Genomic DNA, 64,927 nt, shown 5'->3' with positions numbered 1-64,927 from the left:
AAATAATATTTTGTGGCATATGGAAATTACATGAAATTCATATTTCAGGGTCCATAAATAGTTTTGCTGGGATGCAGCCATGCTCCCCCACTCATGTTTTGTCCCTGGCTGCTCTATGTTTTACCATGATTGTTGAAACAGAGACCTGTAGCCTGCAAAGCCATATTTAGCGTCTGGTCCTTTATAGAAAGTGGTTGCCGGTTCCTGTTCTGTAGTAGATATTCAGGGCCCTTGATGACAGTATGAAGAAAGAGGGTGACTTTTACCTAGGGTGGCAAGGGAGGGTGACGTTGGCTCTGCGTGGTGAGGGAGGATATAAAATGTTGACGTTCAATCATTTATTTATCCATTCAATAAGCATTGAGCACCTGCCATTATCTAACACATGAGGAGGAGTAAACCCCAGTACCTGGCCACGTGGAATTCACAGTCTAGGGAGGGTGATGTGCAAACCTCGCCCTCTTACACACTGAGACCACCCCCCTCCCCCCGCCACCACTACCACAGTGGAAGCATCTCCTGGGAGGTCAGAGAAGGCTCCACAATGGAGGCCCTCCTAGAGCTGGATCTTGGAGTTTACAGAGACTCTTGCCAGACAGAGGAAAAGGGATATCTGGGCCACCTTCTTGGAGGTGAGGGTTTTTGCACAGAACTCATCATCCCTGGGGTCTACTCATTGACATGGCTAGCTAAGGAAGGCACCAGGCAGTCAAGAGGGCCTCCACATAGAACTAGACCCACACCCTTGCTCTAGGCTCACAGTTAGCGAGAACACCCCAAGGTCACAGCCAGTTAGTGGTTGAGTTGAGTCCAATGCTACCTCTATGACTTTGAGTGCAGTAAGAGATCCTAGGAGCAAATGTGAATTCCTGAGCTTCCTGTACCCTTTCCTGCCCCTGCACATCCCCGCTCCTGGGGCTTGGGGAAGAAAGATGACCAAGGAAAGCCCATCTGTGCCTCATCTCCATAGGAAAGTTGGGGAGATAAAGAGCCTTAACCCTCCCAAATGTCTGCTTCTGGCCTCCCTCAATCCCCTGCAAACTTCAGTGTAACGCCTTCCACATTCTGTTGTAGTTGCTTTTCTCTCTCCCGTTTTAGCCCGACAGTCAGGAACAGGGACCATCCCATTTATTCCTTGTTTCTGACACTGGGAAGTTGTAGATGCTCAACTGATGTCTGTTGAATGGAATGAAACACGGTTGGATTGAATGGAGTGGACAGGATGCAATTGGAGCCCGTGGCACCAAAGATGATCTCGATAGGACACAGGTGGCCTCCCCACCTCAATCTCAAACGTCACTGACTCTTCCAATAGCCCCCTTTTTAGGAGAAAGTACTGAATTCCCTTCAGGGGACTTATCTGGTAATTTATCTATAATCACACTTTAAAAATTGAAGATATCTAAGTGGACTTCCTTCTTTCTTGAGTAACTGCAACTACCAAACCTCAGGTCATTATCTCCCCAGCACAGCTGTCCCGTCCCCGAGGTCTTTCCATAAACAACCTACGTTCAGTACTTCTCACCCTCTTACTTTCCAACCTGCTATTAGATCTGGATTTGTGTGAATTCTGCTCTGGCAGAAACTCAGCCTCTATGACTTTTGACCCATCCCTTGTGCCACTCCCTCGTCAGGCCTTATTGTGTCTCTAAGAGCTTCCCATCAGACAGTCCTGCCTTGCACCCCTCTCAGTGCCAGCCTTTTCTCACGGGGCTGCCGTGTTGAACAACTTCCAAGGACACCATTCACGTTGTGCTCTATGGGGTTGTGAGTGATGTCTCCTGAGCCGTGCAACACAGAGACCCTGAGTGGTCACCACAGTGATCTGTCACTCCTTTGTTCAAAAAGACCATCGGCGCTGGGATTTCCAGCTGACATGAGCTCAGGCTGGCAGATTTGCTTAGGACACTCAATGAACCTACCCTCCCAGCATCACAACTTCCCCAAACCAGATCATTCTCTCCAAGTGTTCTCTGAAATTCATCATTTCCAAGACCTTGAGACATTAATTCCCATTACTCTCTCCTTTGTTTTCAAACTGGAGAGTTTGCCCAAGCCATACACACAATCTGGCTGCCGCCATCTTTAAACAAAAAACCCTCCTTTGCCTGGGCTTTCTTCTCAATCCCATCTTTATATTCATTCATTCTTTCATTCAACCAATATTTTTGAATGCGTCCTGGGTGCCAACTCTTTGTTCTAGGCACTTAGGATTTATTGGTGAATAAAACAGACAAGGGTCTCTGTTTTCAGGACTCTTACAGTCTTGCAAGGGAGATACACACTCAACAAGGAACATAATAAATTAACAAGGATAGAATGCATATAGTATTTTGGAAGGAGGTGAGTGCTATGGAAGAAAGAAGTAGATCTGGACAAGGAATTGGGCGGGTGAGCAGAGGGCAGATTGCGTTATTAAATGGGACCATCAGGGTACATCTCCTTGGGCAAAGGAGATACTCACCATTTATAAAGAGCCTTGTCTACACTCACTGTCACCACTTCTTACCTCCCACTTACTCCTTAGCCCAGAGAAATCTGCTCCCTAAACCTTCCTTTTGACAAGGCCAATAAGGACCTCCATATGGCCAGATCTGGAGTCACCTTCCAGCTCTGTGGAAGCAGAGCTTGATGCTATTGAACGTTCTATGCTCGACACATGTTTGTGCCTCCAGGACATGACACTTCTCTGTGTTCTTCTATTTCTCCTTTATCACTTCCTTTTTCTCTGCCCATCCCTTAAGTGATGGTGTTTCCAAGGCCCATCTGTACCCTTGGCTCATCTCAAGCTGTGTTTCCCCTAGAGAGTTTCATTCGCACACATGCTGTGAAGCCCAAATCTGTTTCAGCCCTGACCTCTGGAGAGATCCATAGGCTCCTTTTTGTTCACGAAAGGTGAGGCCCTTACCCTCTTACCAGAAACTTGCTCAGCATAACTAAGGTTCAGGAATCTGGAGGGTCCCTGGGCATAGCAGGAAGAAGGCAGTGGAGGGTTTGGGTTAGGGCCCAAGGTCTGGGGTAAGAGAAGGAACAGAAGGCTTGTGGTGGGTGCAGAGACCCTGGAAATATGGTCACAAGCCCAAGGAAAGACACCATCAATGAGAGCTCCTCGGGCTGAGAATGGCCATTTTTGATGATGCTGGCCTGTTCTGTGTGGACTCGATCTTGGAATTGTGGCAAAGGCAGGATGCCTAGATTGCCTTGAGCCCCAGCACAAGATGTTAGGAGAAAGAACACCTTTCTCTGCTTATCCTAGGTTCCTGCCTTCCATGATTTCCCTTGGGAAGCCATCTGGTGGAAGGAGCACATGTGACAGAGCAGACATGGAACCATGTGACTTATTACAAACACCAACATGACCAATCATCAGGAGGCACAACGAATCAGCTCAACCCCAAGTGTCTCTCGGGCCCCAAGCTCTAGTTAGATGTTTGTAGGAAACACCATTGTCTTTGGCCAAATCATGTTGATTTTCTACATAACCTTCGATACACAAGCCCATAACTAATTACCACCTAATTCACAAGGAAACAAGCCATCATGGGAGACAGCAAACAGAAACAACAAACAATAGCCATAGATCCCCAAGAACCAAGATTGTGGATCAGCCAGATCTTGGATATAAGATACATTCCTGTTCCCAGTCCCAAGAAGGCAGAACTTGATTGGTTTAAACTACTCATGATAATTCTCCTCTTGCCAGCGATTGGCTTAGAAAGGGGCATATGTGGTCAGTCTGCCCAATGAGGCATGTGGGTAAACCTTTCCTTGTGAGGAAAAATATCATTCTTGCATCTGGACATGCCCCCAGGCCTCTGCTAGTGACATCTGGAGCCACCCTAGCCACCATCACCCACATTCTGAGCCGTTAGAGCAGGAGGAGGGGAAGCACATGAGTTCATGATGAGGTTGAGGCCCTGAGACCTGTTGAGATTCACAGGGTGCTGCCCAACCCCCAGGCTCTTTATCTTAAGCTTAGCTACTTTCAGTGGTTTGTTTTTTTGTTTTTTGTTTTTTGTTTTTTTGGTTGCTTGCAGCTGACAGGTCCTCACTGCACTCCCTTTACATACTATATATTCTTTCCCCTTTGTGACGTCTTTGTTTGCTCCACAAACCCTCCCAGATCTTCTCCTAGGGTGATGTCAACCAGGCCTTTTCTGCTCAAAGTGTGGTTCCTGGACAACCCCCAGCAGCACCACCTGGCATCTGGTCAGAAAAGCAGGATCTCAGGCCCCACTGCAGACCCAGGGAACCAGAATCCACATTCTAACGAGATCCTCGGGTGATGAGTGGGCACATGAAAGCTAGAGGAGCAAAGGCTGATGCCACATATTACCTCCCCTTGACAACGGTCTCTCTCATCTGTATTTGACTTTTCTCCCTAAAACGCATTTACCCCAGGGCAGCCAGAGTGGAGCATGTGCAGGGTGGCCCTGAGTAAGTTCGTTGATTCTACCTGGCCAGGCTGGAGCTCTGTTCCAGGGCCCCTCACTCCCAAAGGCAGGAGAATGTAAGCCAATCCTCAATTATTGCCTTGTTTTCTGGCCTCACTGTGTCTTTTTTCTCCACATGAGATCTGCCTGAAGAGCCAGGCATGACTGAAACTACTACACTTAACCTACTTAAATTAAAATCTTGAGTTTATCTGCTTAACTCTTTGATGTTTTCCTTCCTTGCCTATCACAGACTGCTCCCTCTGATCAATACCCCAAAGCTGCCCCAGCATTTCAGTGTTTCCTGCCTGGGGCTCAGATGCAACCCCTCTGCAAGCCTGAGACCTCCAGCAGTTCTGCCCCCAACACAGCCTTGTGCAAAGGGGTCCGTGGGGGCACTACTGCAGGCCCGTGTCCATCCCAGGGACATCATTTCTCCAGGCCCACTTTCCCCCAAGGATAGAGCACTAGGTTGCAAATTGGTCTTTCCCACCTTGGAAGCCAGCACAGCCTTGTGGCTGGTGTCATGGAGGCACAGACCATGGTTGCAGGTTTCCATGTCTCCAAAGCAGATGTGAAACAAACTCTCTCTCCCCAATCCACTTCAAACTCATTTCATTCCTCTGTCCTTAATTCCCCACCCAGATATCTTTTCCCATCATTAACCCTCACAGAAATGTATAAGAACGTGGATCCTGGGAATAACATGTTGACATCTGCCCTACATTGTGCTCTACCTTGGAGGTCTCAGATTTAGAACGTTGCACACCAGTGACATTCCCCACCCCACATTTCTCCAAATTATTACAATGACCAGCGGGGGGATGTCAACATCTGTGTGGAGGGGTGGTGCTAGGTAAGAACATTTTCAAAAGCAACTACAGGCCAGTCAGTTCCCTCCTGGGTCAAGGCTGCTCACTTAACTTGCTATCAATTCCTGGTTCTTAAATCAGAGTTGGTATTTCTTCTTCTAGTTCCCTTCCTGGAATGTTTGGTAAATACAAGGAACTATGGGATGAAAAGTCAAAAACAGTCACCACTCCACCTACCACTGTTGGTTTCACCAGAGAAAGAATGTTGCTGTTTTCAGCCAAGTACATAACTTCAGAATAAAGAATAGTCCTGGGGCACCTGGGTGGCTCAGTAGGTTAAGCATCCGACTTCAGCTCAGGTCATGATCTTATGGTTCATGAGTTTGAGCCCTGCATGGGGCTCCACACTGGTGGTGCAGAGCCTGCTTGGGATTCTCGCTCTCTCCTCTCTCTCTGCCCCTCCTCCACTCATGCTTTCTCTCTCTCTCAAAATAAACAAACAAGGTTAAATTTTTTTTAATTAAAAGAAATAAAGACATTTGTCATTAGATTCAGGGCCCACTTGGATAATCCAGGGTGATCTCATCTCAAAATCCTTAATTACATCTGCAAAAACTCTTTTTCCAAATAAGGTCGCATTCACATGTTTTGGGAGTTAGGATGTAAACATATCTTTTGGGGGGCCACCATTTAACCCACCACACTACGTATCCAGCACAAATTCTTTTAGTAGGAATAAGTAAGTACAGACACTTGGGGGGCAATGATGGGTGTTCTTTGGAACCCACAGAGCCAAGCGTTACCGAACTGGGGATGCAACAGGGGCGCTGCAGGTGGTTGAAAGTCTGAGCAGACTCTGGTTTCACTGTCAGCCACTCAGCAGCAGCACCTACCACCACGGTGACCACTCCTTCCTTATCTCTGTCCCGATTCCTCCTGTCAGTGCCCATGAGCACCCCCCACCTGATTCCCTAAACTATTATTCATGGTGTCCCACAGGCTCTTCCATCTCAGAGCCTCTGCTGCCTCGCTGTTTATGTCACAGTTTGGGCTCCTCGACAGCCAGATTCTCAGACAGAGTTTGGTGTTTTGCAGGTTTATTAAGATGTGCCCTTGGTGAGGTGCCTGGGTGGCTCAGTCGGTTAAGCGTCTGCCTTCCGCTCAGGTCATGATCTCGAGGTTCATGAGTTCAAGCCCCACATCAGGCTCTCTGACTCTCTGCTGTCTGTGCAAAGCCCACTTCAGATCCTCTGTCCCCTCTCTCTCTGCCCCTACCCTACTTCCGCTCTCTCTCTCTCTCTCTCTCTCTCTCTCTCTCTCTCTCTCTTCCACCCTCTCTCTCTCAAAAACAAGTAAGTAAAAACTTTAAAAACAAGATGTGCTCTTGGGAGCAAAACCTGTAAGAAGGAAGGAGAAGAAGCAGGGGCTGGCAGCAGCAGCTGAGCTGTGATTCCTGATCTAATCATAGCCTCGCCCGTAAGTCTGTATTTATTCTACTTTTCTTGCAAAGGAAGTGGTCAAATCCTTTGCCCAAAACTCTGCCCACTGGAGCATTTTTCCTTGCCACTGTTTCCAAGACCATTCCTATGTGGGGCTGCAGTACAGCCACAATTTCCTTTCTGCTGGCACCCACATATCCTCTGACCTATATATGAATCAAGCTTAGTGTTTTCTTCCTCCGTTGGCTTGTCCAACAGGGACCTTCCCACCCTATGCAGTCTTAGCATGAGCTAAGAGAGAAGCATTGGTGCAGACAGACAACCTGTTCATGCAGCTTGCTTATTTTATGCCTCCCAGTCCTGTTCATGCTTGATCCCAGATGGACTGCTTCCATCTGATGATATAATGCCCTGGGTCTGCCCCACATCATGACTTGGTGTGTTTGACAGAACCCAATTCGTGAAGGCCAGTTGTGGCCACATGGCCATGGGGTGTCCCATAATCAAGCAATGTCTCTGCTAGGGCCCCACAGTGTGCAAAAGATTATTTTTCAAAAAGCATACAATTCTTCACTGTAGATGGCATAGCCTTGCCCAGGACTCCAGGGGTTGCCATTATGATGCTCTCATTGGGGCTTGCCACATGCACCTTTCCCCACCATGGATACCTCCAGTATCATAGCTTTTGCTGAACTGTCCCTAAAGGGGCTGCCAGTTGAGCCAACAGCATCCCCAGCCCCTGGGGTGTGAGTCAATTGACAGGGCATCTCAGTGGTATATCAGTGTCCACCGTGGAGTGGTTTTCAGCTTCTGCCTCACAACCAGATCCTCACTCTCTCACTATGCTCCTTTTGTTCAAGGTCATGAAAGAGAATCAAACAGACTCAGTTAATCCAAGTATCACAGGTAGATAGCCACCTGTGGGTTAGGTTGGCTTTTGAGTGTCAGATGTAGAGAAGGCATGCTGAGGTTTGACCCCCCTCATGCTCTCATCCGGACAATGGCGACATCACCACCTATTTGCTATAGTGCTGTTGGGAAAAGTCAGTGAAATTACCTATATAGCATGGCTAGCATATAGCAGGCATGAAATGAGCCTAAGCTTTTTCAATCCGTTCCTTCTCTTCCCCTCGAAAACAGGAACACTTCATTCTAACTAATTTCCTTCCTTTCAGTGCAGTTCTACTCAACAAACACACACCGTGGCAACCAAGGTCTGTTGTATTGTCTACAGGTTTGCCTTAGCTGCTTTCATGATCACCCCAATGATGCCCATCTCCTGAATATTATATTCACGTAGTCCCATCCCACCCTGCAGCAGGGCTGGTCTGTCTGACTGATGGAAGAGAGCAGGAAACGGCGTGTCATTTCTGATATTATAATAGACACTGCGGTTTCCATCTTGGCTCACTCGTTCTCTCTCACTCTCTCTCCATCTCTCTCCTTATACACCTCCAACCCCCACCTAGATAGATCACTTTGGAGAAGCCAGCTGCCATGTTATGAACAGCCCTATGGAGAAGCCCGCATGACAAAGAGCTGAAGTCGTGCCAGCAAACATATGAACCAACTTCCAAGTGGATCCTGTAGCCCCAGTCCAGCCTTCAGATGAGTGTAGCCCCAGCCAACTGCTTAAGAGATCCTGAGCCAGAACCACACAACTAAGTTGCTCTCAAATTTCTGACTCATAGAAACTTTGAGACTATGTTCATTGCTTTAAGTTGCTAAGCACAATAGATAATATCTATATTGTTTTCACCCTATTTCTTCTCTTCTAACAGAACCATTATTTTTTTAGGTCTCTAAGAGGATCTCTTGTGCTCAAGGAAGGTGGTTCTTTATTGCAACCCTTAAGAAGAACCTTCATTTTAAAAATAAAATAACGAAGAAGAAAAATGATTTCATAAAGCAGTTCTGGAAGTCTCCTTCTATTTGGGAAGGGATTAGCCTGAGGATGAGTATTTGCCCTGTTTTGACCCAAAACAAAAAGGATGGTCTGTGGAGGAGAGCTCCTCTTTACAAATAAAAACATCAATTTACAAAGAGATGATCTTTTGCCTTTCTCTTCTTCCCCCTCCTTCCATCATTGAACTTGGACTTGAAGCCTGGAGCGTAGCTATCTTCCAACTGTAGAGCAACAGGAATGAGGGAAAAGCCAAGAGAACCATTCACACACTGGCCCTGACATTACCAAGGTACTGGACCAACACTGGTATCCAGATTCATTCTGTATACATTCTGAAAAAAAAAAATATATATATATATATATTCTGATTTATTATGAAAACAAAAAAATTAAGTCATTGCAAACTAATACAACCCTAACTGAACAATATATTAAACTCCTACAACTTTCTGGGCACTGTGCAGGACACTGAGAACAGAGCACCGAATAAACAGCCATGATCCTGCCTTTGTGAAGCCCAAAGTTTTGTTAAAGACAGAGATGATGAACATTTCAAAGCTTTGAAAAACAAAAAGCATAGCTGCTATGAGAAGCAGATAGCAGGGCTGTCTGGAGATTTAGGGAAGGCACCCTGAAGGAGGTTTCATTTAAACTGAGGGTGGGCAGGAGTTGTTTGGCAAGTGGGGGAAAGTGTTGGATAAGAGTCTCTGAGAAGAGACATTTGAGGAATTGGGAAGAGCAGGGAGTGGAGCCCAGAGAGGGAGAGGGGAAGAATGGGGAGTCAGGAGATGGAGATATGGTGGCAACTCAGGTTCTGAGGGACTTTGGAACCACACTAGGAATTTGGAGCTTTATCCTATAGGCACTGAGAAGCTATGCGAATTTCAGGCAGAGATTAATATGATCAGATTTGATTTTTGAGCAGGTGGCTCAGGTTGCCATGCTGAGAATAAACTGGGGATGGGGACATCACTGAGCAGGCGATCGCCAGGAAGCAAATGATGTTGGTTGGGACTTTGATGGTGACAATGAAGAGAGAAGAGTGAGTAGATTTGTGGCATATTTAAAGGATAGAACCACAGTGTCTGGTGATGGTAGCCCCACATTTCTGAGAGGGGTGGCTATCAGCCAGGTGGATGGAAGGAGGGCAGCAAGTCTAGGGAAGACGCAGCCTCGGAGGGCAGTTGCTATTGGCCAGTGCTGAGCCCTACACATGGAGAAGCTGGTCTGACATCCTATAGCTGGAGGATTTATGTTCTGAGACCTGATGATCCTACCTCCGCCCTGCCCATGCCCCTCAATGGACAGTCTCAGTGGCTTTGCCCTGCACCACTCTTCCAAGGCCAGAAAAGCACCCAACGTACATTTCCTCACCAGCAGCGCATTCTGAGCCCAAGATCGGGAACTGGAGATGAAACCCAAATCTCTGCCCTGAAACCACCTGCTGTTTTTCAAGGGTGGGCAAGGTGGTAAAGGAGATACCAGGAACTGAACCGTGTGGTTTGAAGTCATGAGGAAGATAAGGGCCCGTCAGCATTTCATCTGTGCAGAGACAGATAAAACAACCGCCCTCGAGTGCGGAGTTGCAGGAAAATCCCTGCCTGATAAGCCATGCTCCCTTCTGAACGATGGGTCTGTTTTTCCGGATAGAAGTGTGCAAAGCTAAGAGATTTCAGGCAATTACCGGTGGCAGGCAGTAATAGCTGCCCAAGAAGAGGGGTGTCCCCACTTCAGGCTGATTACAGTGACAGGGAAAGCAGGTTTGTTTGAGGGACAACAAGGGAGTCAACAAGGGGGATGGGACCCATGCCTCTGGGCTGGGGCCTAGAAGCAGCAGGATTATGGGGGCCAGTTGGGGAGGGGCAGGACAAGGCAGGCCTCCATCTTGAGCTTAAAAATTTTTTTTTAAGATTTTTTTTAGAGCAATCTCAGGTTCGCATGAAGATTGGGAAAATACAGAGATTTACCATTACCCCCATACCCCACTCCCACCTCCTCTCCCCACTATCAACATCTTCCACCAGAGTGATACGCTCGTTACAACTGAGGAACGAACTTACAGTGACACATCATTATCACCCAGAGTCCACAGTTTACATTGGGGTTCACCCTTGGTGTTTTACATCCTACGGGTTTGAATAAACGTATAATGATATGCATCTGCTATTACTGTATCATATAGTCTCCCTGCCCTAAAAATCCTCTGTCCTCCACATATCATCCCTCTCCCAACCCCTTGCAGCCACTGACCTTTTTACTGTCTCCATAGTTTGGTCTTTCTTTCTTTCTTTCTTTTTTTTTTTTTTTTGGAGAAGTCTTTATCCCCCCTTGTCTCCTTTTAATTTTGCCAGAATGTCACATAGCTGGAGTCATACAGTATGTAAACTTTCCAAAGGGCTTGGCTCACTTAGTTTAAGTTTTCCCCATGTCTTCTCATGCCTTGATAGGGCATTTCTTTCTAGATCTGAATGATATTCCATTTGTCTGGATTACCACAGTTTATTTATCCACTACTGAAGGACATCTTGGTTGCTCCCGAGTTTGGGCATTTATAAATAAAGCTGCCACAAACAACTGTTTGCAGGTTTCTGTATGAGCATACATTTTTTTTTTTTTTTTTTTTTTTTTTTTACTCCTTTAGAAGAAACCCTCAGACTGCTTGGTGAGCGGCTGCACCATTCTACGTTCCCGCCAGCAATGAATGAGCATTCCTGTTGCTGCACAACCTCACCAGCATTTGGTGTTATCAGTGGTCTGGATTAGGGTAATTCTAACAGGTGCGTGGTAATACCTCATTGTTGTTTTAATTTGTGTTTCCCTGATGCTATATGATGCAGGCCATTTTTAATATGCTTCCTTGCCATTTGTATATCTTTGGTGAAGTCTGTTAAGGACTTTGGCCCATTTTTAAAATCAGATTGTTCACTTTCTTACGGTTGAGTTTTAAGAGTTCTTTAAATATGTTGGATAACAGTCCTTTACCAGAGGTGTCTTTTGTAAGTACTTTCTCCCAGTCTGCGGCTTGCCTCCTCGTTCTCTTGACACTGTGTTTTGCAGAGCAGAAGTTTTTAATTTGAATGAAGTCCAGCTTTTCAATCATTTCCTTCATGGATCGTGCCTTGGGTGTACCTAAAAAGTCATCACCACACCCAAGGTCATCTAGATTTTCTCCGGTGTTAACTTACAGGACTTTCCTAGTTTTAACATCTAGGTCTATAATCTATTTTGACTTAATGTTTGTGAAGAGTGTAAGTGTAAGGTCTGTGTCTAGATGATTCTTCTTCTTCTTCTCCTCCTCCTCCTCCTCCCCCTCCTCCTCCTCCTCCTCCTAGAATGTAAATGTCCAGCTGTTCCAGCACTATTGGTTGAAAAGACTGTCTTCGCTTCGTTGTATTGCCTTTGTTCCTTTGTCAAATATCTGTTGACTATATTTATGTGGGTTTTTTTCTGGGCTCTCTATTCTGTTCCATCAATCTATTTGAATATTTTTCCATCGATACCACACTATCCTCATTTCTGTAGCTTTCAAGAAGTCTTGAAATCAGGTACTGTCAGTACTTTAACTCTGTTCTTCAATATTGTGTTGGCTATTCTGGGGTTTTTGTTTCTCTATATAAACTTTAAAATCAGCTTATTGATATCTACAAAATAACTTCCTGGGATTTTGATTGATATTGAATTGAATTCATAGATCAATTGAAAAGAATTGATATAGTGACAATATTGAGTCTTCCTATCCATGAACATAGAATATCTCTCTCCATTTGTTTAGTTATTATTTGATTTTGTTCATCAGAAATTTGTAGTTTCCTCATACAGATTTTATATATATTTTGTTAGATTTACACCTAAATATTCATTTTTATAGGTTCTAATGTAAATGGTACTATGTTTTTTATTTTAAATTCTACTAGTTCATTGCTGGTTATAGGAAAATGATTGACTTTTGTATATTAGCCTCGTATCCTGAAACCTGTTTAATCACTTATTTCCAGGAGATTAAAAAAATTCTTTCAGATTTTCTACATAGATGATCATGCCATCTGCAAACAAAACAGTTTTATTTCTTCCCTCCCAATCTGTATACCATTTATTTCCTTTTCTTGTCTTATTGCATTACCTAGAACTTCCAGTACAATCTTGGAAAGGGGTAGTGAGCAGAGACATTCTTGCCTTGTACCTGAGAAACTTCAAGTTTCTCGTCATTAAGTATTATGTCAATGGTAGGTTTTTGTAGCTATTCTTTATAAAGTTGAGAATCATCTAGAGCCTTTTAGGAAAGGGACTCTGGCATGGAGAGGTATGTGGGAATTCAGCTACCAGGCATAAGTGGGCCCTTGCTCTCAAAAACAAGGCTAGACCCAGGGGTGAGAACAGAGTCTCAAGGAAGGTTAAGGAACAGCTGTGACCCTGTGAATCCCTCCTGTCTTATATCAGCTCTAGTCCTAGGGCTCATAATGGATCTGAGCCTCCAGCTGGGGAATGAGCTCCAGTGGCTCAGCCATGGGAAAGGAGGACCTAGGAACATTATTGAGAACTCTGTTCTGAGGGGTTGAAGGCCATGCCCCAGGTAAGAATGCAAGGACCTCTGGGAGGCATCTCAGAGAGAGACCTAGACAGACAGATCCTCCTAGTGTGACTCAAGGCCTGAAACTGACTCTGACTGAGCACAGTCTGAGGGTGGAGGTGCGGATAGAGGAACCAGAAGAGTGGGTTTAGAGAGCTGGGTTCAGAGAAGGCAGGCTGGGATAAGAACTTGCACAGTCATGGTGAACCTAGAGCACTAGCCCTGGTTGGGGGAGCTGACAGAGAGATGAGAGGGAGCTTGAGGCCCACATGGCCCCTTTCTCCACCCTGGGAATTGCTACCCCACTTGACCGTTGCAGGGATTTGTCTGCAACTCATGGAGTTCTCAGACTCTGTTCTCAATTTCAAATGCATCTTCCTTGCATGAGATTCTCCTGCTCTCTAGACTGCTCCCCCCACTTCTTGTGTAACTGTTTCCTTTGAATTGACACATTCTTGAGTATGACAGAGGAAGTGGTGAACATGTGTCTTGGGGTGATTAGTATGTAAGTGGGGGTGCTGACTGGACACACGCATTCTCTCACACCAGACAGTCTCAAGTGACGAAGCAGGGAGAGGTTGGGATTTGGTGGAGAGGTAGATGAGGACAGCTGAGTAGATTCAGCCTGTATGGGGTCAACAGCCCTGGGGTCCAGGGCCATCCGTCAGCTCTTGTGTTCAAGGCAATCAGGGTCTCCCCCATCTGGGAGCTGCCCCAGAAACCTGACCCCAAGCATCGCTCCTTCCTTCTAGCCCAGTCTTCTCTGCAAGTGCTTCTTTTGTAGGTTCCTACTCCCTCTGCAACCTCAGGGGTTCCTGTTTCCCCAACACCCACTAAGTCAGGATGCTTCAAAACTTCCATGATGACATTCTACATTCTTAAGATTTTTGTTTTCCTGATTATAAGAGAAAAATGGGTAATAATTCTGGTTCATTGAGGGAAGTCACAAAGGTTCCAGAACTTACATACACCCTGCCCTTACCCTGCACAGAATGGTCAGTGGTGCCCAGTGATGCTAATTCTGCTTTGATGGCCTTGGGGGAGAATTCCTGTTCTTTTGTTTCCATGAGGAGGAAACCCACTCACCTTAATGATTCTTGAGAGAGCAAGCTGCTAAGGAGGCTTTCCCTCCCCACTTGGCACTGAACTACCGAGAGTGGAAGAGGGGGTGGCTGTCTGGTGGTCCTAGGCTAGTTGGAACTGGTTACCACCTTCCCCAAGAGACCATTAGGGTAAGCCCAACACATCAACTTCCTGGGTCACCCCAGTCACTGCCAGAAGTCCAAGCCTTTATCTCAAAGGGCTCTGTATACTTCCTAATCATATCGCTGTCTGACCCCTCAGCTTTTCTAAACACCTCCCTGTATCCATGGGGACTCATGGTCTAGCAAGGGCCCACTGTCTCTTGGTCTCTTTGTTGACTGTTCTCTTTACTCTTGTTATGGGTTGGATTGCATCCCCTCAAAATTCATATGTTGGAGTCCTAACCCCCAGAACCTGAGAATGTGACCTCATTTAGAGACAGATTCCATACAGAGTTAGTAAAGTTAGACTGGGGTAATTATGGGTCAAATGGGCCTCTAATCCAACATGACTGGTGTCCTTATCAAAAGAGGAAATTTGGAGACAGACACACATACAGAAATCACCATTGTGAACATGAAACATGGCATTCTGCAAGCCAAGAAGAAGAGAGAACAGACGCTTCCCTCACAGCCCTCAGAAAGAAGCAACCTTGTTGACACCTTGATTTTCAACTTCTGACCTCCAAAACTGAGACAATAAGTTTTAGTTGGCTAAGCTGCCCATTCTGTGGTACTTTGTTGGGTCAGCCCCAGGGAACTACTATAGCTTGACCTCTGACTCGAACCTCTGACCCCTCCCCTGAGGACATGGTAGCTCTCTCCAGCGGGGGATGGGTTCTCCCCATTCCTTCCACAGTCCCAGTTCGTTTGAAGTTTATGACACAGAGTCTACTGTGCCCTTCTGTGTTGCTGGCATCGCCAGTGCTCCAGTCAACCCCCGCCAATCACTGCTGACTCGAGCACGTGGCTCACTCCTGCCCCCACTGCCTCAGGTCACCATTTCACAAGATGGAGCCATCCACTACTTGGCTCCCTGGCCATTCCTTCCTTTGGTGGCAGAGCTGTGACTCAGAGCCTGTTTCTTTCCACAACACTGCAGCCAACAGTTGAAGCACATGGATTCTGGAGTCACCAACTAGGGAGTTGATTTCTGGCCCTACCACCTACAGCCCCGAGTCCTGGCACAAGTCTTTTAACCTCTCTGAGTGGGTTTCAGTGTTTGTCTATAAAGTGAAGGTGATACACGTATCTATTTTATGGCGTTGTTTTGAAGACTAAATGAGAAGTGCAAATAAGGAGTGACATGGTACCTAATACACTCATAATATGTACTATCTTCATTATTATTATTTCCTGGAAATAAGGGCAGTTGAGCACAGAGCACTTTGTAACCCAAGAGGATGGGAGCAGAACAAGAGAGGGCAATCCATGGGATTGTCTACTTGATCACTTTGTATGTTAGTGGTAGACTTCGGTCTGGAATACTGACTCTCTAAGTGCCAGACAATGACTTCTAGGTCTTATACAGTAAATGTAATTAATATAATAATTATTATAGATTATAATAATTATAATCCAGAGACAGAGATTACACCAGTTATTTAACCTGAGAGATCTGAACATAAACAATTGTTAATGAAGCATCTGGCTTTATCTGGTTTCATCCTTGGATCACCCCTGACAGGGGAGAAGGCTAGCAGTCATGGTGCCTACCAGATGGCCTCCTTCTTCCCGGGACATAGGGACAAGTGCCACTGCTTCTGGGCTTTCCCAGGTGTCTTTCTACTTCAGGCTTCAGAAATGCTCTGTCCTGTTGTGAGACTTCGGTCTCTCCATCCCACATTGGTTTTGCTTTGGTATTCTCTGCCCTCCTCTTACCCAACACACACACACACAGACACACACTGATCTCCAAAGTTTCTGTGATTTGGTCATGGGGATTCTAGGATTCCAACTGCCTAGGTGATAGAGGTTATAAAACTTAAAGATCTGCAAGACAAACGTTGCTTCTCAAAGGCCCCAATTTCCAAGCAGGAAGGACCTAAGGCCCAAACCAAACATCCCAACTGGTGCTCTTTGGGTCCAAGTGTACATTGTTTAAATGTCATGTGGGTGAACAAGTCAATCTTGTCTTACAGGAAACTCATGAGTTCTCGTCAGGCATGGGAGGGAAAGCACACAGCTTGTAAAAGCCCAGTTAACAATAATAACTGTGCCTCAGCATGGTCCCTGGATGGTCTTTGTGTTCCCTTACAGGAACTGTTATGGGACAGGTTGGGCAGGGGGCGCTGGGAGAGTGTGATCTGGCCCCAGCATCTGGGATTGCCTCCAGCTCCAGCCAGCTCTCCCTGTGCCGCTATTCCCTGCCTTGCCAGTCCCCGCCTCAAAAACTTTGTTTCTCGTTAAATTTCTTTTTAGGTGGGTCTTTTTATTAGGTCTGCATTTTTTGGGTGGCTGCTATGTGCCAAGCAAATGAACAAGATATATCTCCTTATTCTTTTTTTTTTAATGTTCATTCATTTTTGAGAGATGGAGAGAGACAGAGCACGAGTGGGGCAGGAGCAGAGAGAGAGAGGGAGACACAGAATCTGAAGTAGGCTCAAGGCTCTGAGCTATAAGCACAGAGCCTGATGCAGGGTACAAACCCCCAGACCGACCGCAAGATCAAGACCTGAGCCAAAGTCGGAAGCTTAACCGAATGAGCCACCCAGGCACCCCAATATAGCTCCTTATTCTCACAAAACCCTGTGACAAAGGAAGATACTATTATTATTAGCCCATTTCACAATGAGGAAACTGAGTCTCTTACCCAAGTTACCCAGCTAGGAAGTGATAGAGAGGGGACCCATGCTTTCACCCACATACCACAGGGTCCCCCTCGCTTTCCTACTCTTCACAGAGGCCTCCAGGCGGAGAGCTGCCTCCCTTTCCTTTTTAGCATGAACTTCCCTTCCCCCACCCCCACGGTGCCCAGCAGCACCCGCCCTTCCTTCCTCTACTCCCATTCATCGTTGCCCCTAAAGACAAACCTCTAAACGGAGGCCATGGTCAGGGTTTACTGCGCTTGCTTGCAGGGAAATGGAACATTGACCAGAACTGCAAAGGTGGAAAGTCCCAAAGTTTTCAGCCTGGGAAGAGCTTTGAATCCCTCCCAGACACCAGTGCTGACTTGGACTCCTGCCCGGTCTTTCTTCTCCAAGGCCAGCCTCCCCAGTCTACAGCCTCCCCCTGCCCTATCTTTCAGGAAAGCCTCCACTCCATCACACCTGTCAGCTGGAATGTGGAGGAAACACACTGTCATTCAATATGTTCTTAGATGGCCTATTGCAGCCTTGGGCACTCCCTCTGGGAAATACTGGCATCATCCAACCATTGCAGAGAAGGGAAATGCCATCCTCACTCCTGACCCATCGGGAGCCAGGAAAGAAAGAACTGATCAGTGTCACGTAACATCTAAAAAGGTACAAAGTGACCCAAGGCAGGGATGGAGTGAATGCTCTTAAAATAATTTAATTCACACAAGATGAAGCTTAAGTTCTGAAAGCTGCAGAATATGAACTTCCCATGGAAACCAATTTTTAAACTTTTAATCTAAATTGTATCTTTAATGTCATACTTGATGCATAGATAAGAATATGTGTAATGTTTATGTAAGCTATAAAGTATAATATGACAAACAGCTGAGAATGCATTGCTTAAACCCAAGTACTAGAATGCAGTAACAGTCATTTGTATGTTTCTGTCTTCTTCCCTCCCAGAAGTAACCACTCTCCTGAATTTTGTGTTTGCTATTTGTGGTTCATAAGTTTTGAGCTTTATGAAAATAGAATCATATCTTTGGAGACTAGATTTCTTCTTTCAATTATGTTTCCGAAAATCATTCACGTATTTAACGTGTGTTTCACCATGGTGTTGTAATTAATGGATGAAACTACTGTTCTCTCTGGACTGGCGTTTGGGTTGTTTACATTTGTGGGGGTGGTTTGCAAAGTCATCTTGCTTATGTCTCCTGATCACATACAACAGATCCTTTTGGGGTTACAAAGTACATGAACGTTCAACGTTACAAACTAACGGCAAACAGTTTTCCCAAGTGATCGGATTGATTTCCATTCCTCTTATTTCTACTCAGTGTCTTTTCATATATGTATTGACTATTTATTTTCTCTTTAGTGGAATACTTATTTATGTTTTTTGCCCATTTTAAAATATACTTGTCTGTATTTTTCCTATTGATATGTGGGAAGTCTTTATATATTCTGAACACTAATCTTTTGTCAGTTATATGTCTTGCAAATGTTTTCTAGAATTTGGCTTATGTTTTCCCTTGTGTTTTTGATGAGCAGAACTTCCTAAGTTTAATGTAGTCAAATGTATTAATATTTATTCATTTTTGTTCTGCTTAAGAAATCCTTCCCTACCCCAAGATTAGGTAAATAGTATCCTATATATCTTCTCAAAGTATTGCTTTTCCCTCTTATGATTTAATACATCAAGAATTGCCTTTTGGGATACTTTGAATTAGGGATTTAATCTCTTTTGTGTTGGGTTTCCATATGGTTGAGCAATTTGTCTATGCACCATTTCAAAATTTTGTTCCTGGTTTCCCCCACTGATTTGCAAAAGTACCTCTTTCACATATCAAATACCATATGTGCATGGTATTTCTGGGCTCTCTATTTTGTTCCACCGCTAAACTGTAAATTCCTGCACTAATATCACACTGTTTTACATTTCCATTGCTTTATAAGAAGTCTTGCTCTGTGGAGGGCATGTCTCATCACTTTATTCTTCTTCAGGAGTGCATTGGCTATTGCAAGTCCCTTACTCTTCTACATAAATTTTAGAATAAATTTATGAAACTTTAAACAAACCAACAAAAACAAACAAAATAATTATTGGAGTGTTTTTTCTAATTGCATTCAACCCATGAGTATCTGTGGGTCAATGAGAAGAGATGACATCTTTGTATGCTATTAGCTTCCTATCCATGAACATGGGCTGTCTTTCCACTTACTTTAGTCTTTAATCTTTCAGTTGAGTTTTGTAATCTTATACATACAGGTCTTGTATACCTTTAGATTTATTTCCAAGTAGCTTAAAGATTTGGTTGATGTTGTGAAATTCTTTTCAGATTGTTTATTGTTGATATGTCAAAAGGCAATCAACTTTAGTATTACTATAATCTACCACATAGATAAACTCTATTATCAGATCTAATAATTTGCCTATCCATTTTATTGGGTTGTCTATAAAGACAATTATATCAAATGTGAATAATGACAGATATGCTTTTGCCATCCAGTCCTTATACTTTAATTTCTTTTTATTGCCCTACTGAGTTGGCTAAGACTTCTAGTGTTGCGTAGATGGGCAGCAATGGGTGTTCTTGCCTTCTTTCTGTCTTTTGAAGAAACTGCTGCTAATATTCCAATATTTCCATATTAAGAATGATGTGTGCTGTAGGTTTTCTTGAAGACAGGCTTATGAGTTTAAGAAAGTCTCTTTATTCCCAGTATACTAAGAGCTGTGCAAATATGTGAATACTCGTGTGATTTAAATCGTGAATGGATCTCCAATAGTTTCAGTTTCTTTTCCCCACATCTGTTGGGGTGACCATACAGTTTTTGTCCATTAATGTTAGGCAGTGGTGAACATGTACAGAGATTTATTTTTTTTTTTAATTTTTTTTTCAACATTTATTTATTTTTGGGACAGAGAGAGACAGAGCATGAATGGGGGAAGGGCAGAGAGAGAGGGAGACACAGAATCGGAAACAGGCTCCAGGCTCTGAGCCATCAGCCCAGAGCCCGACGCGGGGCTCGAACTCACAGACCACAAGATCGTGACCTGGCTGAAGTCGGACGCTTAACTGACTGCGCCACCCAGGCGCCCCAAACATGTACAGAGATTTAAATGCTAGACCTCCTTCATATGCCTGACTTAAACCTAATGTAGCCATTTGTGTTCTCTTTTTTTTTTTCTTTTTTGCACCCTGCTGATTTCATTGCTAAAATGTTTATCTATATTCATATATGTGATTGGCTTATACTTTTTACTATTTGTACTATCTTTGTCTGTTTGGACACCAAGATAATTCTGGCTGCATAGATGAATGGGGAGGTATTTTATCTTTTATTTCCTGGAAGGTTTTTTTTTTTTTTTTTTTCCAAGTAGCATGATCTGCTCCTTGAATGTTTGGTAGAATTTGCCCATTAGCCTGGAGTATATGCCTAGTGAGGCACAATACTTCTGCTTCAATTTATTTAACAGTTTTAAGGGAAAATTCAGGCTTCTAGTTCTCCTGAAATTTTTTTTTTTTTTTTGCCAAGATATACTATTCTAAGTATTTGTTTTGTCTAAAATTTAAAAATTAGGATTATGGTTTTTGATGGATTTCTGTAAGTTTCTTTTAAATCTCTGTTTTATTTGTCATTGTGGTTCTTTTTTATTCCTAACAGTTTTCTTTTATCCCTTCTTTTGCTTTTTATCAGTCTTGCCAGTCTTTCCAAAGAACCCATTTTTAAAATCTTTTTTATCTTTTTTCCCCATCTTTTTTTTATCATATTTGCTGTTGCTGTTGACGTTGACTTCTGTGCTTATCTTTGTTATTTCTTCCTTTTCTCACAGTAATTCTATTGTTCCTTTTTTAACTTCTGCTATTGGTAGCTTAGCTTATTAATTTCCAGGTATTTTTCTTTTTCTGCACTTTCTGTATTATTATATTTGACCATTAACATATTTTTAGAGCTCCACACATTTAGAAATTTAAAAACACACTTCTGAGTCACTGATAGCTCAAAGAATAGAATCATAGTTGAATTTAAAGAACATTTACAATTGAGTAACAATGGGGGTATTGAAACTTGGGGGTTATGGTAAAGTCACATTTTTAAAAACCAGAGCCATTTAGGGCTCCTTGTGCCAGTGAGCCAACAGGCAGAGAAAGGAGTCACTGTAATGAGTAGGGCTATTGATGCCTATTGCCTGAGGGGAGATTAAGTTGTTTCTACACAGAGGAGGTGATATCTGGAACTACAGTGATTCATGTGTGTGCTTATATTATTTCCTTACCCTCTAGTCTTGGACAGTGGAATACTGAGGCAGCTCAATAAAGACAAGACTTCCAAGAACTCAGATCCCATAGAATGAAGTGTTGGGTCATTCCACCAAATAAAGGCTCCTATCTGGCCAGTGTGCTGGCAGAGAGTAAGGGAACAATGAAATGAATGGTGGAAGGAAATAGTTTGAGCTACCAGGTTAGAACCTATGACCTATGACTGTAACAACCATATGTGTGTTATTTAAACCAACACCTCCCCTCCCCCCATTTTATATAAAGAATACCTGTGTCAGTGAATGTTTTAGGTTTCAGTTGGGTGTATGTCTGTGTTGATAATGCCCTACAGTGATATTGTGGCTGATGAAACTTTCCACATTCCCCATCCAGGGGGCATGGAATTTTCACCTGGGTGAAGGAAAAGAGAAATAGGAAGCAAAATAGGTAGATTGTGCCAGACATCTTCATTTGCCCATTCCTCTCTACTCTGTGTTCTTCTCTACCCTGCTTTCTGCCCTAGGGACCTTACCTGAGTGGATGATAATAGCCTAGTACTCTGGCTTCCAGGTAGTTCTGGCCATGGGGAAACACTCTCTCTCGGGGAGATCAGAGGGAGGGAGGGAGGAGGAAGAGGATAGGGTATTTATTTCTCTGATTCTTTCCCTGAAGGGTTACTGTGGGTTATGTCCACCAAGCAAAGGTCACTGTGCCTCTCAAGGTGGCCCTCTGCACACAACTCTCTCCTTCCAAGTTTTATAAACACTTCCTCCTTTTATTCCTATGGACCCAGGAATGTAACAGGTCCATAGTCCTATCTCTGGGATATTGAGCCATTCTTTCTGGTTTCCCACATGCTGCATCTACCTTTGTAAGTAGTTCCTTTATTAAACACTCCTTGGATCATCCTAATTTGAGGATGCCATCATTTTCCTATTGGATACTTGATGAGTCAGGAATAGGATTCTCAAACGAAGAAACAGCATTGCAATTGATACTCTTTTTAGTGAGTATCCGTTAACTTCGATTTCTTCCTAAGAAGTCTATTTCTAGCTGGGCAATTTGCCATTTTACCTTCTACACGTTACTAATTGCAGAATGTTCAAGGCTATTCTCCGATCACAAATATGCACCACCTTGGCAAGGGGCATGATTTCATCTGTGTCCCTCATATCATCAGCACCCTCATGGTCACAGTCAACTCTTATCTGTATGTAACACCACTTCAGGAATTTCCCCATCATGCCAAGAATGAACGATAGATGAGCCATAGAGTTTACCATTTCTTTGACATCACCTCCTCGTTACTTCCATTTTAGGCTGATAAACTTCTTGTGCGGGTACGAAGTCTGATATTACCATCTTCTCATCAGTCACATAAAAAGTCTCCCAAGCCCTTGAGGCAGGTTCATTTTTCAAATACTGCTGTAGACAGCAGTTCTGTCGAGCATCTGGGAATTGTTGATTTGTGATCATCAATGCAAGCACGGGCAACTGTGTAAATAACATTCTTAAGAGTAAATTCTTTTTAAAAAGTCATGGAGTCTTAGGCTCTGTGATTATAACAAGCGCACAGCACAGTCTGAAAAAAAAAAGTGTTTATCTTTGCTCTAAAATTCTTTGTACTCGGGCACATCTCACTGGGGAGACATAAAAGCTGAAACAGTGGTTTTCGTGAGAAGCTCAGGAAGGAGGCATGTAGAGCAGTTTTCCAGAAATGATGATAACATCTTATAATTCTTTTTTTCCAATCCAGAATGCCTGTAGTGAGTTTGCACCCCTGGTGCAAAGCCGTTACTAGTCAATCAGAAAACAGTTCTTTGGTTACCCATGTTGCCTTGTTTGCATGATAATGAACAACAAGTTGTATATACTTTTCCAAGATGGCACATGTTGGCTTTTTCCTGGTTAGTTCCAAAAGTATCCTGTGTGTACCTGTAGCCCTTTGCATACCAAGAAAAGTCCATAGGGTGTAACCAACTGGTGGGTGGTCATCAGTTTCCTCCCCACTGTCAATTGATCAGTGTCAAAGTTCCAGTCAGTTAATATCATAGCAACCCCCCTAATGCAGTTTTCAGCAGCTTGGGTATCAGCAAAAGTTTTTTTTACCTCCGATTTTGACATTTTGGTACTTCAGTTAACATAAAGTCAAAAATAAAGGAAAAAAATCACACCTCCTCTCCAAAGCAACAAAGTATACCAGTGTGGCTGGTAAGCATAACTATCTGTTTAGGGTCAAGGGCTGTCACTAAATTTATGCAAAAAAAGACTGTGGGTCTGTAGAGACATCCCCTTCCCTGACACTAAGCTGTCTTTGGCTTGGCAGTTGTCAGGAATATCTTCTTGTATGCTTTTGCTTTCGACATTTCCACATCCTTAGATTTTATGTGAGTCTCTCATGTGTATGACACTTACATGGACTTAGTTTTTAAAAACTCTAATCTGACAATCTCTTAACTGGTGCATTGAGTCCATACACGTTTCAAGTATCAAAACGATGTATTTGGACAAGTGGCTTTTGAAATCTACCTCTTTTTTCCTCTTTCTTGTCTCGCTTTTTTTTTTTAAGGTTTTCTTTTTAAGTTATCTCTACACCCAACACGGGGCTTGAAGTCACAACCCCGAGATCAAGAGTCCCATGATCCCCTGACTGAGCCGGCCAGGCGCCCCATTTCTTGCTTCTTTTAAATTGATTTCCTTTTTTCTTATTCATTTTGATGTAAATGAAATACATATGTTCTCTTTCTAGTCTTTGGATAATTTTCATTGAAATTTTACCATGCACGCTTAATTTGGCAAAGCCTAATGTTAAATTTTAACTCTGGTTATGGATAGCGTAAGCACCTTGGAATGCTTTAATTCCACCTCTCCCAGTGCATGTATGATTATTATCATCCAGTATTTTAATTCTGTCCTTTTTTAACCATGGAGATGAGAAGTTATTTTTCACTTATATTGAGAACGCTTATTTGAATTTATATGCATGTGTATCTCAGGATTCCATCAGAGAAGCAGGACCACTAGGAAAAGGGAACGAGAGATTTACCTTGAAGATTTAATCTCCTTCAATCATGGGAGCTGGTTAAACCTTAAATTTGTTTTATTTTTAATTTTTTTAACATTTATTCATTTTTGAGAGACAGAGAGAGACAGAGCATGAGAGGAAGAGGGGTAGAGAGAGGGAGACACAGAATCAGAAGCAGGCTCCAGGCTCTGAGCTGTCAGCGCAGAGCCCGACACAGGGCTCGAACTCACAAATCGCAATTGTGACCTGAGACGAAGCCGGACGCTCAACCGAGAGAGTCAGCCAGGTGCCCCTGGTCAAACCTATATGATGCTGCTGTATCTGTGTCCGGTCGAGTGACGAGGGCTGTCAAAGACAGAAGATGCATGTGCCGTGAGAGAAGCAAGGACAAACAGGAACCCGAAGAAACTGGTGCCCTGTGGCAGGGAGCTAAACACACACCCAGCCCGGGATCGGGAACCTGACACTGAGCGTGTTACCGAGAAGCATGCTATCGTTTTCAGTGTTGTTCTTTTGTGGCCATTGCAACATTCTCTCACTGCTTCCGGGATCTTCTCTTTGACTTCTGTGTTCTGAAGTTCCAAAGCGTGAAGCAGCACAGAAGGACCCGTGTGCATGAACGGCAGTGGCATCTCTGGACTAAAAAGAAGTTCCTGCTGCTTTGCGCTCCCCTTCTGAATCTCTTGCGCCACGTGTCTTAGGGGCCGCACCGTCTGGATCCACACAGGGAAGGACATTCTGGGAAACACGGTTTCAGCTTGGCTCAGTCAACTCAAGACGAATCCACGATACTTATCGCTGCTTTTGCTTATCATGTGTTCATGCAGCTCAGCCCGTCCCTCGAGGATCCGCTGTCTTCTTCCTGAGGAATGTACTTTAAAGATACTTTGAGGGGCGCCTGGGTGGCTCGGTCGGTAACGCGTCCAACTCTTGATCTTGGTTCAGGTCATGGTCTCGCGGTTCCTGGGTTCGAGCCCCGTGTTGGGCTCCGTGCTGATAGTGCAGAGCCTGCTTGGGTCTCTCTCTCTCTCTCTCTCTGCCCCTCCCCTGCTTGCTCTCTCTCTCTCTCTTTCCCAAAAATAAATAAAGATACTTGTATTTATTTTTAAAGTTTATTTATTTATTTATTTATTTATTATTTGTTTAGTCCCCATCAGCTCAGGGGACAGTGTTGTAGACTTTGTAGTCATCCTTCTGGGTGACATGTAGCTTCCAGGAGAAGAGGCGCTTCTGGGAGGGGAGACCTTGGGCCTGTCTCACCATGAGCGCCACATCCTCATCTGAAAGCAGCCGAACCAGGTCCCCCTCGGCATCCCGGTAATTGAGGGCGATGTCCTCCCTCTGGAACTCCTGCCTGGGTGGGAATGGTCATGGTTAATAAGAGGTCCAGCGGCCTTAGGCCGAAGTGTAGGGACAGAGAGAGGGGGGCCGATGGAGGTTTAAAGCCAGGATCTAAGAATCCAAAGGGGTCAGAGGTTGGCACAGGCCTTATCATCCATGGGGTCCAACCTCCCACTGCACAGATGGGGACACTGAGACCTACAGGGGAGAAGAGGCTTTCGCCACAAATTCGTGGCACAGCCTGAAGTGCCTTGTGTACAAACGTGAAGAGTTAAGAACCAACGTGAGGCCGAGGGGTGGGTTTGGCTGGGCACAGAGTAGAGAGCATAAAGCCCCCAAGAGCTGTGTGCCGCCACGGAGGAAGGTCTCTTGAGGGACTGGGACTGTCTGACATGGGGTGGACCTGGCTGGCAAAAGTGAAAAGTGATGCAACCTTTAAAAAAATATTTTTAATGTTTATTTAGTTTTGAGAGAGAGAGAGACAGACAGACAGAGCGTGAGCAGGGGAGGGGCAGAGAGAGAGAGGGAGACACAGAACAACCCGAAGCAGGCTCCAGGCTCCGAGCTGTCAGCACAGAGCCCGATGCGGGGCTCGAACTCACGTGATATAACCTTCCTATGGGGAATATGACAAAGGGATGGGAGACCTAACAGACTTGCAAACACCTTAATTCCGAAATTCCACCCCTAGACACTCATCCTGAGGGGACTATCGGGCAGATCACCAAACGCGAGAACCACAGCATGATTTATGGGCGTAAGGAAGCGGGGGTAACATAAGCGGCCGAGGAGGGGTGGCTGCATTCATTCTGGTGCACCCCCAGAATGACACCACGTGGCCAGCTAACGCCACCTTTACGGGGTGGTGATGTGCCCTGGAGACATCTGGATGCGCGCCTAATGATGAGCGGAGCGATGCCCGAGGTGATTCTGCTTCTTTATACCCTCCTGCCATTTCTGACGTTAATTACATGTATATGTATATATATACGTATACGTATATACGTATATACATATGTATACACATATGTATATGTATACATATGTATATACGTATACGTATATATGTATATGTATATACGTATATGTATATATATGTATATATACGTATATATGTATATACATATATATGTATATGTATATGTAATGTATATAAATACATATACATGTAATTAACAGGAATGACTCTCATGGTCGGGAACCGACCAATGTTATTTCCATTCTGTAAAAGAAGGGTCCGTGGACACGCTGGACCTTGGGAGGTGGTGGTCCTCTCTGTTGGTGGAGGCCCCAAGCCCCCAGGTCTTTTGCCAGCTGACTCTAGCCGCAAATCCGCACTCACAGGCCGTGTGACCTCGTCTAAGGCCCCGTACGTCTCTGCGGACCCCCGCTCGGCTCTGTCATGGGGAGCTGACATCTGCCCTGCGGGGCTGGGCTGGGGCCGAAACAAGAAGGCAAAGCAGATGAACCTTAACGCACTGCGTTTGCCCCTCTGTTCTCTCCTCCGGGGTCTCTGACGCACCACCCCCCCGCCACCCCGTCCCCCTCCAGTCACTCACCTCATGAGCCGCAGCAAGTCCTTGAATAGCGGAGTGCTGCTGAGGTCTTCCTCCACCGCGATGTCCCTAAGGGGACAACAGGCAGCGGTGAGGGGGCATCAGGCCGGAAGAGGGACATGGGAAAGAGGCTGGCGGGACCCCTCTGGGTGTTGGCATCCTGTTACCGAGTCATGGCTTATCTGGAGCCCCTGGAGGCTTTCAGTTGGGTGAGGGGAGGTCTCAGAGCCCAGAGTGCGATGCGGGGGGCTGGGGTGGCGGTGGGGAGGGGCAGGGAGGGTGGACAGGCCACGAACTTGGTGGTGCTGATGGTGTCCTCATAGTAGTAACAGCGGAGCCAGTTGGTGGGGTCGTCTTCCTCCGGGAAGTCCTTGAGGATCTTCACGAACGACTGTGGGAAGATGCCCGTGGCTCCCCGGACGGTGCCCTGAGGAGAGAAGGGGCCGCCTTGACAGTGGGAAGGGAGACAGCAGCGCCCAACTTCGAGCCCCCCCCCGCCCCACCCGGCGCCCTCGTCATTATGCAGACGAGGTCATATGCAAAGGTAGGAGAATAAGTGACCCAGGTCACCGTGCTGTTGACCCCAAGAAGACTTCTATTTCTGTCCCAGAATAGAACAATAGTCAAGATCTCACTTCATCTGGAAAGGTGCATTCACCTAATTCGGTCACTGGTTCACAGACGTCACCGGCACCAGCCAGGTGGCACACTCTGGGCACTCAGGATGGATGGCGGGTTTGGGGCGCCTGGGTGGCTCCGTCGGTTGAGCGACCGACTTCGGCTCAGGTCACGGTCTCACGGTTCGTGAGTTCGAGCCCCGCATCGGGCTCTGTGCTGATGGCTCAGAACCTGGAGCCTGCTTTGGATGCTGTGTCTCCCTCTCTCTCTGCCCCTCCCCCACTCATGCTCTGTCTCTCTCTGTCTCATAAATAAATAAACATTAAAAAAAAACTTAAAAAAAAAAGAATGGACGGCGGGTGCTTGCCCTCCCTCTGGGAGCCACATCATAATGGGGGGTGACAGTCAACGTGCAGGGAGCTTGGTGAGCTCCACGATGAGCCAATGGCCACGGGTGTTAAGGAGGAAAACAGAACAGAGGAGGGAGATCAAGGGGTGTGGCTCTCTTCACTCATTCCTGCACCGAGCGCCTGCTCTAGATCAGACTTCCAGAACTCTCTCTCCGGCCCAGGTTTCTCTCTTGAGCTCCAGGCCAAGACCCAGCCACTGCCACCTGTTCTCTTAATCCTGACAAGCCTTTGGAAGAGACATCATCCACATCCCGTTTCACAGACTTGTAAACTGAGGCTCCAAGCAGTCCCCCTCGCTCCTCCCCTGACCCTCCCCTTGACCTGAGGCCAGAAGTCGGCCAGCATACTCACACACGGAACTTTGCAGAAAACAGGAAGGCAACAGACATTTTCTGGGTCTGGAGAGTGGCCAGCAATGCCCAACAGCTGTAAGAGCCGCTGAGTCCCGAGACACGGCTCCAGGACGGGGGCTAAGATCAAAGCTGCCAAGTCGGCCAGACCAACGGTCCTTGCCCCTGTCTAGCTCCCGGACACCAGCGACCCTCCCCTCCCCCTCGAGAACCCCCAGGGCCCATTCCACAATCTCCTTCAGACGCCCCCCGGCCTCAGGAGCCTCGACCAAAGGGAACTTTGTTTAAGGGCAGCAGGATCCAACCGGAATGGCCAGAAGCAGGCCAGGACCTCCCATCTCCATCCACCAATCACCCCTGGGGGGGCCCCACATGCCACCTGCGGGGACGAAGCAACAGTCAAGACGGACTCTGGCGTCAGAGTCTCATTTCACTTTCCCAGCAGCCCCGGCACCGGCCAGATGCCACACACGGAGGCCCTCTGCGGGCCAAGCCCCGAACAGCTGCGCCTCGGCCGGCCCTGCCAGGACCGCTAGGAAGAAATTGCCAGCTCTCTCCATTTACGGAAAAGGAAACCACAGGGTTGAGCAAGGTTCCCAGGGACGCAAAGCTAGTTAAAAACAACTAGGAAAGGACACCAGGCAGGCCGACCCCGGAGCTTACGCTCTGTATCCTTCTCTCGTCTTGCCGCACGACGGTTAGGACAATTCTCCCAGATGACCCACTAGCCCGTCCCAGTTGCGGCTGATTTTGCAGCCTCCCCCACCCCGAGCCAAATGTCTGGAGGGATTTGACTGTCAACTGCAGGGGTGCTGCCGGCATCTGGTGAGCAGAGGCCAAGGATGCGGCGGAACGCCCTGCAGGGCACAGGATGGCCCCACGCCAATCTGGCCCCAAATGTCAACAGCGCCGCTGGGGAGAAACCCTGTGATAGACCAAGATAGTCGGTTCAGTAGGTCAACCGACTGGCCTGGAGCAACTGTCCTTTGGGGTCAGAACCGAAGGCAGGTGTGGTCTCCGGGATCTTTTGTTCCCCTCACACACCTGCCTCTCCCTGGCTGTATTCCTCAGGCTGCCTCCACCCAGCTGCTCGGACTTCCCGGGTTACCCTCAGACGGCATCTCTTCCCTGGGGCCTTCCCTGACCCTGCCTCCACTGACCCCCGCCAGGAGACCGGAAACAACATCATCTCCAGCCTCACCTCCAACCTTACCTCCAGCCTCATCTCCAACCTCTCCTCCAGCGTCACCTCCAACCTCACCCCCAGCCTCACCTGCAACCTCACCCCCAGCCTCATCTCCAACCTCTCCTCCAGTGTCACCTCCAACCTCACCCCCAGCGTCACCTGCAACCTCACCTCTAACCTCACCCCCAGCCTTTCCTCCAACATCACCTCCAACCTCACCCCCAGCTTCACCTCCAACCTCACCCCCAGGCTCTCCTCCAACCTCACCTCCAACCTCACCTTCAACCTCACCCCCAGCCTCACCTGCAACCTCACCTCCAACCTCACCCCCAGCCCCACCTGCAACCTCACCTCCAACCTCACCCCCAGCCTCTCCTCCAACTTCACCTCCAACCTCACCCCCAGCCTCACCTCCAACCTCACCCCCAGCCTCTGCTCCAGCCTCACCTGCAACCTCACCTTCAACCTCACCCCAGCCTCTCCTCCAACCTCACCTCCAACCTCACCCCCAGCCTCACCTCCAACTTTATCCCATCTTCACCTCAACCTCACCTCCAACCTCACCCCCAGCCTCTGCTCCAGCCTCACCTGCAACCTCACCCCCAGCCTCACCTGCAACCTCACCTTCAACATCACCCCAGCCTCTCCTCCAACCTCACCTCCAACCTCACCCCCAGCCTCACCTCCAACTTCATCCCATCTTCACCTCAACCTCACATCCAACCTCACCCCCAGCCTCTCCTCCAATCTCACCTCCAACCTCACCTCCAACCTCACCTCCAACCTCACCCCCAGCCTCACCTGCAACCTCACCCACAGCCTCTCCTCCAACCTCACCTCCAACCTCACCCCCAGTCTCTCCTCCAACCTCACCTCCAACCTCACCCCCAGCCTCACCCCTATCCTCTCCTCCAACCTCAACTCCAGCCTCTCCTCCAATCTCACCTCCAACTTCACCTCCAACCTCATCTCCACCTCACCCCCAGCCTCTCCTCCAACCTCACCTCCAACCTCACCCCCAGTCTCTCCTCCAACCTCACCCCCAGCCTCACCCCTATCCTCTCCTCCAACCTCACCTCCAGCCTCTCCTCCAGCCTCACCCACAGTCTCACCCCTATCCTCTCCTCCAACCTCATTCCATCCTCACCTCCAACCTCACCTCCAAACTCACCTCCAACCTCACTCCTGCCTCACCTCCAACCTCACCTCCAAACTCACCTCCAACCTCATCCCCATCCTCACCCCCATCCTCTCTTCAAACCGCACCTCCAACCTCTCCTCCAGTCTCACCTCCAGCCTCACCCCCAGCTTCACTCCTATCCTCTCCTCCAACCTCACCTCCAGCCTCACCCCCAACCTCTCCTCCGGGCTCACCCCCAACTTCACCTCCAAACTCTCCTCCTGTCTCACCTCCAACCTCACCCACAGCCTCTCCTCCCTCACCTCCAACCTCACCTACAGCCTCTCCTCCAATCTCACCTCCAACCTCACCTCCAACATCACCTCCACATCACCCCCAGCCTCTCCTCCAACCTCACCTCCAACCTCACCCGCAGTCTCTCCTCCAACCTCACCTCCAACCTCACCCCAACCTCACCTCCAACCTCACCTCCAACCTCACCTCCAACCTCACCTCCACCTCACCCCCAGCCTCTCCTCCAATCTCACCTCCAGCCTCACCCCCAGTCTCTCCTCCAACCTCACCTCCAACCTCAACCACAGCCTCTCCTCCAATCTCACCTCCAACCTCACCTCCAACCTCACCTCCACCTCACCCCCAGCCTCACCTCCAACCTCACTCCAAATCACCTCTAACCTCACCTCCAACCTCACCCCCAGTCTCACCTCCAGCCTCACCTCCAACCTCACCCCAAATCATCTCCAACCTCACCTCCAACCTCACCCACAGCCTCTCCTCCAACCTCACTTCCAACCTCACCTCCAACCTCACCCCCAGTCTCTCCTCCAACCTCACCTCCAACCTCACCCCAGCCTCACTTCAAAACTCACCCCCAGCCTCTGCTCCAGCCTCACCTCCAACCTCACCCCCAGTCTCTCCTCCAGCCTCACCTCCAACCTCACCCCCAGCCTCACCCCTATCCTCTCCTCCAACCTTACCTCCAACCTCTCCTCCAGCCTCACCTCCAGCCTCACCCCCAGCCTCACCTCTAACCTCACCTCCAGCCTCACCCCTATCCTCTCCTCCAACCTTACCTCCAACCTCTCCTCCAGCCTCACCTCCAGCCTCACCCCCAGCCTCACCTCCAACCTCACCCCCAGCCTCACCCCTATCCTCTCCTCCAACCTTACCTCCAACCTCTCCTCCAGCCTCACCTCCAGCCTCACCCCCAGCCTCACCTCCAACCTCACCCCCAGCCTCACCCCTATCCTCTCCTCCAACCTTACCTCCAACCTCTCCTCCAACCTCACCTCCAACCTCACCCCCAGCCTCACCTCCAACTTCATCCCATCTTCACCTCAACCTCACCTCCAACCTCACCCCCAGCCTCTGCTCCAGCCTCACCTGCAACCTCACCTTCAACATCACCCCAGCCTCTCCTCCAACCTCACCTCCAACCTCACCCCCAGCCTCACCTCCAACTTCATCCCATCTTCACCTCAACCTCACATCCAACCTCACCCCCAGCCTCTCCTCCAATCTCACCTCCAACCTCACCTCCAACCTCACCTCCAACCTCACCCCCAGCCTCACCTGCAACCTCACCCACAGCCTCTCCTCCAACCTCACCTCCAACCTCACCCCCAGTCTCTCCTCCAACCTCACCTCCAACCTCACCCCCAGCCTCACCCCTATCCTCTCCTCCAACCTCAACTCCAGCCTCTCCTCCAATCTCACCTCCAACTTCACCTCCAACCTCATCTCCACCTCACCCCCAGCCTCTCCTCCAACCTCACCTCCAACCTCACCCCCAGTCTCTCCTCCAACCTCACCTCCAACCTCACCCCCAGCCTCACCCCTATCCTCTCCTCCAACCTCACCTCCAGCCTCTCCTCCAGCCTCACCCACAGTCTCACCCCCAGCCTCACCTCCAACCTCATTCCATCCTCACCTCCAACCTCACCTCCAAACTCACCTCCAACCTCACTCCTGCCTCACCTCCAACCTCACTGCCAGCCTCACCCCCAGCCTCTCGTCCAACCTCATCTCCAACCTCACCCCTGCCTCACCTCCAACCTCACCTCCAAACTCACCTCCAACCTCATCCCCATCCTCACCCCCATCCTCTCTTCAAACCGCACCTCCAACCTCTCCTCCAGTCTCACCTCCAGCCTCACCCCCAGCTTCACTCCTATCCTCTCCTCCAACCTCACCTCCAGCCTCACCCCCAACCTCTCCTCCAGGCTCACCCCCAACTTCACCTCCAAACTCTCCTCCTGTCTCACCTCCAACCTCACCCACAGCCTCTCCTCCCTCACCTCCAACCTCACCTACAGCCTCTCCTCCAATCTCACCTCCAACCTCACCTCCAACCTTACCCGCAGCCTCTCCTCCAACCTCACCTCCAACCTCACCCCAACCTCACCTCCAACCTCACCTCCAACCTCACCGCCAACCTCACCTCCACCTCACCCCCAGCCTCTCCTCCAATCTCACCTCCAGCCTCACCCCCAGTCTCTCCTCCAACCTCACCTCCAACCTCAACCACAGCCTCTCCTCCAATCTCACCTCCAACCTCACCTCCAACCTCACCTCCACCTCACCCCCAGCCTCACCTCCAACCTCACCCCCAGCCTCTGCTCCAGCCTCACCTCCAACCTCACCTCCAACCTCACCCCCAGCTTCACCTCCAACATCACCCCCAGCCTCTCCTCCAACCTCACCCCAACCTCACTTCCAACCTCACCTCCAGCCTCACCTCCAACCTCACTCCAAATCACCTCTAACCTCACCTCCAACCTCACCCCCAGTCTCACCTCCAGCCTCACCTCCAACTTCACCCCAAATCATCTCCAACCTCACCTCCAACCTCACCCACAGCCTCTCCTCCAACCTCACCTCCAACCTCACCTCCAACCTCACCCCCAGTCTCTCCTCCAACCTCACCTCCAACCTCACCCCAGCCTCACTTCAAACCTCACCCCCAGCCTCTGCTCCAGCCTCACCTCCAACCTCACCCCCAGTCTCTCCTCCAGCCTCACCTCCAACCTCACCCCCAGCCTCACCCCTATCCTCTCCTCCAACCTTACCTCCAACCTCTCCTCCAGCCTCACCTCCAGCCTCACCCCCAGCCTCACCTCTAACCTCACCTCCAGCCTCATCTCCAACCTCACCTCCAACCTCACCCCCAGCCTCACCTCCATCCTCATCCCATCTTCACCTCAACTTCACCTCCAACCTCACCCCAACCTCACCCCAACCTCTCCTCCAGCCTCACCTCCAACCTCACCTCCAATCTCACCCCCAGCCTCTCCTCAACCTCACCTCCAACCTCATCCCATCCTCACCCCAACCTCACCTCCAGCCAGTCTTTATTGATCCGACTGAGAAGGATGATCACATCTCCAGCTTTGAAATTCAGCTCCAGTTTGCTGTTCCCAGTGAAGTCAAACAGGGCCTGGGAGAAGAGTGGAGTAAGGCAGGACGGAGGAAGCACTCCATGAATTCCTACTACTGTGCTCCACATGCCTCAGGGTCCCAGTTAACGGTTGAGGAGACTGGCTCAAGGAGGATAAGTGACTTGTCTGAGACCACTCATTTGTTCATGGAGGAACCAGGATTAGAAGCCAGGTCTCTCTGCCTCCAGAACGTGCTCCTTCCAGACCTGGTGGGATGAGCACAGACAGGCAAGCATCCAAACTCCCGGGGTTGAGCACCTTCCTCGGCCCCCCAGTGTGGGCCCCAGTCCACACTGTTTCCACACGTGTGCCCTCAGGGAGCTGTGAGCTCCTTGAGGGCAGGGCCTTGTGTGAGTCATTTCTGAGGCTTTAGTCCCCAAGGTGGGGCTGGTCTGGAGGAGGCCAGGAAAGCTTGCTGAATGGATGATGGATGGCCGCATTCCCCTCCTGCTCCCAGCACCCAGCCCTGTCCTAGGCACACAAAGGGCGCCCAGAGTGGGGGCACAGTGGCCAAAGGTGGAGCCCAGAGGTGAGATGGGAGGCCTGGCCCCGGGGTCGGGGGGTTACCTCTGCTCTCGGAGCGGCCATGCGGTCAAAGAGGGCGCCTGGCGGGGACTCACTCTTGCTGTGGAGAGAGAAGGGAGGCCTGTCAGCCCTCCTGGTTCTCTCAGGGCCTGGCTCCCTGCTTCTGTGCCCAGAGGAGCCCCTCATCACGGGTGGGAAAGGCGGGGGAGGGGGAGGATGTCAAAAATGCAGCCACAATTGCTCCTTTGACCATCACAGTCACTCCCTGGTTCCCGCTGTCGCTGGGGGAGGGATTGTATCTCCTTTTGTGGGCCAGGAAACAGAGGCTCAGCAAGGAGGTGGGGAGGAAGACACACATTTGCTTAGTGCTCTAACTTACTAATGCTTTCACATCTGTTCTTCCTACTACTCCCCACCCCGAACCTCTAATTTTTCAACCAAGGAAGCGGGTTGGAGAGGTGCACTGCTCCAGGGCTCTGGGGGCAGGGCCGCGCGGCTCAGGTGACATTGAGACCATGCCTGCCTGCGTGCGTGGGGAGATGGCCAGGCACCAAGAGGACACTCAGAGATACTGGCCTGAGGAGGGAGGGAGGAGTTGGGAGGGAGGCCAGGGCTCAGGAGCCCTGTCCCTGGAATTCTTAGCAGCAGCAGAAGCCTGGCTTTCGAAATCCAGCCTTATTTCAGTGGCTTGGATTCTCCATGATTATTTTGCTGAGGAGGGGGCTGGAAGGGAGTAGCGGGCTGTTTGGAATCAGAGAGGGAGCAGCAGCGCCCCCCTGGGGACCAGTGTGATACACCAGGAGCTGCAATGGAGTGTGTGTGTGTGGGGGGGGGGGCAGGGCATCCCAGGAAAGGCTCTGAGAAGGTCTGCAGAGAGAGCAGCTCCCCTTTTCCCTCCCTCTCCCCACTCTCTCCAGGCACCCAGAGCCCTGCGGCATCCCCCGTGGGCGCTGTGGCTCCAAACTCTCCCCGTCAGTGGTCCAGCCCCTGTCCCCCGGTCCGCGCTGTCACCCGCCTCCTATCCCTCCAGGCCCCGCGCTTGGTTTTCCAAGCTCATCTAACCACCTGAACATCCTGGGGTGTTCAGGGATAGAACTGATCTCTGGTTCTTCTCTTCCTCCAGGGAAAAGAAGTACCTTTGCAGCAGGGGCGTCTGGGGCAGAGATCCTGGTTACGAGGAGGTGGCCCAGGGCTCTGGCCCAGAGAGCACAGGGGCTGGTCACTTACACTTTCCGGGTGCGTGGCCGGAGCCGGCGCAGCGCCTGGGGTACCTGCTCCGCGTCATAGGATGACTGGTAGAAGAAGATCCGGACGTCCTCGTCCATCAGCACCCAGATGGGAAGGCTGAGGAGGCTCTGCGTTGGAGAGAGGAGACAGCACAGGCGGGGGGTCAGCAGAAAGGTCTGGACATCCCAGCCTATCTGCTCCATCCCCGTCCCCCACACTGGTCCCCCCCTCTCTATTAACGCTGGCTCTGCCCAACACGGCAACAGGACACATTTCATTTCGTCCAAGACGTGTAACATCTCATAAGCTTTACTCCTGGGCTTGAGATCAGGGGGGGACCAGCTGGCTTGAGAACAGTTCATTCGGAAAGACCTTGAAGGCCTCCAGACACAACAATGGTGACGACAGGTACGATGACGTGGCGGTGACAGTCCAGGAACTGCACTCAGTGCCACACCACATGGCTTCGCCCCATCTCATAAAAAGCCTGAAAGTTAGTGTCAGGGAGGTTAGGGGACCTGCCCACGGCCACCTGGCCTGGCAAGCGACCGAGCTGGGGCCCCCAGAGCCATCTGCCACCGACGCCCATCCTCGAGATGAAAATGAGACCATAGTGGGAGGAAGGATGCCTCAAATGACCCAAACCAACAACAGTTGGTGGCCTTACAGCCTAAAAAATGCTTTCTGATACGTCATCTCATATCAGAGTTGGGGAAACTGAGGTTTGGAGAAGCAAAGTGCCTGACCCAGTTGGCAGAGCTGGGAAGGAGAGGAGTCGGCCATCTGATGCTGGGTACACTGGCCACAACGCAAAGGTCCTAAGGCTGTGAGGATGCAGAGTACCCAGAATCTGGCAGGGTCATCCCCCCCAAGCTGGACAACGCATAGGTCCCCAGGAGCTCTGTGGTCAGCTTTGGGTGCCGTGGCTCCAGAGGCACCCAGCCCCCTCCCGAGAATCCCATTGAGGCAGCAGGATGGGGAGGGGCCAGGAGGAACCAGGAACCAGGTTCCAGAGGAACCAGGACTGCAGAGCCTAGACAGGACACAGCTGTCACATGGGGAGGGCTGGGAGGCAGCCCAGAGATGGGGTTAAGGGTACAGACACTGAGCCAGGCCACCCCTGGGATCAAGTCCCACTCACCAGCTGGGTGACCCTGGCCAAGGTTGCCTCCACATGCTCATGCATAAAAGGCGGATGCTAATAGCACCTGCCTCGTGGGATGGTGTAAGGATTAAAAAAGTGAACAGGTGCACAACGCTTACAACACGACCGGGCATCTAGCAAGAGCCCCATCAAAGTTGGACATGATCATCGCTGCTGTTACTTCTATCACAACGTAGCACGGAGGGCGAAAGCACAGCCCTGGCGTCCCAGAGACGTGAGTTCAAATCTCAGCCCTCCTCTCTGGCTGCTCTGTGGCACCCAATGCGTGGCTCCACCTCTGGGTGCCTCCACTCCCCCATCTGTAAATCGGGATAATAGCATCCAACTCACAAGTAACTGAGGGAAGTAAGTCAGCCTGTTCGTCTACCCTACAAATGTATATCAAGAGCCTCCTGGCAAAGCGCCCCACAGCCTTCCAGGCAGGTGTCATTATCACATGATCCATATTCTCCACGCGGACAGTGGTGAGACAGCGGTGCAAGTTACAAGGAATCGGATTTTTCTAATAACTGTCCAAGGAGATGAGCAGGGAAGGGTGGTAGTGAGCTCCCCGGCCCTGAACCGTAGCAGAGATTCCTGCACTGATGGGCCCCTGGGCTCTAAGGAACCAAATCACACAGAGATAGGCAGAGAGGGGACCCTCCAGCCCAGGTGTGCGACCAAGAGGCCCAGCTCCACAGCCTCATCCCTTCCCCCCACGAAGAGCTCACCCCTCTCCTACCCTGCAGGAAGACAGGAGCCTCCAGCCACCCTGAGGGAGCAGGCATCACAGCGCCCCCTTGAGGGGAGATGCCTCCAGTGCGGCAGCCGAGGGGCTTCCCACCCTCCCTCTTCTCTGCCCAGAGCCCAGGATTCCTGCAGCCACTGGAGAGGGCAGGGGTCACCTCCTCCTGCCTCCCACCTCCTCTGCGCTCCTCCTGCCGCTCACTCCGCTAGGAGTTATGACCTCTCACATTCTGGAAGCTCCCAACATCACTCCTCCCCCAGGAGACCAGAGAGCTGGAGGCACCGCCACATTTCACAGGTGAGGAAACCCAGGCCCAGAGAGGATGAGTTACTTGGTCCAAATCACCCAAATGGTCAATGTCAGAGCGAAGACTGAAGACGCCTAGTTCCGTAGGTGTAGAGTAGAAGAGGAGGGGGAGGCCTCACTGACTGTGAGGGGGCCTCTGTGCTAGGAGGAGGGCTCCCCTCTGGAGTTTCCTAAGGTTGCCATCAAGCCGTGGCTTGGATGCCTCTAGTGGACAGGGTGCTCACTACCTCATGAGGAAACCTGTCGCTTTCTTGCACAGCCCTGATTGGTAGAAGGGCTTTCCTAACCAGCCTGGTCTCAGCCTTCAAGATGCTTCTTTCTCTTTGCTTCCATCTCCTAGGGATGCAGACAATTTAAAGGTTGGGGAGTATCCAAGGGCACCTGGGCAAGGCTCGTGAATGCAACTAACACAAGCCCGTGCCTTGGCAAGGGAGGGCCTTTCTCCAGTTCATACAAAGGGGTCATGTGAGAGAGCTGGGGGCCCGGTCCCTCACGCCTCTGTTACATAGGCCACGGTTCTGTGATTTCGTGACCCACTTCTCCGTGTCCCCCACTGGGCAGCAGGTACCTCGGGGGCACACACTCGACCCTATTCAGCTCGCTATCAGGACACTTGGCACAGACATCAGATTGGTCGATTCACAGTGCGGTTCCTGTACCTTCTCCAGTGCCTCTGCCCCACCCCCTGGAGCTCTGAGAACACAACCTATTTCTCCCCCCAGGCCAGGCCTTTAAGGATTGAAGATGGGGGCCATTGCAGCAGGAGAAGCAACTCCACAGCTGTGCTCAGGGATGGCACATGGGCTGCTTTCCTCTCTGTGCCCTTCCAGATGCCCTCCCAGGTGCCCTCACAGATGCCCTCCCAGGTGCCCTCCCTGATGCCCTCCAAGATGCCCTCCCAGGTGCCCTCCCAGGTGCCCTCACAGATGCCCTCCCAGGTGCCCTCCCTGATGCCCTCCCAGGTGCCCTTTCAGATGCCCTCCCAGGTGCCCTCCCTGATGCCCTCCCAGGTGCCCTCCCAGGTGCCCTCCCAGGTGCCCTCACAGATGCCCTCCAAGATGCCCTCCCAGGTGCCCTCCCTGATGCCCTCCCAGGTGCCCTCCCTGATACCCTCCCAGGTGCCCTCCCAGGTGCCTTTCCAGATGCCCTCCCAGGTGCCCTCCCAGATGCCCTCCCAGGTGCCCTTCCAGGTGCCCTCCCTGATGCCCTCCCAGGTGCCCTCCCAGGTGCCCTTCCAGATGCCCTCCCATGTGCCCTTCCAGGTGCCCTCCCTGATGCCCTCCCAGGTGCCCTCCCAGATGCCCTCCCAGGTCCTCTCAGGTGCCCTCCCAGATGCCCTCCCAGGTGCCCTCCCAGATGCTCTCTCAGGTGCCCTCCCTGATTCCCTCCCTGATGCCCTCCCAGGTGCCCTTCCAGATGCCCTCCCTGATACCCTCCCAGGTGCCCTCCCAGGTGCCCAGGCGGCACGGCCCCACGGTTACCTTCATGTAGGCGTTGAGGGCAGGAATCCGCATCTCAGCGATCTCCTGTTTCACACCCACGTACACTTTGGCTGAGGAAGTGCAAAGAGCTGTCCTGGGAGCCTGGCCCGAGCACATGGTCTCTGGGCCCCGAGCTGCACCGCCCCCCGAGGCCAGGAACCCTCCCCACTGTCTCAGCAGTGCTCAAGAGGCCCCTCCAGTCCACACCGCCTTTCAGCTTGCTTTCAGCTGGGTTGCGCTGTTTCCAGCTGATATTTTACTTGTTTCTTTACTGCCTGTTCCTACACACACACACACACACACACACACACACACAATTCTTGGCTCCAAGAGAAGGGGAACTTTGCTTAGTTCTCAACTGGATCCCACGACCTAACACAGGGGTCCTCAACCCTGGCTACACATCGAAGTCACCCGAGGAGCATTTAAGAATCTCACTGTCATAGGACTCGCCTGGGATTATTAAATCAGGGGCTCCGGGGGTGGGACTCGGGCATCAAAATTCTTGAACTCTCAGGGGTCTCCTAAGATGCCAACGAGGCCCAAATCAATCGATATTTGTTGGGTAGATGAAGGGGTCATTCCTCAAAAGCAAGGTAGCGTGTTTAGGGGGATCGGGAAACAGATGATGGCTGACCCAAGACACATGTCCTCTCCAGGCGCCTTAGGCGGGGCCCCCCCGGTAGAACCGTCTACCGGAAGAACTCCCACCGGAAGGTGAATGTCTGACTCCTGCTACCTGTGAGATGGGCAGGAGCTGGTGTCCAGCTAGTAGTAGGGGGACAGTGACTGAGGTCTGGGGTCGGGAGGCGGCTGGGACTCAGCAGCAAGAAGGGAGCACTTAAGGTCAGAGTTCAGATTACCTGGTTCGGGGGAGGGTGTCTGGAGGGGAGGTGGCACCGCACAGAAGGCCCACCTTTCAAGGGGCAGCAGGGGGGACAGATTCTGTAAGGAGCTGGAGGAGCAGGGGTGAGGTTGGAAGTGAACTGGGAGAAGGCGAGAGTACCAGGAGGCCACGGATATGCTGTCAGGGGAAAGCCACACACAGAGAGGGGGACAAAGCATGCTGGAACCTGGGGGGGGGGGGTGGGAGCAGGAGGGTCCCTGTCCCTGGCAGCCCCAGAGAAGTGATGGGCCAGGCGTGAGCAGAACTGGCTCTGAAGGAGGAAGAGAGAAGCCGGGGGGCCCCTGGGGGACAGCACCCGGCACCCTACACCCCTGCAGGGCTCAAGAGGGCAGGTACCCTGTGGCCAGAGATTTGCGCCTGCCCGGGGTGCGGGGTGCGTGCTCGGACGGAGCCGGGGAGAAAGGCCAGGAGGCGAGGGGGGAGGGGACTGTCCAGAAGCAGCGACGAGGCGCCCACTGCCTCAGGGGACGAGAGGGGAGGGGAGGGAGGGGAAGCTCCGGGGAACCCGCCCCAGCTGGGGCTGCGGTCAGAGGGCAGCTTTCGGACCGGGCGAGAGGGGGCGCTCGCGAGTCCGTGGGATGGACAAGGCGGGGATGGCTGAAACAGGGTGGCCGCGAAGTCATCGGAGCACAGGAGGGCGAGGGCCGTGAGGCCGGAGGGGGCAGCCCGCGACTGCCGGGAGGGGCCTCGGACTGAAGGGTTTGCGTGGGGGCTGAATGGAGCCGGAGGGATCGGCGGCGGGTGGCGGCTGTGTCGCCGGGCCGGGCTCCCAGCTCCGCAGCCAGGGGCCTACCCGGAAGTGTGGGCAGGCTGCAGGTGAACGGGCTGGTCTTGCTCTCGGGCCCGAAGCGCTCCTCCAGCTTGCTCTGCAAGGCGTAGAACTGGCGGTAACGGCGGTAGATGAGATACTTGGATCCTCCTTTAGTCTTCACCTCGATGACAAAAACCTGGAGAGGACACAGGCCAGGGTGGAGGGCGGCCAGGGCCAGATGGGGGGGGAGGGGGGGGAGGGGGCGGGGTTCGAAGGTGCTAGGATCAGAGCAGCGTTGCTCAACCTCGGTATCGCACTGGGGGCCGCCCTTCTCTGTGGTGGGGGGCTGTGCTGTGCACCCCAGGGTGCTGAGAGGCCTCTCTGGGCTCCGTCCCGCCGGCGGCACCCCCCCACAAGTGGTAATCATCAAAAATGTCTCCAGGTATTTACTACCAGGGGCGCCCGGGTGGCTCAGTCGGTTAAGCGATCGACTCTGGGTTTCGGCTCAGGTCACGATCTCAAGGTTTGTGGGATCGAGCCCCGTCCCCGGCTTTGCGCGGACAGCGAGGAGCCTGCTTGGGATTCTCTCTGACCCTCTCTTTCTCTCTGCTCCTCCCCTGCTCGCGTGTGCGCACGGGATTTCTCTCCCCTTCTCTCTCTCTCTGTGTATGTTTCTCTCTCAAAGTAAATAAACTTGAAAGAAAAAAAAAAAAAAACTAGTCTTACAAAAAGACATTTACTACCAAATGTCCCCTGGAGGCAAATCACCCTGCTGCAAAGCCCAGGGCTAGAAGTTAAGGGATGAGAGTTGGAGGTTTAGAGGTCAGAGGCCGAAGGTCAGGGTCTCTCTTACAAAGTAGCTGGTGAAGCCCCTCTTCTCCTCGATGTCAGCGATGTTGGCCGAGACGGCTACGTCATCGGGAAGCTGTTCAAAGTCGCTGAGGGAGGCGGGAGGGAAAGAAAGCCTGGTTACCACCTGCAGCCCCCCGGCCCGTCGCCTGTGTCAACACCCCTTCCGGGACCCGACCTTGAGAGTGAGCCCGTTTGGAGAGGGGACCATATGCCAGCAGCCGTATCATAGTCTAGCAAATTGCTCTGTGGCTGCGCTATTCATCCAGGAGCCGCACATCGAGTCACGTCCTCCGGGTCTAGGCCCCGGGTCACGGGAGTAAACAAAGTCAGCGCGTGTCCCACAGGGAGAATGGTTCATCCTGCCCAGCCTGGGGAGGAGGTGACGTTTGAGCCAGGTCCAGAAGGTCGTTGAAGAGAAGGTCGAAGGGGAATCCACCAGGGGAGGGCCTTCCAGGCAGTGGGAACAGCATATGTGAAGGTTTCAAGGCCCGAGGAGCGGGCTCGGGGCTTGTGTGGGTGGAGTCAGCTGTGTGGAGAGGAAAAGGACAGAGGCCGGAGGGACAGAGCACCACTGTGAGGCCCTGCAGTGCCTCGGTGCGATGGCGGGACGATGGCGACGAGCCAGACAGCGGAGACAGGCGGAAAGAGCAGTCGCAGAGACACGACCCTCGACAGACGCTGTCTCATTGCTGTGTCCCTTGCTTCCTCCTGTTAATCAAGCCCCAATTCTTTAGGGTGGCGGTGGGCCTGGCCTCAAGGTGACGGACCACGATTGGTCTGAGCCGCACCTCATAACCTCCTTCCTATTTTCCCAGCCTCCCTTGCAGCTGAGACCAGCCACGGGACCATTTCTGGCCAATGAGACCTAAGAGAAAACCTGGGGCAGGGGCCTCTCAGAGAGTGTTTGCTTTCCTGATCCAGAGAAAGGGACGGGCCGGCAGGGATTCCTCTCCTTTCCCCTTCGGCCTGCCCTAAACACAGATGTGCCGTCTGGACCCACAGCAGCCATATTGCATCCATGAGGCAGAGACCCGAGGAGACCAAAGGAATTCTGGGATTCTGGTGCTGGGTCACCGAGCAGCTGTGGCCTACCTCTGGACGTCTTGCCATGTGAAAAAAAATAAGCCCCTGTGTGTTTAATCTACCCTCGGTTTCTCTGTGCCCAGCAGCCTCACATATTTCTAACAGACACACTACCAACTCGTGAGTCATTCCTGGCATACGGCCAGCAGGGTTTGGGGACTATTTGGATGCAGAGAGGTGAACGAAAGGGCAGGGTCAAGAGTGACGCCCACGTGTCACCCCTATTCTGACGAGGATGAGTGGGAGGGGAGCAGGGTTGCTGGACTCAGTTCCGGGCACGCTAACGCGGGACTCTCTTGGGCTCCCAGGTCAAGGTCTGGCAAGAGCCGCTGTGGTTCCGGAGCTCAGAGGGCTTGAGCGTGGGTCTCTCTCTGCTGCAGCAGGAGAGGTTAAGAACCGTGTGCCCGTGACTCGCGGTAAAGATCCCCCTGGAAGAGCAAACCGTGAGCAGAGGGGGCCGAGAGGGACGTTGGAGGAAGAGAAAACAGCCAGCCAAGGGGACAGAGAAAGCAGCCAGGGGTCACAGAGTTCAGAGCAGCTGGGAGACAGGGTGGGAGTGGGAGCGGGGTGACTACTTCCGACGCCCTCAGAGGAGGTCGGTTTCTCAGTCTGCACACCCAGTCCCAGCTGCTGCTGGTCCCCATGGGGCCTGGGCTGCGTGGGACCTCCGGCTACCTCGGGACGCTGGTGGCTGCCACCGGGGATGGGAGGGGGTGACTCAGGGTGACAGTGGGCAGGCAGAGGAAATCCCCGCCACTCTCTGAGAAACTCAGTGACCACTGGCAGCCCCTCCCCCCCACTCACTTTCCACACATGCCCCCCCCGCCCCGCGGCCAACACCCTTGGGAGAAGCTTCTTCCTCCACGTTCTCCCTTGAGGCTGTGTGCTTCACGGGTGATTCAACTGCAATGCAATGGCAGGGGGACAGGAAGGAACCATAGCTTAGAAATGGCTCTGGGCAGCGAATCGGGAAGGTTGGGTAACAGTTACTCCACTTAACTGTTTCCGGAGCGTGTGCTACGTGCCAGATGCTCTCCTGGTACCTTTTTACAGACAGGGAAACTGAGGCACACACAGAGGCTACGGAACCTGCCCAAGGAAATCGAGAGGCTGGGATTTGAGCCTAAGCGGTGCGGCTCTAGAATTCTGTTCCCGAACGCCGCCACCCTGCCCCTCATTTGCTGCCCCCGCAGCTCGCTGGAGGCACTTGGATAAATCCCAGCCCTCCTCCCAGCCTCAGTTTCCCCGTCTGAGGTACTCATCACGACAACAGCAACAGCAACGACAATAACAGCACACCCTTGTCGGCACCTAGGGGAGCTCAGACAGTGTCCCTAAGCACGTTAGGACGTGGCTTCTGGCTTCTGGGTCTCATGGACCCAGAGTTGGACACGGAACGAATGATGATGTCATTTCAATGGTCAGAGAGGCCGGGAAGGAAAAGCACACGGTGTTTCGAGCTGTAACAGAGCCGGCCATTATTATAGTCCCTCCGAGAATCGGCAGGGAAGCAGGCAAGAGCGCTTGGCAGGCAGGTACTTCGACGATGGGACTTAGGTCCACCAGAGAGAAGAGCGGGGCGCTCTACCCGTCGGAGGGCTCGGCTCGCGCAGACCGAGGGGAGTCAGGGAGGGCTTCCCAGAAGAAGTGGGGCTGGGCCCGCGGGAGGCGAAGACCACAGGCAAGCTACAGGACCACAGGCAAGGGAAACTGAGTGCAAAGGCTCCAGGCAGGCCGGAGGGGGCAAGTTCAAGGAACTTCAGGGAGGGGGGCAGTTTGAGCACCGTTGGAACGCACAGCGAGAGGCAGAAAGGAAGGAGAGACGGAGCGAGGGAGACAGGCAGGGCCCATCACGAAGGCCCTGGGCCTTGCGCTGGGGGCGGGGCGGTGGGGGCGAGGAAGGGGTTACACTGGGACAGCATGGGCAACAGAGCCAGAAGGCGCAGGGGGAAGGTGACCCCCGAGTCCCTGCTCGGCCATTGCCAGCGGGGATCTTGGGAAAACTCCCTTCTGTGCCTGGGGTCCTTCCTCCCTCTGTTAAACGGAGATCCCTGGAGGGTCAGGAGGTCTCATCTGTGACGAGCCCAGCCTGAGAATCCCCACGAAAGCAGGGACCCTACTCGCTGCTGCACCCCCAGTGCCCAGAACAGCACTGGACACATAGCAGGTGCTCACCACAGGGCCGCTTCCGTGTCTGTGTTTTAGCAAGTGCCCTGGGGGTCAGCATGGGAGTGACCCTGCTGTGTGCGGGGGGCTGAGCCAGGAAGCTGTGCACCAGGGCAGAGTGGGGGGGGGAGCAGCGATCCTGACGGGGAGTCACCCTAGAAAACCTGCTCCCCCGGAGACCTCAGCCGGGACCCCTCAGAGCTGAAGTCAACCCAGGGCCTTCTGGGGCCGGGGGATGCTCTGGATTCATACGCACTCGTGTCGTTCGCGAAAAGTCCACTTTGGATCCCGGATGGGAGGGGGCTGAGGCCTGGACAGACCTTCAGGGGGCAGCTAGCTCGGGTTTTGTGGCTCCCGCACTCAGGAAGTGGTTAAAACATGTTTGTTGGGACCCATCTCACTACCCCAAGGCAGTCCTCTCCAACTTTGGACGTCTCAGGTCTTAGAAAGCCCGGCTGCACCCTCGCTTTCCCTTCGTGTCCTCTGCTCTGGCCTCAGGCACAGCACGTCCAGGGCATCCGAGGGGCAGGGAGGCCCAGGACCTGGCTCCATGGCCCCGAGAAAGGAGGGAGGCGGGCGCCCCTTCGTCCTCTGGGGACAGAAACAGAGGATGGGAGGAAGGGAGCACACTCTGGGGGGACCAGCTCTTTGGGGGGCGTCCTGTCTTCTGACACACGTACCCCAAGAAACAGGAAGTGCCACGTGCTTCAGGCTGCAGCCACTTCCTGTGTGTTCAGCTTCCTCTCCAGTGAGAGCCGTGGAGGAAGAATCTGGAATCCGGTGGGAAAACCCAGCCCTTGCACCTCCCTCCAAGCCCTTGCTTCTGCGACCCCCTCCTTCCGCGCACACACAGACAAGCTTTCTTCTGACCTTCAGCCTTTGGAAATTCCACCTGTAACCCCAGACGCCGCCGTGGACCCTTTGCTGCCCGCTTTGACCCCAAAGAAGCCCGCCCTAACACCGCCACCCAGCGTGCTTTTTTTCTGATGTCACCTGCTGCTCCCATCGAGGGCAGGAGCCACGCCCTGTGTCCTCGGGTCCCCCACAGCTCAGAGCACAGGCTTGCTGAGAGATGAAGCTAAGCCCTGACGAGGCCGGGCTCCGTGTGACCCTGAGTAAGTGCTTTATCCTCCTTGGTCCTCATCTTTTCTCATCTGTGCAATGACAGCACCTGGACCCGAAGGATCCCGGGACATTCTCCAGCTCAAAGGTGGTACATGCTGGGGATACGGCAGTGACCAGGGGACAAATACTGTCACGGAGCCTGCTTCTAATGGGGGTTCCAGGGAGACAGAAGCAAAGGAGTGAGTGTAGAATGTCCTGCAAGCAGTTTAAGGACTGTGCGGAAAAAGGAAACCAGGCCGGCCGGCCGAGAGCAACGAGGGGGCTGTCAGAGAAGGTTTCTGGCATTTGAGCCAGGCCCTGGGTAAAGAGGAAGAAGCCAGATTCCGTGATTCTGTGTGAACAGAAGATGAAAAGCCATGCAAAGCAGTGAGCCCGGCCCGGGCCCCAGGACACCTGATCCTGTCCAGATGCAACACTCCTGTGTGACCCTGGGAAAGTCACTTCCCCTCTCTGGGCCTTGGCGTCTTCATCTGCGCCTGAGGGAAGTGAGCAAAACTGGAAGTTTCCTTGAAAAACACTTCTAAGAATCTGCGTGGCCGAGCACTTGGGTTCTGACTCAGTTCCAGCCTCGTAACTTTTGACCTTGGTAATAAAGGGCTGCAGGAGGGTCGGCCTCTGTCCCCCAAGGCCTGCAAGGAATAGCGAGGAGGCCCGGGGAGGGCTCCGCCCCTGCACTCACCTCTCAGCCCGCAGCTGCTGGGCCACGGCCATGGCCGCCAGTGTTCCCAGGGCGTGAGTGGCAAGGGTCTCTCACCCAGGCAGGCCCAGGCCGCGTTCACCTCTCTCGCCTCTAGCCACCCTGCGTCTCTGCTGTGGTCCCAGGCGGTCCCAGGAGACGGCCCTGGGGAGGCCTCGCCCCTGCTTCTGTCACTTAGAAGAAGCTCCGCCTCTGGGCTCTCTAGGTCTGGCCTGGGGCCCACACTTCCCCTTCCCCGCCCCATAGCTTCACTGCAATTGGGGAAGTGCCCACCCTTGGATGCTGCGTTCACAGGAATCCACTGACTCTGGGGCTTTGAGAACTTCCTTGATAGGATTTCTTGGTGCCAGGCCTCCATGGGGCACCGGAGCACTTCCTTCCATCAGAGACAGGGTCCCAGCGCTGACTCGACCACCAAGGGGCCTCATGAACTTGGAGAGTGACTTCTCCTCCTCTGGTGCGTCACGCCCAACCCTCTCACCTTCACTGCCAACCCTTTGCCCAAACTATTCCTTAGGCCTGGGATGCTGGCTTCCACCTTGCCTGCCATCCCTCAGGCCCAGGGCAAATGCCACCCCCTCCAGGAAGCCTCCCTGGGTTCCCCCGCAGAGCACACACTCACAGTTACCTGTCCTCTAGAGGGTGAGTGTCAGTTTATGCTTCTGTCCTCTCCCTCCCCGGGGAGCTCTGGGCTATACTTCCCTCATCCCTCGATCCCCAGGCCTGCCACAGCCAGCCAGTCCTTTCTGGATCTGCCAGCCACAGTGAGCTTTATGTTACCTGATCACGTCTTTCCCTGCTTAAACTCTTCAACTCCTTCATCTTGCACTTGAGGAGAAAGTCTGGACTCCTGGCCCTCTCTGCCTCCCAATCTCTGAAGGCCTTGCTGGCTTCCCAGTCCCCGCTCCCTGGCTCTCTCCTTCCCACACCCCCACGCTGGAGCATCTAGAATGCTCCATGGTGGCTGCCCCTCAGGGCCTTCGTGCGTGCTGTTCCCCTCCTGGAATGTTCTTCCCTGCCTCCTTTGGAACTTGCCTTGGAAGCCACCCCTTCAGCGAGCATTTCCTGACTCTTCACCTAAATTAAGCCCCTCGCATCATATTCTTTCCTACACCCCTGTCCTTTTACTTCAGAGCATTTGGGACGATTACGATTTCGTATTCACTTGCGTGTTTATACATTTAACGACCGCATTCCCGGCTAGCACGGCACCAAGCACATGGCAAGCACTCAGCGGATATTCAGGGGGCGAATGGAAAGCTTCCAGTTGGTGATTCTGTGGCTCCTCTAACAGGTGTGGCTACTGGAGTCTGAGGGGAGCTCTCTGGGAACCCCAGCCTGTCCCATACACACATACTCGCATTCACGCCCAACGCTCACTCATGTGCTGCCGACACAAAGCAGGAAGACAGCAGAGAGGGGGTGTAGATGGGAAAGGGGCCGTGCCTGGCCATCCACGGGCATCACAGAATGGGCCCTTCTGACTCCATCTGTCCCAAACCCATGCCACATCAGGGCCCCTAGGACTGCGACAGGGGTCTGTGGGGGCAGAGCCATCTGCGTGGAGCCCAGAGCCAGGATCGTCTACAACAGCCCCTTTGTTACCTCCCAGACAAAGGGACCGGGGACAGGAGCCCTTCTCAGGATCCCAAGTGCTGTCTGGCTGCGGCAAGGGAGGGCAGCTGGCAGCCTCGAGCCTTCCTCTGAACCTTGTCCCTGCCCCACCCAGCCACCCCAAGGGACCTTCTGCCCCAAACAGAGCTCAGGGCGGAGCCAGAGTCCCCAGGAGGGAACATGCCTTGGGCCCAGCTCCACAGCTCTGTCTCAGTGAGAATCTGCCTCCCTTCATCCAGCCAAGAGCTCTTCTGAAACCAAGGTCCCTTATGGACTGCTTGGGAGGCAGGGGCAGTTGGAGGATGACAGAGGAGAGGACAAGAGAGGGGAAAAAATAGAGACGGTCAACAACGATTTAGTGAGCAAGGCATTTGGAATAGAGATAAGGTGGCAGAATGAAACCAAGCTGAAATTTCCCATCCTACTCCAGACATATGAAAAAGGCTGGGGAATATATATATATATATATATTTTTTTAGTATTTTAAACATATGGAGCCCAGCTCAAAAGCAAGAAGGTGTAATGTTCAGGTTCTAAGAGAGGAAGTAGCTACGTCAGAGAGAGGGGCTGGTGCCTCCCACTCCATGGGAAAAGTAAGGGTGGATATGGGTTATCGGGGTGGAGATTTTAATGCCTGATCTGGGATGAGGTCTGGGCTGCATTTCCTGCTGTTACCAAGAAGTCAAATCTGACTAGTGTGAAACCAGGTGTCAGAACTGATTCGGGGAACAGAATTGCTCAGCTCTCGGGGCACCGGGTTAAGCATCGGTTGAGCGTCCGACTTCGGCTCAGGTCATGATCTCATGGTTCGTGAGTTCAAGCCCCACGTCGGGCTCTGTGCTGACGGCTCGGAGCCTGGAGCCGGCTTCGGATTCTGTGTCCCCCTCGCTCTCCGCCCCTCCCCCACTCGCGCTCTGTCTCCTTCTGTCTCTCAACACATAAAATAAAAAACATTCAAAAGAAAAAAAGAATGTCTCCGCTATCAGCCTGGGGTCACCCTAGGAATAGAGATACTCTCCCAGGTCATGGGTCGAACGAGGGATACATACACCAGATCAGAGCCTCAAGCCGGAAACGTGCACCGGCGTGAGGCCCAGAGCCAAACTCCCCACCCAGCGTGGAAATCCCAAGCTGAGGCGTTACATCATAATATCCTGGAGCCCGTGCACCTGTAGGAGCAACAACAAAACTGCCTGTGAGCTCACAGATCAAAAGTACAAATTATGTAAAGAACACCTACACTGCGAAAGACAGCTTGTAGACTCAACACACGGAAGAATTCACACCTGCGGAACTAGAAATAATATAAACAACGACTTCGACCCAGGCACTGATGTCTTAGGGCTCCTGGTCCGCGGCACAAAACAACTAAATGTGACGTGGGACCCGCGACGGGTGTCTGTAAGCACCAAGAGCTGCAAGCATTCAGCCATGGCTGAGGTCAGGAGGAAGCTGGCCAGGAAAGACAGGAAGGGACCATTTTAGCAAGAAAGTGCGACGCGGCACTGGCATGATGACTGTAGGTATCATCACATGTGCGTGATGGGAAACACACAGCGTTGCCTATGAATGTGTATTTAAACGCACCCAACTCCGTGTAGGGAAGTGTGAGTGCGTTTATGTCGTGTCCACACAAAAGCACGCAGTGCTGTGGCGCCTGGGTGGCTCGGTCGGTTAAGCGACGGGCTCTTGATTTCAGTTCAGGTCATGATCTCCCGGTGGGTGTGTGAGTTCGAGCCCCACGTCAGGCTCTGCGCTCACAGCGTGCAGCCTGCTTCGGATCCTCTGTCTCCCTCTCTCTCAGCCTCCCCCACATGCTCTCTCTCTCTCTCTCTCTCTCAAAACTAAATAAATTCAAAAAAAATTTTTTTAAAGCATGCAGTGTAGAACATAGTAGGGAGATTATATGAGAGGCTACATCAAGATGATGGGATCTATGTGTCTATGCTCACATAATGAGCATAGACATGAGTGCATTTGTAACACATGAACTTGGGCAACCAACGTGCCCTTTTGATCTTCTTTACCCATTTGTAAAACAGCCTTACTGAACAGGGTGGCATTAAGTATTAATGAGAAACATGTATAAAAAGTACCTAGACACATGGGAATTTCTTATTCTCGTTCACAGTTTTCAGCGTGTGTGTGTGTGTGTGTGTGTGTGTGTATGTTTGGGTGGGGGGTGTCTTTCGGGAAAGGCAAGCCCCTCAAGTTCACTTTCCCAGGTTTCTCAAGGTCTTGGCTTCCCATGCCCTACTCCCTCCACCCTAAGAAGCCTTCTGTGGTCCTGACTCAGCCACTGGGCAGCAGCCTCTGCAGTGTGTGGGGGGGGGGGTGGCAGGGAGAGGGAGGGCAGTGGAGTGGCGGGGTGGGGGGGGAGATTGTCCAGGGAAGGCCCCGGGGCTGTGGGGGGCCAGCTCTTCCCGTTGGTTCTGCTGAATGTGGGTATTTCTCTGGCTCTTCATACATTAGCTGCTGCTAATTTTATGCCCGAGCTCTGATCCGGTGTAATTTGAGGCCAGACATTCTGTCAGCACTAGGCTACCGTCCTGCTGCAGGGGTGGAGAGCAGAGAACGAGGCAGAGGAGTAGCCAGGAAGAGGGAGCCAAATGCTTCACACATTCCATGAAGCAAGTATTTATGCAGCCTTGCTGGGGAGGTACAAAGAAACGCCTGATGTGACCTCTCCCGTATCTACAACTGACTTCTGATAACCTCCGCTCCCCCCACAGCCCATGCGTAAACAAACCAGAGTCATTGAACCATCCAGATTGGTGGCCTCCCGGCCCCGGGCACCGAAGCTCAGATATTTCATTCCTAGAAGAAAGCAGCCACGGGCCTTCCCTCCCCCAGGTTACTCTGGGAGCAAACCCAAACCTAAACAGCCCCGAGATTCTGATCGGGAAGAAAATCGCTGGGGGCGGTGGGAAGCAAATGACAGTCAGGTGACCGTCTGACAGTGACAAAGAGGACGAAATAAACGCTGGAAGAAAGCAGCTTCAAGAACTCAAAAACAAACGGCCGGGGCCGCTCCAGAAGGGGCGTCGCTGCTTTACGAAAGACGGCCAGGGTTCCCTTCAGATCCACATCTCCAAGGAAGGGTTCGAGACACTCAGGCCACCCCCGAGGGATTCCCAGAGGACTGGATGGGACCCAGGGCTGGCTCTAAAAGTCCCAAAAAGCACAGCACTCCCAACCATGACGGATTCAAGTGCTGGCGTCTACCGGATAAAGCATAGCCCTCGGCTTAGAGACGAGGCACGCCTCCTCTGAGGAGCCGTGGTCAGGCCTGAGAGCTCTGGGCAGTGGGAAATGGGGCACAGTGACAGCCAGGGGCTGGGGAGGAGGCAGGACCAAGAGCTCTTGAGGGGAGTTCGGCAAATGCCCGCTGCCTGAGTCAGCGGCGCTCCCAGGGAGGACAAGGAAAATCCCAGATTAGACTGAGCGAGATTCCTGGGGATCCCTCACGCACTGAATTCCCCACTCTTGACCCACATGTGTCTCTCTTTATAATTTACGAGGGGAGCTTCACTGGCCCTCCTCCCTGAGCCACGAATAGCCACCCCTGGCAGGCCCCGGGGAGAGGTATTTGAAGACAGAGGGTGTGGGTGAAACCAATCAGACAGCAAGCTCCCTGAAGGCAGAGGGTTCTGCCTTCTCTTTGGCGCAAAAGGGCTGGGTCTGGAGCTCAGGTGCCCTGGCTCTGGCCTGTGGCTGACTGGCAGTTCATTTTCCTAAGTGGAGACGACACGGCTTCCTAGGATTGCTCTGTTAATCATTTTTTTTCCGAACGGAGTGAGCCCCTCTTCCGCGCCAGACTCCTAGCGCGTGCCTGGCTCCAGATAAAAGTAATTGTTCTTGTGATACACGCTCTCCGGAGGTGTGTTCCATAAGATCACGAATGCCAAGTGCTTAGTCCAAGGCCGGCACGTAGGAGGTAAATCCGTAAAGTAACGACTGTTAATGTTGTTATTGTTGGTGACAATGTGCTTGGTACGGATTGGACCCCTCTTGGTCTAGCTCTCCGTGCGCACCTTTGCTTCTTTGTGTCTCAAAACTTATCACACTGAATTCTAGTCCCCCCCCTTCCCCCCACGTTCATCTAACCCACACCCTCGCTGCGCTTGACTTTAGGGAAGCGGCTTTGCAAGTTAGTCAAAGTGTTGACGGAAACGGACCACCAGGGGGCGCCGCGACCCAACATCCCGGTTCCCGCTCTGCAGCGCCACCTACAGGAGAAACGTCCAAGGCAGCAGTAGAGGGAACCGAAGGTCAAATCTGTGAGCGAGCCGCGACCAGCGCGCCGGAGGGACCCATCGTTCGGAATCTGAGCAGGACTCAGGAGAAGATACCCCCGGAGGCTAAGGATCCGGAACCTCCTCTCCACTGATCAGGAATATGCACTGAGATGCCCCGAGTTTACGGTTTACCCCTCCGTCCACCCTAAAATTGCAGGACATGGGTTAGCCCTTGCGAAGCACCTGGCCCGAAGTCCGGCTCAGGACACATCAGCTCCGGTTATCGCTGCTTAATCCTCACACCCACCCCCATAAAATAGGTCATATTTTTATGCCTGGTCTGGAGATGTGGAAACCGAGGTTTCTGAATTAGGAGACTGAACCAAAGTGACTTCGTGAGTGGCTGGCAGGGTGAGATTTTGACCTCAAATCTGGATGACTCCAAAACACACTGTTATTCGCCGCCCCCCCCCCCTCCCCGGGTGGCTCAGTCGGTTAAGCTCCCACTTCGGCTCAGGTCATGATCTCATGGTTCCTGAGTCAAGCGCCCTGGTCGGGCTCTGTGCTGACAGCTCAGAACCCAGACCTGCTTCGGATTCTGTGTCTCCCTCCCTCTCTCTCTCTCTCTCTCTCTGCCCCTCCCCTGCTCGTGCTCTGTCTCTGTCCCTGAAAAATAAACATTAAAAAAATTTTAAGAAACAGAACACACTGTTATTAACTGTGTTACACTGGGCAGTCTTTCCTTTGTTCATTCCATGGGCATTCAGTTAGCATCCACTCTGCACAGGTATAAAGGATACAAAGAGGAATCTGGTGCAGTTGCTACCCTCAGGGAGCTCACGCCGCTGTTGAAATGCACACGTAAACGCGTATGCACGCCTACACACGTGCTCACACACAGACACGCACCCACATGCAGGCACGTGCATGCACACACGCGTACGCGGACACAGGCATGCATACACGCACATGCCCACACATGCACACACACATACATGCCTGCAGATCAAAGCACAATTTGGGGAGAAGCTGGGAGATACAGAAGAATCCAGTTTCCCTGGCTCCGTGCCCAGCGCTGTTTTCAGCCCCCAGGGGGTTACAAACGCAAATGTCCCCAGAGGCCTAGCAGGGACCCTTACAGGTTCAGATGGAGCGGGGAGGTGGGGGGAGAAAGAAGGAGGGGAGACTGTGGCTCAGGGTTGGCCTCTCCATGCCATCCCCTCGGGCACAGAACTCCAAGGACCCCATGAAATTTTAAATTTGAACCTGGCCTTCCAGCTTTTCATGAGACTGTGCCTAGTTGTAGTGGCGTTTGTTGGCTTGATCTCAGCTTTGGGTGTTTAGAGACACCGTACATGGGCCTCCATTTGTCCCGTGGCTCTGGTCCCTGCAAGTGTCGGGGTCCGTAAGGAGGGCGGAGGGACGCGGGGCCCACAGTAATCCTCTGGAATCTGTTCAAAGAGGAAAGAGAATCCATTTACAGTGCTTAAATAAAGAGTGTGGTAATCTGATTAACCTTTTTTAAAGATCTCTTTGCCGCTTGGGCCGTGGTTCACAGGAGGTAGCATTGGGAGTAAGTAGACTAAAGCTTTCTGATTCAATTTTTTTTAATGTTTATTTATTTTTGAGAGAGAGAAACAGAGCACAAGCAGGGGAAGGCAGAGAGAGAGAGAGGGAGACACAGAATCAGAACCAGGCTCCAGGCTCTGAGCCTTCAGCACAGAGCCCGATGTGGGGCCCAAACCCACGAACCATGAGGTCACGACCTGAGCCGAAGTCGGACGTTCAGCCGACTGAGCCACCCAGGGGCCCCTCTGATTCAGTTTTTAAGAATCAGCTTTGGGGCGCCTGGGTGGCGCAGTCGGTTAAGCGTCCGACTTCAGCCAGGTCACGATCTCGCGGTCCGTGAGTTCGAGCCCTGCGTCGGGCTCTGGGCTGATGGCTTGGAGCCTGGAGCCTGTTTCCGATTCTGTGTCTCCCTCTCTCTCTGCCCCTCCCCCATTCATGCTCTGTCTCTCTCTGTCCCAAAAATAAAATAAACGTTAAAAAAAAAATTAAAAAAAAAAAAAAGAATCAGCTTTATCAAGTGTCATTTGCCTATGCTAAAACCCACCAACTTATGGTGTACACGTCAGTGGGTCTTGACCATGATGTAGCCACCATACCTTGATGTAGGTCACTCCCGTTATTCCCACGGTGACACGATTTGCGCCCCTTGCAACATTCACTCTCCTCCCTTCCCTGCCCTGGGCTCTGGCAACTACCGATCTGCCTTCTGTCATTCTGTGTGTCATTTCCGAAATTTCATACGGAGGGAACCAGACTATGTGGTCTTCTGAGTCTGGCTTTTTTCACATAGTAGAAGACCATTGAAATTCATCGATGTTTGATGGGTACATCAGCAATTTATTCTTTTCAGTGCCAAGCAGTGTTCTATTCTATGGCTATGCCACAATTTCTTGTCCTTTTCACAAGCTGGTAGACATTAGGGCTGCCTCCAGCTTAGGGTTATTAAAAACAGAGCTACTACGGGGGCACCTGGGTGGCTCAGGCGGTTAAGCGTCCGACTCTTGACTTCGGCTCAGGTCACGATCTCACAGCGCTCGTGGGATCGAGCCCCGCATGGGGCTCTGCGCCGACAGCTGGGGGTACTGCTCGGGGTTCTGTCTCCCTCTCTCTCTGCCCCTCCCCCACTTGCTCTCTTGAAATAAATTTAAAACATAGACTTAAAAAAAACCACTCAAGCCTTAAGGCTTGTGTGGATGCGCGTTTCATTTCTCTTGGGCAAAGATCTAAGAGTGGGGTGCTGAATCATATGGTAGGTACATATTTGACTTTATAAAGAAAACTCTTTTCCAAAGTGGATGTACCATTTTACGTTCCCACCAGCAGCTGTGCCTAGTTTCTAGGTCTACACTGGCTCAGAGACCGTGGCTCCAGGTCTGTAAACACTGGGGGTCTAAATGCAGTCGTGGCCTCTGGGCTGGTTATTAAACTATCTCATCTCAGCTCTGGACCTTCCGTGCTCAGCTTCCTGGTGCTGGCGTTGGGCCTCCAAATGACATTTCTGCTTTATCGATTGATTCCCATTCATTCCTGCCAATCGTGGCCACTACCCAGAGACCAGAAGGATGGAGAGGAGGAAGGCATTCGCTCCTTTCTATTTGCTCACCGTACCTGACAGCACTGCCCTGGAAGCCACAGTGGGTTCCAGTAACAATTCTAATTTTTTCAACATCCCCAGGATGAGCCTCGCCCCACCCCTTCCTCAGAGGGCGGAAGTTCTGAGTCCCAACTCCGCGAGGGCCCTTCTCCAAGCTTCTGAGGCACCCATGCCAACTGAGCAACAGCCTCTCCATCTGCTCTTCCTTCAAGCTTCTAGGTTGTGATAACCCCACTCTCTTCCTTCTGTTCTCATGGCCATAGGAAGCTGTTACTGTCTCTGGTGACCTCAATATCCCCTTTTGCTTCTCAGTCCTTCAAGATCTATTCAACTAATCCCCTCTATTAAATTCTCACTGCTAAAATAATCTGTGCACTTTCTGTCTTCCCAACACCCAGCCAGCCTAGCTGGACACAAGGCCAGCTCTGGGCTGGGGCATCCTGAGGGCAGCAGGACCACTAGGCAGGAGAAGCCCATGCTGGGAGCAGAAGGATGGGCCCTTGGGCAACTCACCCAACCACTCTGACTGGCAGTATCTTTCTCTGTAAAAGGCATCCAGCTAGAGCCTGATATAATTGAGGACTCAGTAAATATTTACAGAAGGAACTGAGAGAAGGAAGCATGCTATATTAGTTACTGACACCCGCTCATTTGGGACACGTTGCAAATTTTATTCCCAGAGAGAGTGCAAATTCCTCCCCTTCATCACTCTATGCTTTTGTTCTTCTTGACCAGAGACTGTTAAACACCCCCTAGAATTCATGCTCGCCATGTTCTTTTGATGATAGAGTCCCAGAGTGGTGGTGGATTTGTGGGCACCCAGCTAGTAATATTTCCCGATCTACCTTGCAACTCCATGTTGCAACTCCATGACTGCATGACCAAGTGCTGGCCAGTGGGATGCGAGGGGACTCTGTGGACAACTCTGGGGACAACTTCCTGGCTGCATCCTCAAAGAGAGAGGGCATGTTCTCCATCCTTTGGTCTCTTTTCTGCTGACGGCAGAGGCCAAGGATGGAGAACAGTGAAAACAACAAAATAGAGGGACTCTGACCCAACCCCGGATGACTTACATTCAGGTTGTTTGTGAAAAAGAGAGAAATCTCTTTTGTGTTCAAGCCACTGGTATGTTGACCTTTGTTACAGCAGCTGAAACTGTGCCCTCGTCTATACGGTAGAGCACGGGTTGGCAAATGTTTCCTCTAAGGAGCCAGATAGTAAACATTTTAAGCTTTGCGGGGCATTGGTCTCAGTCAAAGCTACTGAAGTCTGCTTTGTAGCACGAACACAGCTGTAAACAATAGATAAGTGAATGGGTATGGCTGTGTTCCAATAAAACTTTATTTATAAAAATAGGCAGCAGATATGGCCCTCAGCTCGTAGTTTGCAGACCCCTGAACAAGAGTTAAGAGCCAAGAGTCCCCCCGATAACAATTCACAGAGACTGTGGGTAAGAGAGTCTGTGAGGAGCTCAGGAGGGTGACTCCTTGGTGGGGACGACACTGAGCCACTAGCCCAAGGTTATCTTCTCCTTGGGTGGGTCTACCCCTACTTCTTAATGCTACTATGATGCCACTGCCTCTAAAACTCTGCCCTGGGAAAGGAGCCCATCCACCCCCCACCCCCCGACTGCAGTTTGCACAGCCTAGACTTGTCAGAACTTGACTTTCCTGAAGGCACCAAAAGTGGGAGGTTGGGGGGTAGGGGGTGGGGCGGGGATGGAACCAGCAGAAAAGCCATGGCTCCAGGGGCCCCGTGTCTGCAAAGGGCTCTCTTTGGAAACCAGTTCTGCCTCCATGTAGGAACTAAAAGGGAATGCCAACCTTCCCTTCTCATAACCCCCTTCTCCTCCCCCCTCCTCGCCACCCTGCAGCCGCTCTGTAGCCCCTCCAACTCTCCCTCTAGCCCCAGCCCCCAGGGCATGACTTCTTCCTCTCCCCTGCCTGTTCTTGATCCCATAGATCAATGTGGCCTCTCTCTCTCTTTCTCTCTCTCTCTCTTTCTCTCTCCTCTCTCTGCATCTCAGTGCTTTCTCCCTGCTGTCTCCCCACTTTCACGATTCTACGGGCTTTCTTCACCTTTTGGATTCTCTGCACCACCTAACATGCAGAACTGGTCAATGGCTCTTTGAAGGCTGGGGTTGGCCTTTAGATTGTATGGGTTGGGAGTCCCCATCAGAGCGTCTTCTAGACTTTCTACCCCTTCCTGCTAAAGGATTATGTACCATGAGCACTTGTGAGTCAAGGACTGCTACTTTCGTCTATGAATCTCCAGTGTCAAAAATGGGACCAACGAGTGTTGGTGGGGGGTGGAGAAAGGACGCAGAGAAGGGGGCAAAGCAGGTGAGTGGGCTTGTAGACTGCATTTCCTCTTCAGGGCTCTGCCCCTCCTGGGCAAGGAAAGAGCTTCCTCTCTCCCAGACCACAATGAGCAGTAATTGCCCAGAATGCCCCATAGCCACGGAATTGCACACCCAGGAACCAGAGAGCTTTGCAACATGAGATCCTGGAAATTCTGTAATTTCCTTTCCATCCTGTCACCCTTTGGTAATCTGCTCCCACCCCCGAGGCTCTGAGACCTCCTGCCCTCCATGCACCCGGCCCCAGCCCGCCCCTGGGGGACCTTCTCCAGCCCCAAGCTCCGCTGATGGCTTCAGTTCCCCCACACCACTTGCTCCCCCGTTCCCCCTCCACATCTGGGAGCCCCTTCCTGGGCTCCTCTTTATCTACTTCCTCACCCCCCTTTCCCACCCCCCGCCCCTACACTCTCCGTGGCTGCGCGTTTCATCCACTCCTATGTCTCCATTACCAGCTGCACCCCAATGCTCTCCCAGGCCTGTATGTCCAGCCGCCTCCGGGCCCCCACTGCACCCAGATGCTCCCCAGCTCTGCAGAGCACCCCTCCTTCTGCGTTTGCTGTCTCCACCATCATCAGAGTCAGAGACCTGGGAGACACTGTGGTCTTCTCACCCTCAGGAATGTGTTTCACCTCCAAATGCTCCCCCCCCCCCCCCGCCTCCAGCTGCCCCCTCTCTCCATCCCTACAGCCTGGTCATAATTCAGGCTTCCCTCCTCTCTTGCCTTCCCTGCTCCAGCAGCCGCCTAACTGGTCTTCCCGTCCCACCTCAGCCCTGCAGGCTGTCTCGCACACTGGCTGCAGGCGGCCCTTCCTAAAAATAACCAACTCTGGGGCCTCTAACCCTCCAGGCCATCAGAGAACCAGAGTCCAGATCGTTCTCATTTAAGCCAGGCTCCAGGTTGACCCTGATCCCGGTCCTCTCCTCTTCCAACTCCAGCCCATGTTGCAGGCCATCATGCCCACCTTGTTTGCCTGACCACCTCCTATTTGCTCCTAAAAGACCATCTACCACCCCCTGGAAAGGTGTCACAGGATTGAAATATGTTATCTGCCTGGCACACAGTAGGTGCTTAAGACCAGCAGGTTATGTGGGAGCCCCTAGAGCCCCAGGGGACACCAGCCATGATCAATGTGTTGCTTTCATGCAGGCCTCAGAGTGGGCTTTACCCTCATGATGGCATTTGGTGCTCAGACCACTCAGACCAGTTTAGCAATGAGAGGAGGGGACATCCTGTCCCATTTCACTTAATAGAAGGATCTAGACTCTCTCCAGCATCCTCTTTCCTCTTGTAAGAGGAGGAAGAGGGGTCCTCTCTCCTCTGCAGCCATACCCTCCCACTGGAACCCCCCGGCTTCCCTGAGTCAGGCAGCATCCCATGGGGGGCATGGCTCCACCCCTCAGTCCCCCCAGATCACATTTACAGACTTTCAGGGGAGAAGGAAGGAAGGTGGAAGCAAAAGGGTTCTACCCACTCTGGCGGCAGGAAACTGCTCTACAGGGGCACCTGAGTGGCTCAGTCGGTTAAGCGTCCGACCCTTGGTTTGGGCTCAGGTCATGATCTCATGGTTCGTGAGTTTGAGCCCCGCATCTGACAGTGCAGAGCCCTTGGGCTTCTCTCTCCCTCTCTCTCTGTTCCTCCCCTTCTCTCCCCCTCCCACCACCTCAAAATAAATAAATACACTTTAAAAAATTCTAAAATAAAAAAAAGAAACTACTCGCCAGCTTTGGACTCAAAGCACGGCTCATTACACGACCCTTCCTTTCCAACTCTTCACCCTATCCAATAGTTTCAACTACACCTGGTACTTCTGTTTGCTGACTTGTCCGGGTTTGAATAAAAGGTGTAGGCATTTGGTTCGCAGCAAGGAAGAGGAGCATTGAAAAGCTCCCACCCCAAGGGAACTACTAAACCCCTTTCATTATTTCCTCTAAATTCATCTGTATTTCGGGGCACCTGGGTGGCTCAGTCAGTTAAGCATCCAACTTCAGCTCAGGTCATGATTTCACAGTCTGTGAGTTTGAGCTCCGCTTTGGGCTCTGTGCTGACAGCTCAGAGCCTGGAGCCTGCTTTGGATTCTGTGTCTCCCTCTGTCTCTGCCCCTCCCCTGCTCATGCTCTGTCTCTTTCTGTCTCAAAAATAAATTAAAATTAAAAAAAAAATTAAAAAAATAAATTCCTCTAATTTCAAAACAAAAAACTTATATTGTTATATTTGATTGATTCATTGATTGTTAGATATGCATTGGTTTCCTCTTATTATAAATGAGAATTCAGCATTCTTATTTTTGTTGCATTGTATTAAATCTTTTTTTTTCTTTTTTTTTTTTTAATTTGTTTTTCAACGTTTTTATTTATTTTTGGGACAGAGAGAGACAGAGCATGAATGGGGGAGGGGCAGAGAGAGAGGGAGACACAGAATCGGAAACAGGCTCCAGGCTCCGAGCCATCAGCCCAGAGCCTGACGCGGGGCTCGAACTCACGGACCGTGAGATCGTGACCTGGCTGAAGTCGGATGCTTAACCGACTGCGCCACCCAGGCGCCCCATTAAAAGCCTCTTCAATAGACAACCTACAACTTACAGCTTCTCTTTTAAAACAGGCTCAATTCTTTTTTTTTTTAAAGTTTACCTTTTTAAAAAATTTTTTTATTATTATTTTTTCACGTTTATTTATTTTTGAGACAGAGAGAGACAGAGCATGAACAGGGGAGGGGCCGAGAGAGAGGGAGACACAGAATCGGAAACAGGCTCCAGGCTCCGAGCCATCAGCCCAGAGCCCGACGCGGGGCTCGAACTCACGGACCGCGAGATCGTGACCTGGCTGAAGTCGGACGCTTAACCGACTGCGCCACCCAGGCGCCCCTAAATCTTTTCTTTTTCTTTGGATAAACTGGACTCTATCTCCAGTCTTCTGGGGTTACATGATGATGTGTATTTTGTGGATTATGTCTTGTTCATTTTACATGGACAGTCATGACCTTCAGTTTGGGGAAGTTTTCTTGAATTGTTTTTTTTTTTTTTTTGAGTAATTTTCTCTGTTTCCTCTCTTTTCAAAAATTTTTCTAAGTCAGATGTGAGACCTCCTGGATGGCTGTTCTGTTTCTTCTCTTCGTATTTTCCTTCTTCATTTCTTCCTATTAGATCCTCGAAGATATTTCTGTGACATACTTTTCAAATCTGCTGCTGAAATTCCTATTTTAACTACCTTATATTAAATTTCCAAGACCTCTCTCTTGTTTTCTGATTATTCAGTTGTCATAGCGCCTTATTTTTGTTTTTGGATTATATCAGTCAGCTTTCGCTGTGTAACAAATCACAGAAATCTCCAGTGGTGCACAACAGGCAATTTGGTTTTGCTCATGTATCTGTGGCTTGAATAGAGTCATTCTGACCCAGGTGATTCATTCTTGAGTCCAGTCGAGAGGGACAGTGTTTCTTCCAGGCTCTTCATTTATCTTGTTAGTTTGGCATCTCTGTTCCACACTGGCAGCTTTCCTTACGTGTCCAATGCTCACTGGTTGTTCACTAGTATTTAAGACATATGTACAGAAAAAGGCTGATCAGATGCTCTGCAAGTGTGGGTGAGGGCTTGTGGATTGACAGGTGTCCATTTAAGTGTTGGGACAGAAAAGCAGCTATGGTGTTGGGAACTCCCAGAAAGGATAGCAGGCATAAGTCTTTTTCTCTAGTAAATTCTCTAGTAACTTATCTGGCAGCTCCCATTCTCTGCTCGGGATGTAAGAGCAGGCTAGGGGGCACTGAGTGCAGGAGGGCCAGGAAGATGTTCTGACCTTTTGGGATGCCGACTTCCAATTAATACCCTGTGTTCAGCCCCATGTCTAGAGGCTCACTCTGTTCCCATCTCCTCCGTGTGCCCCTTTGCCTTTGGAGACAGTCTTCCTGTCTGACCTTGTGGACACCCACAGGCTGGTGCAAGGTCACCCGGCTCCCAGTCAACCCAGGACTCTCTCAATCCTTGCAACCTAGGCAGCAACACCCTTTGTTGTCTAACGTGGTTACGAAACTTGTCTCAAAAGCCAATGCAAATTGCAAGCCTCTTTAGACGAAGGTCTTGTGTGTCAAATTGCTGTGCATGCTGCCCCCTGTTCTTTGTGTAGTGTGTGCTGGGAAAGATGAGAAGAGCAGGCTGAGTGCTCCCTGTCCTCACCCTGAGTGTGCACCCCCGGGATGAAGGATCTTTAAGCTAAAGAACCAGGCCAGATGGGTGTCCACAGTGCCATGTGGGGAGGGAGCCTTTCCAAGCCCTGTGGACAAATTCTGGGAAAAACGGGTCACCCAGACCCTGAGCAGGCTTCAAAATAAAAGCCTCTGAATAGTGCTGTGCAGTGGGTTGGGGGGGGGGGGGGGTTGGGCAGAGCCATAAGATAAGGCCAGGGAGGCTGCAGAGAGGGGAGGGAACAGGGCCCGGGGATGGGGAAGGAGCTTTCTGGAGAAACAGGCACAGCTGTACCTTTGCTGAAATATTGAGATGCTTCTACCAGTATCTTAAAAAACCCTGCTCCTTGGTGCCTGTGCCTCCCCCCTCCCCCTGGACCCCCCAGATCCTCCTCGCAGTCCATCAACTGAAGGGTTAATGCCTGATACATCAGGAGGCCTGCAGGACACTACTCACAAACCCGACAATTGTGGTTACGGATTTTGAATATGACCCCTGGAAAAAATAATGACATGAACTGACACGGATGCCAGGCTGGCTTACTGAGAACTCACTTGATAGGCTATCCCACCAACACATGTATCAACCAGAGCTCAACAGCGCCCCAGCTGGGTACCAGGCCTTGTGCTAGGCCCTGGGGTGGCAGGCAGGAGGCAGGTAGGCTCAAAGTCAGGTGAGGCTCAGAGATCTGGGAGTTGGTTCATTTTGCTGAAAATGGAGCTAGAAGGGGGACAGGAGAGGAGAGGCGGATAGGTCAGTAAGGGACAGATCGAGGAGAGCCCGGCAGCCCAAGAGCAGCCCGGGAGGATCTGAGCAGGGGAGGGACCAGATCAGGTTTGTGTTTCCCTGAGAACAACATGGAAGCCAAGGGGAAGATGGGTTGGAGCAGAGCAAGACTAGAAGTTGGCAGATTGGGTAGTGGGGTGAATATGTATCCAGGGGAGGGTTGATAGGGTCTGAAGAGTCGGACAGTGGAGACAGACAGACAGAAGGCAGGATCACAAAATGCTTGGCCGTTTCCATAGAACCACACTGTGCACTGAGCAAGGTTCAATATCACCCCCATCTGGAAGACTAGGGAGAGGGTGTTAAGGCTGCAGAATAACACCAGTAGCCCACCTTTATGGAGAGTGTGTTCAGCACTGCTCCAAGGGGCTTTGCATGTAAAGTACCCAATGAGGTCTACATTCCTATGATTCCCATTTTACAGATGAGGAAACAGAGGCAAAGAGTAGGTATGTAACCATCCAAGGTCATGCTGCTTGGAGGTGGTAGCTCCGGATGATCCCAGACAATATGAGAGAACTCAGAAAGAGACTCGTGCTGGCTTTGAAGAAACATAGATTCCTTCTATGTGTCTTCAAAAGGAAATCCCAAGAGCAAAAGGTGGAAGTGACTGGAAGCAAATGCCAGCCCAATGTAAGGAATTTTCCAACAATCTAAGCAGCCTTGTGAAGAAGTAAGCTTTTGGTCAATGGCAGCTTGCAAGGGTGAGGCCGTGCCCCTGCACGGTGAACCACCTGGAAAAGAAGGGCATCCTTAAGAGAAGAACTAAGAGGTTTGGATAGGAGGGGGGCTCTGGAGCCAGACTAATTGGGGCCACATCTCAGATGGCTACTTACCAGCAGAGTAAGTAAGCAGAGTGACATGGGGATAGTCACTTAGCCTCCCTGTGGCTCAGTGTTGCCATCTGTAAGATAGGGTTAAGAATAGTGTCTATCTCATAGGGTGGCTAAATGAGTTAACACATGAACTTACCATTATCAGCATCTTTGTCACATACCTGGAGGCAGGTGACAAATGGCACTGACCCCATGGAAACAGGCCAAGAGCTGATCAATGAGGAAAAACAATCTTTCTCTGGGTTCTCTGGAGGGGCAGGCTGCAAGCACGTTCCAAATCCTAGATGGTGAGCCGTGCAAGGCTTGCTTAAATTCACGCCCTCTTTGTGCGAATTCTAAGCTGCCCTCTTTTAGGGTTTATGAAAGTCTTTTGACAGTTT

At 51.2% G+C, this 64,927-nt stretch overlaps 1 protein-coding gene across 2 annotated transcripts; it reads right to left on the bottom strand.

Moving 5' to 3' along the window:
• Window positions 1-25,422: 25,422 nt before the first annotated feature.
• NCF4 (neutrophil cytosolic factor 4) lies at window positions 25,423-47,564 on the bottom strand. 2 transcript variants are annotated; one of them, XM_003989234.6, is made up of 10 exons: window positions 47,358-47,561; window positions 42,306-42,390; window positions 41,495-41,648; window positions 39,795-39,865; window positions 36,116-36,243; window positions 34,931-34,988; window positions 34,264-34,362; window positions 27,518-27,648; window positions 27,225-27,290; window positions 25,423-25,678 (listed from the first exon to the last, which is right to left on the bottom strand). In XM_003989234.6, the coding sequence occupies exons 1-10, from the start codon at window positions 47,387-47,389 to the stop codon at window positions 25,483-25,485; spliced, it is 1,020 nt and encodes a 339-aa protein (XP_003989283.2). In that variant the 5' UTR covers window positions 47,390-47,561; the 3' UTR covers window positions 25,423-25,482. The 2 variants fall into 2 exon arrangements, with proteins under 2 accessions (XP_003989283.2, XP_044918253.1); XM_045062318.1 differs by lacking the exon at window positions 25,423-25,678 and adding an exon at window positions 26,914-27,100 and having other exon boundaries at window positions 47,358-47,564.
• Window positions 47,565-64,927: the final 17,363 nt, after the last annotated feature.

This window comes from Felis catus, chromosome B4, assembly GCF_018350175.1.
Source record: "Felis catus isolate Fca126 chromosome B4, F.catus_Fca126_mat1.0, whole genome shotgun sequence".
Lineage (NCBI taxonomy): Eukaryota > Metazoa > Chordata > Mammalia > Carnivora > Felidae > Felis > Felis catus.
Note: the sequence above shows the minus strand (reverse complement) of the source record. Positions and strands in the feature narration are given on the sequence as shown.

Excerpts from the sequence above, each read along its gene's own strand:
- NCF4 (XM_003989234.6), bottom strand. The coding sequence starts at position 47,389 with ATGGCCGTGGCCCAGCAGCTGCGGGCTGAGAG. Across the intron at positions 41,649-42,305 it reads GGGGCTTCACCAGCTACTTT|GTTTTTGTCATCGAGGTGAA; the intron begins GTAAGAGAGACC and ends TGTCCTCTCCAG. Across the intron at positions 27,649-34,263 it reads TCAATAAAGACTGGCTGGAG|GGCACCGTCCGGGGAGCCAC; the intron begins GTGAGGTTGGGG and ends TTCTCTCCTCAG.